The sequence below is a fragment of the Empidonax traillii genome, unplaced genomic scaffold (genome assembly GCF_003031625.1).
Source record: "Empidonax traillii isolate 1590-97213 ecotype Southwest subspecies unplaced genomic scaffold, ASM303162v1 scaffold157:size2224338, whole genome shotgun sequence".
In the NCBI taxonomy this organism is placed as follows: Eukaryota; Metazoa; Chordata; class Aves; order Passeriformes; family Tyrannidae; genus Empidonax; species Empidonax traillii.
The window spans coordinates 257928-325793 of NW_020955350.1; the positions used below are offsets into that span (position 1 = coordinate 257928).

The following is a 67866-nucleotide window of genomic DNA, read 5'->3' on the forward strand; positions in this document are numbered from 1 at the left end:
TTATACCTTTCTGACAGTAGGGCTCAGATGACATCTGTATACATCAAACTTTAACAGTTGCGGGGCCAAATTCCATTTTCATCATCTTGGAGTTAGAATTAATCCATCAGAATACAGACAGATTCGCACTTCTTACCATGGGGCAGACAAAGAGTGGCTCCTGTAAGCAGTGCAGCTGTACATACCCAAAGACGATATTCCACCCCACCCTTTCAGAGTGAAGGAAAGGAAAAAATTGCTTGGCTTATCCACTAAGCATTAGAAACCTATTAAATGTTTTGGTCATGATTTTGAAACACATAAATGTAACTTGAGGATTTTCATAACAGACACTGTAAGACTGTACTGAAGTCTAACTCACTGTAAACTGGGTCCATGCTGGGGAATAGCTTTTTCCTACAATTTCAGTAGCAAAAAAAAAAAAATCACATTCCCAGAACTGAAAAAACATTTGAAAGAGATGGACTAATTAAGCGTTGCTAATATTTGAGCAGGTTAGGTGAAATACTTCGAGCTTGAATAATGTTTAGGAAGGGGATAATGGATATTATGATTGAACTTGGGAACAGTTTATCTTGAAGGAGAATGGTATAGATTGGAGGATTTTTATACCTGTATTGGAACCAACATTTAATCACTGTTCCTATAATAAATATTTCCATGAGTTAATCACATCAAAGTGATGCGTTGCATTTCTTCGGAGTAAAAAAGTGTTATATGAAAATGCTAACAATAGAGAACAGCCCACCTGCTGAGAAAAAAATTGTTTTACACACTACAGACTACAAGTCAATTTGTCTTGATGTTTGCATTTAGACAAATTGACACAACAGAACATGATAATTATTTATCAACAAACTGCATAGAATAAAGGGCTTTCTGTAGGAATGAATATAACTCACATAGGTAACTCACTGGCAAAAATGGACTGCTTGGTTACTCTTATATTTGATGAAATTATCCACTAATCAAACAGATTTACATATGACTTTCTTGTGTGGCCTTATCTTCTGGGAATCAGAGTGTTTTTAAGAGCAATAACAGCCAACAATGAAAGCATGGGAATTTATCATCTAAAGAGTATAGAAGTCTCATAGCAAATTGGTTAAAGACATCCATCAACCCTTGAAAGAGTTGACAAACAAGACCATAGTGAGTTTTATGGCTCAAAAAAGAAAACAAGTTTGAAGGAAAGGTTTAACCATTCATAACTCCTTTAAGCAGGTCGTAAAATTTAACCCATCATTAAGCCTTGACACTGCAGTTAATAAAACTGCTGGTAGCCATATCTCGGCTTTCACTAAGACACTGTATGAATGTTGCTACTGTGAAATTCTTTCTAGGTCCCAAAATTATGATTATCAGGCACTTAGTTTTTCACTATCAGTAGTTTACAATTGTTTTTGTAGAGATGGCAGTAAGTGATGCCTACTTCTCTTCAACTTCATTTAATAAGTCTGTAATTACAGATTTATGTATTCATTACAAAATGTGATTGTATTAAATATGAATAAGTATTAATAAATGCAATAAGTATCAATAAATGCAACTTTATACATTTTTAGTTATCAATATAGCATGACACTGAGGAAGCAAAGCTCTCTATAAAGGTAGATTTACTTGGTAATTCAATACTTTCATTCCTTTTTAATGACTTGGGAGGAGGCTTCAAGAGAAAAAATATTGGCATGAGGGGAATATGGCCCAAAAGAAAAACTGAACGTTGAGAGATGGCAACTCAGCAGCATCACTGATAGTGCTGTTCTCATGGGTGGTGAGTGCCAAGCCACCATCAGTTGTTTTCTGAGGTGTAATGGACACATTTATGGATGTTTGCTGCTTTTACTTATCTGTCTTACGTATTACTCAATACTATGTAGATGCTGCTTGCAGAGGCTCTTTATGCAGAGTGAAAACTGTCTGGACAGACATGGTCTAACAAGGCAGAAAGATGAGCCTGCTCCATGTTCATAGGGAGCCAAGCCTTCTCAGTTAACAGAATATTTTGGGCATGATGTGGTTTCTCTTTATTCATATGTGGATAACCTGCTTCCTTGCATCTTGGCAAAACATTTACTATTCACTACCAACTCTGGGCAATTTTTCTTTTTTTAAGAAACAAGTATGGGTAGTTTTGACAGCCTCCTCACATTTTATTTCTGATGCCTTAAACAGTAGAGCAATATATTCCTCTTTTACTTGCAGAGGTTGTCCTAAAGTGCAGCCAGTCAGTCTTCTCATGAGTGGTTTGCTGCCCTACATGTTTCTGTTCTGCTGCATTCACCTTGGCACAGTTTCTTTCTTCAGTCTTTGCTGTCAGCATAAAAACCTGTTTGCAGGCTTCGGCCTGTGGTCATTACTTTGCATAGTGATAACTTTTGCCTTAAGTTCCTGCATGAAGTCTGAGATCAGTTTTCACTTGCTATACCGCTTGGGCAGAAGAGTCTATTTATTGCTGTAACTGCAGTTTGCACACAGAACTCACTCCTAAAAGATTTACTGAACTCTCTAGATATTCTTTCTTCACTTGTTTTAAACATAAATTGAGTTCACATAAGCAAACAGTGTCTCCAATCCACTTTGTGAAACTGCCCAATTTCATTTAGCACCTTCAGTCAGTCAGACTCATTTGATTTAGATTTTTCTTCATGGAAAGCTGTAGAACCATCATTTATTTCAGCCATTTTTTTTTATGATTATAATCATTATATTAATTGGGTGAGAGCTTAGAAGCTGTAGTCTCACTTCAAATCCAATTAGTTCATCTCTGTGAAAGAATAAAAAAGAAGATTTATAATACCTTTATAGAGGAAGCTAAATTACCTGAAAGAGGATCTACGATCCAGTCATGACAGCTTAAGATGTTGCTGTGCATCATCAGAGCAATGGTAACTGCCCATGTGTGTGGATTAGGTTACAGCAAAAGAAATGTGAATTAGGAACTAATTGTCCTTTGTTCATGAGAATGACTAACATTAGCACATTGCTGTCAGCTCACTATGTTTTAATTACAAGTATGTGCATAAAAATTTACTGTCAATAACAGGAACCCATCAAACTGAGATGACAAGATGTCTCAGGCTCATCTGCTTATTCTGCTGAGACACATCAATCCTTAAATAAGTGCCTCAATAGTATATACCACCATTTGTAAACATTCAAATGTAGAAATCATCACCATAGAAACAGAAATCAGAAGAAGAGTTTCTTACTAGCTCTAAAGTCAAATAAAATTTTAAATACATAGAACTTGCAATTTGAGCCCACAGCAAATATCCAGGTATCATTTGTTATATCTACATTAAAACATTGAAAGGAAACTCTGCGATGTGAACATGCACGCAAAACCCAAAGGGCATATTTTGATGGTAGTGTCCTTACAGTGCTGCCTGAAGCATTTAGAAAAGCCTGCCAGACTGATCCAACTTTTAAAGGAGGCCTGACACCAGCAAGAGGCTTGCCCTAACTTGGGAAAGGATAAACAGGACTGTGTATTCGCTAATCAAAGATGACAACCATAGGTGGATACTAGAGATAACTGTGACCTAAATGATGGTCACTAGAGCCAGGTCACCCAACCTCCTTGTGTAGGACTGAAAAGCAAAATTCTGAGCCAAACTGGGAAAAGTGAGTCAGAGTAGGGCTGCATTGCCCACACGAGCAGTCTGAACTTGATATGGAAGCCAAGGGTAGGGTAAGAGCATTCTTGTGTTCTGTTATGGCCAAAAGGAAAAAAAAAAAAAGCAGAGCTTCTGCAGGAAGTGGCAAGGTTTGGGGAGCAAGGAGATAACCTTTCTGCCAGAGCTGTGTTTAGATTTGGAGATGGTCTTAATGCTGCTTTTGAAGCCATTTCAGTCAAGCAGTTTGTTTTTCCCAGGCCTTACTCTTTCACTGGACTGCTTTTTAGAAGATAACTAAAAGCAAAAACAAATAGCAATTAAGTTCAGGTAAGACTAAATGTCTGACCTGAATCCACAAACATAAGGAATCTTTCAGGCTCAAGCTGGAAACTTCATACCTATGTCAATGGTCTCAGTATTGCTGCAAATGCCTGCTGAGATCATCTAACAGACTGAGACCACAGGTAATTGTGTAAAGAAAACAAGGTACCCTAAGGATGGAGTTAGGGCTTTAACTCTGTGTTTTCTCGCTTCTCATGGCTTAAAAAATTACGGTATTTCCTATGCCTATTGCATGGTCCTGAAAGGATCGATTATAACACAAACTTTTCCTAGTTCAATAAACAAACTGTTATACCCAGCTTTAACAACCTGAAAACCTCCATCTTTCAGGTGTTAACAGTTCAAACAAAAGGTCAGGTCTTAAAAGCTGAGCTTATACCGTTCTATTTGCTGTAATTTGCATAGATACAATGCAGGGGGGATTTTTCTGTATGCTACAGGAAACAAGGAGTTTACATCAAAGAGTACTGAAAGGTGTTCTGTAAGTTCACAGAGCAAGAAACCCCTTTGGTCTAGATATCTGGATGGAAATCTCATGAAAACAGGCTCTTCCGTAACATTTCCAGTCTTTTTTAATCCTAGCTGGCCCAGGAACATCAGAGTGATAACATTTCTCAAGTTATTTCAGTAGCCCTGGTTTTGGTCAAACCCAGGAAGCATGTAAACTTCACAAACAAACAGAAGTCTGATAGATAGAGGAAGCTTCAGAGAAAAGGCTTACTTCAGATTTACTTAATCTATGGGTAATTTTTTTTATAATATTAGTAAAGATGCTTTGTATTTTCATCCCAGAATCATGGGATACCCAAAGGTCTAATCTGTGCTTCAATTTTAAATGCAATTCTGTAAGGCCAGAGCTCCCCACTGCCGTGTTTAATTCTACTTTTTCAGCTGCCCTACCTTTGTAGGACATTTTGTACTAGCATAGATTATCTTTTTTTACTGATCCAAAATAAAACTCTATTTTGGGTAGGCTGCTGTGATTGGATGAAAGAAATATTCCAACATACACATAACTCCCCACTAGAAAGAAAAGTATGCGAATTGCATTTGCTTTTCTCCATCTAGTGTGTCTGGGTTGGTTTTCTTTGGTGTGTGGTTTGTTTGTTTGTTTGTTTGTTTGTTTGTTTGTTTTGTTTTGTTTGTTTGTTTGTTTTACCACGGTCCTTTCTCAAACAGCAGGGGTGCAGGAGGTGTGCCCTTTGTGTGCCCTTCTCTCCTCTTTGCATATGTGCTATGAGTAACAGACTCTCAAGACCTTTTTTTCTGCTTATTCTTGTTTAATTTTATTCTTTTTCATTCCTAAATTGGGAGTTTTGAATTCAGTTATTTCATAATCTACTTTTACTCATTTCAGACTTTTCTGAAGCTTTGAAATTAATCAGCTTGCTTCTCAGTGGAGCCCTTGAAGCCCTAAGACCTGAAGACACTGGCAAGTATTAAACAGTAAACTCTCTTCATCTTGCTTTATCAGAGAGCAGAGGTCAGTATGGCAGATGCTGTGACATCCAGTAGCAACCACATTGAAACATTATTGACATCTTTTCTGTACTTTTGCCCACCGGTTTGCAATTTAATCCTTCTGCAATTACAGGACTACAAAGGAAAGCAGTGTGTCCAACCCACGTAAGTCCAGTCAAGATAGAAGAAAATTCTTTACACAACATAATCTTGACAGCTTGTTCTTCACAGCAGTTTTCCTTATACTTTTGAAGAGAACAAATTGCAGTATTCAACGCAGCAGCAAATTTGCAAATAATTTTACCAGTCCAAATAAAGCTGAAATGTTTGTCATTACTCAGCAGTATTGTTTTCTTGGCTCCTTGAATTGTCCAGTCTTAAGTACAAGTAACAAAACATTGCCAGGAGGAAGAATGCCACGCAGGCCTCTGAAACACAAATATTCCAAAACCACAGAGGTTTGTATGAAGTCCCTTCATGGAAGTATGGAGATAAGAAAGTATTATAAAGCAAAAACACTGCTGGTCTATGAGCAGAGCAGGAGACAGGGTGCATGGCTGTTTTGGAGTTTGGAAACTCCAAAACCCTTCAATTCCTCTTGGTTTCAGCAGAAACGGGTGGATCTAAACTGTCAGAAGGGCACCACTTTTTAGCCCATCACGTCACTTCTCCATCTTTCATCCTTCAAGATCATGAAATCTCAAAGAGATTGTTTTGAAATAGAACTACTTAATGATTTTCAGTTTGTGATATTTGGATGAAAAGCCCAAAACAATATTCCTCATGACATGAACCTCTAGATCTTTAAAAATTCTCCAGCAAATCTTATGAACTGCTAGTGACAGAACCTCTCCTTTCTTCAAGTAGTGCCATATCCTATTCTTAAAGAAGTCCACAACACACTCTGTAGATCTGAGTAGCAGACTGAGTAAAACTGGCAAAAAGTCATAATACAAAATCTAATTAAGGGGATGTAGGGGGAACTTTATTTCAAAGTAGTTCTAAATGCAGCTTAATAGAATAGACATATACCTGCATATATATATATATATATATATATATAAATTCTGTTTACAAGTAATGTATTTGGTACAAAGATATTAGCCACTCTCATGAGCAAAAGCATTTTTGTGAGTTTTGGGCTTATTGCCCATTTCAGATGGCATAGGAGTCATCTGACTCTTGAATGGCTAAGGATTCCTCAGAACAAAGAAACAGAAGCCAGAGTTTGGGAACTACCAGCTATAGGCAAACCATGTGCAAATAGAGAAATCTGAACCTAACCCAAGTAAGCAAATTTTCCACTGCTTTTTTTTTTCCATTTGCTTTTTAAGTATAAACCATGAGGCCAGTAGTGCTTCTACAGCACATGCTTGAGATCTTGTCACACTTTTCCAACCTAGAAAATTCCAGCAAGAGAAGGAAACATGATCCCATTCCCCTTTGATGTACCTGTACACTCCACAGAGGCTAAGGGGGACCTCTGAAAGATCAGTGCTTTGGTGCCAGCCATAGATATCCTCTTCTTGTTGCATCTCACAGGTTTTGATCCATACTCAAGCAAATTTCAATAGTAGGATGGTTATTCTCAAGCAGAATCACGGCTGAGTCCTACCCATCCTCTGAGGCAGCTGGCTGGCCTCTGTGGCAGCCCTGGTCATTGCTGCCAATCAGTGCTCCTGCTCAAAATGCTCACAGCCAGCCACAGCCCCATTTGCAAACAGTCCTTCCTTTTCAGTCGCTCTTGGTGGTGCGTTCTGCTGGCAATGTTTGTGGCTGGCTCTTCTCGCTGGCCAGGGCTGGTGCTAGCTGCCCTGATAATTACTCTTAGCTAGTTGTTCCAACAAGGTTTGCTCCTGAGTAATCTTCCCCACCACCTATTTGCTGCTTTGCTTGTTAATTTGCTGGCTGCTGCTCTAGTTTGCAGGAAAGGCTCTCACAACAACCCCTGCAGTGATCCAACATGCAAAATCCACAGACTCCTCACTTCAAAACCAGAGGATACCCTTCATGCTTTCATCCTCTGAAACTTAAAAACTGTCCAGCACCTTCTTTCTCCTGTGTGAAGAATGATACCATGTTTTCTATCTCTTTAAAAGAAATGGTTTCTAATACTGAAAAAAAAAATCAAATAATTTCACTTCATCTTATTCCATTAGCCTCTTCCAGACTCATTCCTTTAACTTTTGAATAGATACTAACTGAGGGTCTCTCCCTCTAACAGTAATCAGGATGCCTCCTCAGCCATTTAAGTCAGCAGACTTACACTATAAGTGTCATTGCTAGCATTGGTCTTCATGACTTAGCTTTGATCAGTATTTGTATATTGTTATGCTGTTTTCCTAATGATGTAATATTTTTCAGCAGAGTAACATCCTTAAATAAAGAACATTATATGGTGCAAAACATTACTAGAATTATACATCTCTTGTTCAGATAACAGTTGAAGAGATTCTTCTAAGTGGGAGCTAAACTTCTTTTCCAGATTCAAAAATAGAGGCTTCCAGTGTATAACTAAACCATTTATGGATTAAAGATACAAAGCTTTCTTCTTCTCTAAGGTACAAGTCACTAGAGAGTAGACTCTCCAGTTGCTTCAGCTCAGTACTAGAACTTGTAATGGGAGTGTCTTATCTGTGAAAGAAATAGTAGAATAGAGAGAATTCTAAATGGAATTTCACAATCCACCTTAAAAAATTAAATTTTATGTCCAGACCACAGAAGGCAACAGAATGAACTACAGCAGAACTCGGTCTGATAAGAGGCTAACAGTAAGCAGAAAACATGTACATCACTATTACTAACTAATCTGTCAGGAGTATCAAGAAAAATTAAAGCTTATTACAACATGTTCAAATAAGGAGTTGACAAAAATGTTGAACAGTGTTAGACATGGGACAGCCCACTGGGGAACTTACATGAGAAACACATCCATTTGGTAACATTTCCCCATCAACAAATACTTCTTGAAATCTGCCAGCTGGCCACCTTTTAATCCAATTAATGTGTGCTATACTGACATTTTAGCTGCTGTGGTGCTAAACCAAATGACTTTGTAGGAACATACCTATGCTAAATCTGAACTATTATGTCTATTAACCTTTATGTGATCACCTCAAAAACCAAAATAGCAGAAAACCTTTTTTCACCCAAATCGTGTTGTGGTGGGCTGTGCCTGGGTGGGTGCCAGGTAACCACCAAAGCCACTCTATCACTCCCCTTCACAAGTGAATAGGAGAGAGTAAATATAACAAAGGTTCATGAGTTGAGATAAGGACCAGGAAAGATCACTCACCGAATACAGTCGTGAGCAAATTGTTGTTTCTGTTACTGTTTGGGAAGAGGAGTCCTTCCCCTGCTCTAGCCAGGGGTCTCTCCCACAAGAGGCAGTTCTCCATGAACTTCTCCTGTGTGAGACCTTCCCATGGGCTACAGTTCTTCAGAAACTGCTCCAGCATGGGTCCCTTTCCACAGGATGCAGTCCTTCAGGATCAGCCTGCTCCAGTGTGATTCCCCTATGTGGACACAAGTCCTACCAGGAAACTTAACTAGTATGGGCTCCTCTCTCCACAGATCCACAAGTGCCTTCCAGGACTCTGTTCCACCACAGGTTTCCCACAGGTTCACAGCCCTCTTTTGGGCATCCACCTGCTCTGGTGTGGGATTCCTCCATGGGCTGCAGGTGGATCCCTGCACTCCTGTTGACCTCTGTGGCTGCTTCATCATGGTCTCCAAGGGAGTCTCAGGTCCAGCGCCTGGAGCACCTCCTGCCTCTCATTCTGCACTGACCTTGGGGTCTGCAGAGTTGTTTCTCTCACATACTCTCACTCTGCTCATCTCTGGCTGCAATTACTTCTGCATAGTAACTTTTATTTCCTTCTTGAATCTGTTCTCCCAGAGGTGTTACCACCATTTCTGACGGGCTCGGCCTTGGCCAGCGGTGAGTCCGTCCTGGAGCCAGATGACATTGGCTTTATTGGGCACGGAGGAACCTTCTGGAAGCTTGTCACAGAATTCACCGCAGTGGCTCCCCTGCTAACCGAAACCTGGCCACGCAAACCCAATGCACAAGCTTATTGGCATTAATGAATTCTATAATTTTTATTGATTGATCTTGTCTCCTCTTTATCTTTATTTTGCCTGGCAGTGGAAGTTTCCTAGGTTAAATTTAAAAATGAAATACCGAAAAAATATAAAAACTCTTTTAGAAGTGACAGAGGAGAAAAACACATTGCCAGAATCTGTATATTAATCTATGCAGAGGATGCTAAAAACCAAAATCACTTTTTGTCCAAGATGGTTTAATAGTAAGGAAACTAGTAAGACTGCAGTCAGGGGGCAAACTTTTTCACAGAAAGGGCAGGAGGATTATGTGTCACAGGAGAAGTACGTTGTATTACTCTTTTGCTGGAGAAAGTTCCCTCATTCATTAGCTGTTCTATTTTTGGTATAAATTGAAAAACTGTTTTTAATATGATTCAGACTTTTAGATCTATTTTCAGATGATTTTTAAGCTGTCCACAAAAGATTGTTTTTTTTTTTTCCAAAGACCAATTAGGTCCTTCCAAAGGCCAGCCACTAGATCAGAGCCCCATTCAGCCTCCACTTGAACACTTCCAGGTATGGGACATCCACATTGCTTCTCTGGGCAAACAACTGTTCCAGTGCTTCAGCAACCTCTAAGTAAAGAATTTCTTCCTAATACTTAATATAAATCTACCCTCTTTTAGTTTAAAACCATTGCCTGTTGTCCTGTCACTATCTGCCACATAAAAATTTCCTCTTCCTCCTCTTTATAAGCCCCTTGAAGTACTGGAAGCCTGCAATGAGATCTCCCTGAAGCCCTTTCCTCTACAGGCTGAACAATCCCAGCTCCCTCAGCCTGTCTTTGTAGGAGAGGTGCTCCATCCCTCACATATTCAGCTCCTGGGTAGTGGTGGTGTCCCCCCAGGGAAAGTTTGTGAGAAGTTTGATGTAATATGAACCCAGAAAGGTGCGAATATTGACATAGACTTTTCCTGTGCAGCACTCAATATTTATTTCGATTAATTTATTTTAATATCTTGTTTGAATTTGAAATATTTAAATTAATTTTAAAATTAAGTAATGTTGCTGGATTTCAGGTATTATGGCCTTGACTTAGAGAATTCTATGTGAAAAATCACCATTAGAATTATTTACAGCTTTTTACAAAGTTACAGAAAAAAGAATGGTAGAGACAATGTTAGAAACTTTGCTATAAACAGTCCTAAGAGATTTGGACTGAAAATCTGTGCAGTTCCAGACTGCAATTCCTGCCAATGACATTATTTGCCTTTTCTCCCCAGGAGATACTACTATCCTTAACACCATATAAGAAACTGCATAATGAGGCAGGAGTTAATTCTGCTCTTATATAAATTTAGAACACAAATATTTTGTCTACTTATATAATTTATTTTTTTTTCTATATTCTTCTCAGGGCTTCGCAGTTATCAGACGTCTTCTGTAAGTTCCCATTTCTGTTTTGGGATTCTTCCAAGAGGGAGAATCTGAAGCATTTTTGAAGTGCAAAAAGAGATGCTGATATACTCAAAAAGACTGCAACGATTCCAGGTGGAGCAATAAGTGCAGAAAGCTGATGTGTCTTTTCCAAGGACTAAACAGAATTCAATCTCATCTGTTGTATGATTGTGATCCACTGAAGATACTTCATGCAAAAATGAGATGTACTTGACAGATGTGATCTCTGATAAAATTAATAAAAATATATGGATAACCTAACATAAATCAAATAAATTTCTTATGACATGTAACAACACAAATAAGGGCTTTTTCTTTCCTTAAAAACCACTATTTTCTCCTTCCCAGATACAATACTAATGCTACTATTATGGACAATTAACATTTTATTTAAACAATAAAAATTTATAAAAATAAATTAGTAAATGGGAAACCAACAAACCTTTACAGTACATGTGATTTGATGTCTGAGAAGTGAATATATATTTATAGTGTTAACGGATTATCAAGGGAAAATAGCCTGGCTTGTTAACACCTGATCAGAGGGATTCACATCAGACTGATAAAATAAAAGGGGGATCTTGTTAAAGCACTGGAAGTTGATGGAATGTTTTGTTACTGATAGTCTCATTCTCAGCAAGACTAACAGTGTTTGTACAATCTAATTATAGGGGAAATTGGATACAAAATGTTATCATATCTTTAAATGGGGGACTCAGGATGAGTTAGTGGAAGTTTTAACAGGCTAGGCTGGAAAACATTGATTAGTAGCACTCGTGTGATTTGGAAGGTTTGAACTCTTACATTTAGGAAATAAAAACTTTAAAAATAGTTTAGCAAAAGATGTAGAGCTCTCTGAAGCTGATAGTTCTTCCTTTTCTTTAGAAAATACTTAGAGGAGCATTGAGCAAAGATGGGCAGAGGAATCAGTGTGAGCAGTCCCAGGGAGCAGCCCAAAGCATTTCCAGCTCTGTCTCCCATCTTGTACGTGGAGGAGCCACCTTGGAGCTGTTTGTCTCACCTCTGGAGCCTTGCTGGGACCCCAGGCACATCCTGGATATCAGAGTCAGAAAGCTCAGTGGTGACAACGGTCACTCTCACAGTGAACACCCAGCTAAAGCACAACAACCCACAGAAACCCAGACATCTGGTGATACCTCAGCCATGCAGGCAGTTCAAGGAGACATGATTTAGGTGATACTTCACTCAAAGGGAGGGGAAAACCAGACAAATGGCTACCAGCTCTGACTCCAAGTAGTACAGCCCCGTTTCCAGCATTTGGGCCTCCCTGCCTCCCTGGGACCTTCTGTGTCCCATCCAGCTGGTTACATCCACTTAGGACACACTGAGCAGTTGCACAGTGCATGTTGGTCAGGATGTGGGAGCTGGGAGTAGGATGCAGTGCCATACTGATGAATCCAGAGCAAGCCCCCAATGGAGGGAGTGCTGCCTGCATGCCACCCAGCTCTAACCTCATCACAGGATATATAGATGTCCCATAGTCAAGCAGAGGAGACCTTGTCATCTGAGAGAGCAGAAATTTGAGAGGTGTGAGGAAGAACAAAAGATCCAGTACTGGGTTTAGCAGGTAACTCTGGGGGCTCTACATCCTCCTGAAAAATGTTGCCTCTCTACTAGAGAGGGCCAGGGCTGTCTCCTCTGGTCTCTGGTAACATGGTGGGGTTCATGTACAGCGGAGAGCTGGACCCATCCCATGAGCACTCACACAGCATCATCAAGCCAGAGTGAAACCTTTCAGTGCTTCACTGCAGGCAGACCTCTAGGTCTGTCAAGTTTGCTGGACACCTGGATCCATAGCAATGGGACTCTGCCTCTTTCACTGGGCAAACCCTTCTCTGGTTGTGTTTGATCAGGCCCTCAGTCATCATGCAGCAGTGGTGATAACGTTATTGTCTGACCAGAGGAACTGCAACTGCTGTGTCAATCTAACACTTTGTAGATGAGATCAAGATATTATGGTGATAAAATCATTTGAGGTTGTGGGAGAACATAGATACACACACACACACACACACACACACACACACACACACACACACACGGAGCCCCTGGTGGTCTAGAGGGTAAAGGCGCTGCACTGTCACCGCAGAGACCTGGGTTCGATTCCCGGTCGGGGCCCCTCCCCGGGCAGATGGAGCTCGTTAGCCCGTAATGCAATCCATCTACGTCCTGAGGACCTCGCTGCCACCGTCCAAGCTCGCTTGGCCCCGGCAGATGAACCTCAGGATTAAAGGGTGGGCTCAGTTCCGCGCACACTGTGTCTCACCTAAAAAATCCAATGCGCAGGCGGGAAGGTGTAAAGACCTTCCCCGGTTCTCCGTTTGCGAAGACTGGCCATTATACACACACACATATATAAGTGTATGTGCGTGTATATATATATATATGTGTGTGTGTGTACGTATATACAGGCATATAAGTTGATTTCAAAGACCATCTAAGTCAGTGGAGACTTTCCTATTTATTACCATTAGCTTTAGCTTAAACCCTGTGGGACTGACATTTAAGGGAGCTAGCAACTGGGCAGGGACTCCAGAGACCAGTTTACACAGTTCTTTCCATTTGCCTCTTGATGACCTCAGTCACCTCTCCCTATGACTCAATTTCCCCATCTGCAGTGGGGGTAGGAAGCCTGACCTTCCTTGGAGAAGAATGAAAATCTACAAACAAAAAAGGTGAGATGAGCTGGGTATTTTTACTTTGCACCTAGTAATAAGGCAAGAAGTTAAAAACAAAAGGAGAAACTTAATCCATTTGAGTAAGAAGATGAGAAACTTAGTCCATTTAAGTAAATGTGTTTACTTCTGGTGGGGAAGTTGAGCTCTCAAAAGAATTTTTTGCTATTACAAGAAAATCTCTCATCAGCAGCTGCAGAGATTAGTAATCTGCAGCTACTCAGAACTAAAACCTATACTGTCTGCATTTAGAGTATGTCATTATCAAACTCCTGTTAATCACTCTGTTAGTGCAATGGTGGTGGCAAAGGCTGATTCCCAGCCTCAGACCCTGCCTTGGGTGAACATAAAAGGCTACTCTCCCTGCTGCCCCTTCAGGAAGCAGCTTGAGACAGGGTTCAGCTAGAAATCAAGCTGGAAAAAGAAGTCTGGGCTCTAATCTAATCAATGGAAACTCTCCTCACCTCTACAAAGCCAGGGTTTAGCCCTGTATCCAAAAATAAATATCAAGGATTTTCCAGTGCGTATCTGTAACTTTTAAGAACAAGCCTGGATGGGCTTCCTCCCAGCAGCAGCAGCCAGCAGCACTCTCAGCAGCAGCATTTATGAGTGTCTCCTCCATCAGAACATTGTATGGAATGTGCTTACCAAGGCTTGGAGCTATCAAACTCTTTCAATTGTAGCACAGAGCTGCTGACCTCACAAGCATATTCAAGAACATTGTTTAGCTATGGCCAAGAGCTGCTTTTCTGGAGGGTGTTTTGGAAGTTAGTGCAGCCATATGCTTTGAATAACTGAATCAAGTGAATCTCACGTGTTCAATTATATTTTCATTGGTTTCTACAGCTGCTGGGACAGTGCAGGGCAGGACATGAGCTCCAGTCACATAGCTAGAAATACAGAGAAAGACACAGATTCAGTAATATCCCAGTTCCCCACAATCCAGTAACAGAAGTCCTTTGGCACATGAATCTTCTATTAACCACATTTTTGGAACCAGGCTGATGGTCATGAAGGGCTTTGTGTTCGCTTGATAGATTTACAATAGGATTTCATTGGCCTTCTGCTCTGTGTTTATCTGGCTCTCACTTCCAGTGAAGTATTCAAAGCAATACCCTTGGGCTCTGACTACACGAGAACCAAAACTGCTGAACTGAAATGGCTAAAATTTGCACATCTTGCTTAGGAGTCCATGAATCCTTGGAGATAAGTAAGGAAGTTTTATCACTGAGATGGTATGGACACTCACACTGGCCAAAGCACCAAAGTGAATTTCCGTGTGTTGCCAATAAACGCTGAAATTTGAGGTGACTTTTTCTGTCATTAACAGAAATGCAAAATACGGTTGTTTGTGTTAATCAGGATGCACCCTAAAATACCCAGCAGTCCTCTGTTACCAGCACAGGCGAGGCCCTGAGAAGGACACATATCACTAAAGGTCAGTGAGCAGAGAAATGTCAATGCAAATTAAAAGTATCAGGAGGAAGGTGACAACAGGGTTTGGGGAATGTGAGAGGAAGGGTGGGCATCAGAGATGCAAGTCACCAAGGCTGACCTCAGATCATGAAAGGAAAAATCATCACAAATGCCAGTAATGAAAGCAGCTGGGAATGTGGCATAACACTGGCTTCCCAATACATCATTGACTAATAAAATGACCAATAACATAATGATGCTTTTCACCACAAAAATCTACAAGTGTCTAAAGACTTCAAAGATAGTAAACTCACTTTGTAGATGAAAAATATTGATGAATAACCCAATTAAGAGCCCCATAACCCACTACTCAAACTTCTCGCCCCAAGCTACGTAATTAATTGCTTTAGTGTATTGTGAAACTTCCTCCTTATTTCAATCAGGAGATATTTTCTTCCCCAGTTACAGTAGTAGTAACCATGGCTTTGTCTTCTTTATGGTGGTGTCAATCACAAATGGTGGAGTAGAAAAGGAACATACCCAATGTATGCCAGCAAAAATAATAGTAAAATTTAACAATTTTGTAAGTATTCCTTTTTGAAATAAATGAACAAAATTGAAAAGGTAAGTGGCTTGTGTTGCAGCCTTTTTTGTAAAAGGCTTTACACTGCTTTTTCCTCTTAAAAAAGAAAAGCACTGATTACATTAAAAAAAAAATAGTTTTTCCTGCCTTCTAGCCACAGATGTAAGCCACATTAAATGCTACAAAATTGTCAAATGTTGATGCAATTGCTGATCATAGTTGTGTTGGTCATTTTAAGGAAACAGACCCACAGCTTTGATTTGAAGTCACTGAATCACCCCAATTTAAACACAAATTCAGCCTTTGTCACTTTATGGTGGAAGTGTAGCTCAGGAAGCCATCTCAATAACCTTGCCTATTCATTCGTTTGGCATTTATGAATGAAAAACAGAGATCTGGGGTATTGGTTACAGTGGGGTGGTTTGGTGTTTTTATTCTGAACAGAATACAACTTTTTCTACTGTGAGTATTTATGTGATTTTATTTAGTCTGAGGTCATTCAGATTGGGTCAGGGTATCCTGAATTTTTCTGTAAGCTGACCAACATAAAATTAGAGATATTCAAGACCACATTCTGGTATCTTTCCATGCTATTTTATGCAGATAAATATTTCCTAAGGGAAGGACAGACACCTTCTACAGAACTGCAATATCTTTTACTAAATACAAAAGCTGTGATTCTAACAGTCTGGCTTAATTTACTGAAAATTATGAATTATATGTTATTGTTCAGTTATTTATTTCCCTGATGTCAGGCATTTTATTTTTTTATTGTTCATATCTGAAATTAAACCCACATCTGTTTAAAAATAGACAACTACTTTCTTTCAAGTTGTCTGTTCATTAAAGTTTCACCATATTGTACAAGTTATGGTGTAATTCACATGAAAAGACAAACTCTCTGTTTGTAAGAGAAGGGAGCTATTCAGGTACATGAAAGGGCTTATCTAAAAAATACAAACATTAACCCCTAACTAGATTGCTGCAAAATGTGTGCTCCTTCGTATCATCTCCTTACGTATTTGAATATGTATTTACAGAGGGATACATCTTTCAGCTGATCTTCTCTTCCCTTCCCATTGCCCTGACTCGAAAACAGCCAATGTTCAGCCTGGCCATTTTCACCTGGGAAGCAGGAAACAAGTCAGAGACTTCTCAAGTGTGCGCCGCTGGCATTTATGAACATCAGAGATTTTATATAATAATTATGCAGCATTTCAGCTGTAGTGGTCAGTCTTAATGAAGCAGATTTGGACTGCTGTGAAAGCCAAGGCTGAGGGCATGAAGGGTAAGCTTTTTCTCACTTAGGTGCTGAAGAATTAGGCACTTTCTTTAAATGATCACCCAGTTTTCCTCATGAAACACTTATCCAAACAACCTCAGGAAGGGGTAAAAAATCATCACCAGTGTCTACAGTTCTCTGTTGAAAAGCGAGAGAGAACTTAAGTGACCATCTTGGGCTCAATATTTAATACTTAGATATACAAAGTTAGGAGAGATGAACTCAAGAATGAGAAGTATATGCCTAAATTACTTAGCAGCTTTTGAAATTATAATTGTACGAGTAGTACAAAAGAGCTTTGCCCAGATATAGACTAAAAAAGCTATCACTCTGATGTAAATCTGTATCTAAAAAGGGTTAGAGCCAAAAATCTAAGACAAGATGTTAAAAATAGGTGTGAGGGTGTATATTTAGATATCTATAGAACTGGTAAGGAATTTTTTTAAGTGTGTCTACTGAGCAGAGCCACATGGGCTCAAGGGGAGCTACTAGGTTTTGGTGTTTTTGAAATGAAGCTGTGTGTTGAAAGCTTTAAACTGATAGAAAAATCTGTTTTATGCCATTATTATTATTATCATTAATTTTTGCCTAAAAGTTTTTTTATTGTCACATAGGTCAACAATAAGAAGATCCAATTTGTTGCCTTTTTTTATGTTAGAATCAAAGGGCAGGATTAAGATGTCCTGAAACTTTTCCCTAGGTGGGACATACAGAATCAAGCACTCCAGCCCAGGTGTTCATGTTTACAGTCGGACAGGCAATTTCCCAGCATCATTACACTGCCAAGGAAAAAAAATTCACCAAGTAACACATTTGCATCTGTTCTGAAACACGCCAGCTAGCAATGACCATATCTTAATTTTGCTTGTATTCATCTGCAGACTCTAAACTCTGCAAGAATCTCCAGGAGCACCTTGAACAAGTAAGTGTGCCCTGAACAGGCCAAATAAATGCTGACAGCAAGGGTGGACATTACCTGGAGGGCAGTTAGTGGAAGTGGGAATAGGCTCTATCTCACCCAACCTCTTGAGTAACACCAGAGATTTTACTTGAAAATTTCAGGAGTTAGAATGGATGATTTTTGTTCACTTGCTTCCAGCCAGTGATGCAGAACAACCCCTACAAGAAAAACACAAAACAGTTTAAATGTGTATATCAGAGAATCAGACAACAACATTACTAATAAGCTTGGAAAAGACCTCTAAGATCGTTGGGTCCAACTGTACCTGTGTGGGCATATATCTGTGTGTGATTGGTAGCATTTATGTTCTGAGTGGCACTGGACTGATGTTTAGAGGTGTTTTTCTGGGCTTCCTCCTAGGGAAAGGGCAAGAAGATGATGGAGAAACACATTCAGTGCTGTTTAGTTACCAAGTTATTAAAATTGGTAGATCTACCCCAGTAGATGGTAAATGCCTGACTCAGGAAGCATCACTTATATCAAAACTGATTCTTAAAGCATTAATCTGGAAATGCCTTGAAAGATGGAGACTCCTAGAGAGCCTTTGGGTCTTGCCATGTATACAGAGAATACATAATTACAGAGAGCAGTATTTTTCTATTATTGATACTACTAAAGGCTTAGACCTCTTGAACCATAGCCAGTGACAGGAACTAGCCTAACCTGGATGATAAAACCCTGCACTACAAGGAAAACACCAAGACAACAAGCACCACATTCTTCAGACTAAAAATTAAAAATAAAATATAAAGGGTTAGACAGAAGAGATATTTGCCACCTCCTAAGAAGATTTTTAAATCAAAGGGGGACGCTGTGATTAGATTATGGCCCCAGAATGACAACAACTCAAGTTTCTCTTTGAACTCTCAGAGGCTCCCAGGACGAAGTGGTATTCAAAGACAATTCCTTTGCATGAATAATATGGGGGAGGGTTTAATTACCACCTCCTCCTCTCATTCTTCATCTTCTCTAGCCAGAAAGCTCAGGTTTCAGCAGTTTTGTTCCTCACTGACACTGTGGCAGACTGGGGGAAGGGAGAGAAGGGTGGAAATACTACAAGGCTGGGAAAAAAGAGAAGCAGCCAGTGAGCTGTAGCAAAAAGGACAAAAAAAGGAAAAAAGAAAAGAAAAGGGCATTGCCTCATTCGTATAAAAACCAGTTTAAAAAAAAAAAAAAAGAAAAGGAAAGAAAAAGAAAAAGAAAAGAAAGAAAGCACTATCCCCCTGATATTGTAAATCTCTGGACAAGGGAGTGTCAGAAATCACAAGTCTTGTGCAAAATAATCCTCTGGCTCAAAACTCATCTCACACAGAGGTGTTATATTATAGCTGTATGTGAACTCTGGTATATACTGAGCAGAGCTGTTTCAAACCTGTTTTCACTCTGGCTAGATCAGCTTAAATAGAGTTACAGCAGACCCAGACCAAGAATGAGTAAATCCTAACGTTCCCCTGTGTACATAAAGACTGAATTTATGTCGCCTTTACATTTATGTTGTCACTTATCTCCTTTTTAATGGTTGCAATATTAAGTACTGCTAATATTATTGGCCAATAGTACAGAACAAAGAGAGAAGTGTGAGTCTGTTTTTAACAGATTTCAAATCTTTTCAAAATACGGTTGATTTAAGCTCATATAATACTCCCAGCTTAGAGGTGAGGTAGGAAATGCTCTTAGTTAGTATTATTTATAGTTTACAGTCAGTCATGCTATCACTTGTCTCTGCAGACCTCTTAAAATACCTGCAATAAGAGTGCCCTCTCTGGCCAGAGAAGTAAGATCTCCGCACGTACTGCAGAGAAAGGGGTCTGGCTGTGTTTCCTTACTGCAAATGGCTCAAACCTTTCTCTGTGACACTCGGTGGAGAATCACCTCTTGCTCTTCTCTGCCCAGCTGCTTTGCCAGCTGAGGACCTCCGCCATGAGGTGTCCCCCGACGTAGGAGCCACACTCCCTTCCTGACGTGAACTTTCCCTCTCCAGGGCTCTGTTATGAGTCAGTTGGAACCAATTACTGTGTTGTGCAAAGCTCACGTTAGGCAATAGCAGCTGTGTGAGGAAGCAGATTCCTCCCAGGTTGCTCCATTTCCAGTGGTTTCTGACTAACTATTCCTGTTCGTGCCAGGTGCCGATGGGACACCCCCCTGTGACGGAAAGGCTTCATTTGCTATCCTCCAGCCTCTATCTTGGATGGAGGTGAAAGGCAGCAGAGCAGGCAGTTAGAGTGCACTTCATTGGGTCCACTCAACCCAAGGGCTCCTAAGGACACCTGGGACCAGCAGGAAAGGATCACAGCATGCCTGATGTCTGCAGTAGCAAGTAGAAGCAGCCTAGAGCGTGAAGAACACTCCTAGAACCTTGATCTGAGCTCAGGTTTCCACATCCCCCCTTCTCTTGGGTTAAACAGCAATAGCCTGTCCTAGAAAAGTACTCTGGAAGCTCTGCCTGCTGAGCAGAGGTCAAATGAAAGACTCAGCACAGGGTCATGAAAGCTTTTGGCCTGTGCTCCCTGAAGTGCTGCAGCCCATCTACAGTGTGGGCAAGTGCCTCCCCAGGCCTCCCAGAGAACTACATAGGTCAAGTCAGAGGCAGCTCCAAAGGTGCTCATACAGTCAAGAAACATGGACAGAATGAGAACTGACACTTAAGTGTGGTCTCAGAGCTATTTATACTCTGTAGAGGTGGCCTGTGAGCCCCTTTTGTGCCATGTACAAGACAAGCCTAACCCTGCCCCACACAAGGTGCTGTTTGGGTGATTATCCCAAGGGAGAGGGAAGTGGGAAATATTCAGTGAGGCTGCTGGTTTTCACTGGAAGAGAGAAATACACAAAGTTTAAAAAAAAAAAAATTAAAATACCCTTTTAGATATTTCTTCAATGAAAGATTCCTCTCTGTTTCTGAGGAAAAAAAAGCGGAGATGAGCCAGTATAACACATCACTATGAACAAACTCTACCCACTTCCACACCTCGGGGGAATTGATTGCTGACTTGCATTTACCGAAACAGTGCCCAGCTGAGGGGTTTGATCAGACACACAGAAGATGACAAAACAAATGACACCAGAGGAGATAGAAGTTCCCAGTAGCAGACACATGATAAGGATTCAGAGCACTTTGCAGCCCTGCCCTCTCTGCTGTGGCCAGCTCAAGCAGCCCACACAACTGCTGAACTGCTTTGGGGAAGACCAGCTCCTGGAAAAGATAAAGAAAGAGACGACAGATCATCCAAGATTAATGACGGAAAAAAAGTGAAAATACTTGTAAGAAGAAGTTTTCACTATGCCAGAATCATTATTAATCCCCTGCAACTCCCTGTGACTAAGAGCTGTTAAACTTCATTGGCATTTAAAAATGCAGATATTCTATTACGCAGGCAAAAAACAGCTAAGACATTGGGTTATGAGGAGATTAACTGCAATGGGCATTTTTCATTAATTTTGAAGAGTATTTTTTCAAAAGTGTTTTTTACTGTGTCTTTCTAATTAGCAAATATCAAGTTGTTGTCATGCCCTCTATTTTAATTTTTTTCTTTTTTTTTTTAATTTGTTAGTGTTTTTCAACTCCCCTGTCAGTTTCTATGAAATGAATCAAAGCAATAGAGAAATTTCAAAAATATTAATGTATTTCAAGAACTGGGTGAAAAAGTGTCCAAAAGAAGACCAAAATCTATTTCCTCATGGAGACTAACATGGACACAACCCTTAGTAGATACCACAGAGGCAAAACTTGACAGGAAGCAAATCCTGATGGTCACAGTGTCACTTGCTTTGATATTATATTTGAAATTATATTTACAGAACTTTTTTTTCACTTCTTCATAGCCTTTTCTCTTCAGGGTCTTTTTCACAGGTAAATAAAATGTAGCATCTTTGTCTTTCATTGCTTTGTACAGCACACCATTTTTTGAGCAACATGAGACCTTGAAAAATCTGTACAAAGCAAGACTGGCATTCAGGTTTCCAAGCTGTTCAGCTATAAATGGAGACCATGGAGACAAGAATCTAACAGGGACAATATAATGGTAGGCACTCCCAGTGCTTGTACACCCTGTATTCCAAATTCAGCTTTCAGCTGAAAGACCACCCTGTTTTTGAGCTGTACAGCACATGGAAAACCCTTTGCAATGCTGGGGTTGGTGATGGACAAAAAGCTAAGAGGGGCAAAGGGCTGAAAAGTCTCTTTAAGGTCACAGACACCCATACATGAGTTAACATCACTCAGCCTCCTCAGTTCTTGTGTGCACCAGTAAAATCCCTTTGAACATGCAGGTGGAGGGTTCTGATGTCTTTGTTACCTCCCATGCAGAAATTGGGTAAAGGGGTGTAAATTCACCTCTTGCAAAGCAAATGCTGCCAGTTCACTGAAACACATGGCCCTTCACTTCCTCTGTAAGAGAGGGTCTAGAGTAGCTAAGCAAACTCAAAGGTAGGATACAAGATAAAGGCAGCTTTGAGAAGAAAGATTTGAAGTTTTATTTTTCCATTGCTCCATTCTAAAAATAGCAATCAAACCTCAGGAAGGGTGAGGTGGCACCCTGTTGTTATGGACTGGGAGTGTTGGTACACAGATGCTATGGAAGTATCACTAGCTGGGGCCTGGACTTGAGCTCAAGCATGGTAAGTCCCTCAGGAATGGCTCTGTACTTCCCAAGGAAGCAGTAAAAATGTTATAGGTCTCTGTAATGACTGGTGTTTGCCTGCCTTCACAAATAACCTCAATACTTTCACCCACATTTCTTGAGTATAAGAAACAAATAACATCCCTATTTTTTCCATTGTTATGAGAAATTGTAACTAAATTATGGATAACAATTCCTGATGTCCTGAGTGTCAGGAGAGAGAAAGCCTTGGTACTCCATCAGCTAGGGACACCAGAGGGTGAATCTATGGAAAAAACAGCAGCTGCTGTTCCAGAGTACCAGGAGGAAGCAGGCTGCAGGTTCAAAGGACCCTGCAGATGTGTCTGGAAAGGAAATGGGGAAAGAAGTGTCTGTTAGCTGTCACTTCCCTTGCAGCAGAATGCAAAGGGTATCGGCAAAATTTTCTCTTGTTCTTTCAAGAACAGAGATTTATGAGAAGCTGTCCACTAATTTAGTTCTGCTTTTCCCATGATTTCTCTGTCTCCACTCAGGATGCATCTCCTTCCAGCAAGGAGTACAACTACACAGATGAAGAAAACCCCCGATCTTCAAAGGGCTGCAGCACATTGCCATAATGCCATCATAGCAAGACTTAACCCCATCTATACAGGCAAGATCAAACAGTATCCTGCAGAGTCAGGATGCTATTGCATTACAACATGATTCTTCCCCATGACAGATTTGGCCAAAAGCCAGGCAATGAAATGGTTCTGCTCAGAGTGAATGGACTTGGAGTCTTAGACAGCAGCTAGAGATTTATGCTGCTGCTGTTGCTGTTGATCTCTGATATACTCACATCAGAAATCAAATCAAGACGCTGTTCCCCAGCATTACAGATTTACCCAGCCATCTGCAAACCAATGGTATGAACTTCGTGCCTTGTGTGTCATCAGTGGAGCTAAACATCTTATACTTTTCTTAAACAAAATATGTACATTGAGTTAATTAATCATTAATAATAATTAATATCAGATAATATTAATTTCCAGATAATGTGGGAAGGAAAATCCTTTGGGAATATCCCTATGTGAGCATATCAAGAAATAATGCTGTGTCTCCATTTTCTAATGTAACTGCCCATTGAATGATATCTTGGTAGTAGGAAGTGGCATAGATCTTTTAGATGGCACTTTGCTGTCAAGATGTTTTAATGAAAGGCAACCAACAGGAGATAGCAACCTGAAGTACCAAGGAATGCCACAAAATCCACAGATTTTTGTGAAGAGATTCTATCTGTCCTTCTTCATACATCTGTACCCTTGATTTTGGCCTTGAAGTCACAGATGTACTTAACATTCTTTGCAATATGCAGGATGAATCCCTCAGTACTGCGGAATAGAGAGCAGAAAGTGAGAGAAATGAGCCGGTTAGGGCCTGGTGAATCTTGCAGGACTAGCAGAGGTAATGAGGCCCTTAACACATCAGTATTAAAGGGGCTCCTGTCTGCTGTAATCTGGAAATTGCCAAGTGTTTTCCTCATGCATGTAGGATAGTACATTGTACCCAGCCACCACAACTGAGATGAGTCATGGTATATGACAAGCTCAAGTCCATCGTAAAAAAAAAAAAAAAATTGCTAAGGGATATGCCCAAAAATATGGATTAACATGGCCTGAATGAATGCATTTGATGGGGTCCAGTGATGGGTTGCAAAATCTGAAACACAATTCCCAGCAATCATATGCCTAATATGTTATCGTGTCTGTGTTATTCTAGTAAATTAAATTAATTAGAGTCTGTCCACTGGTCCTGAAGAGTCATGTTATGACTTGTGTTCTCATGACTGTACTGGAGCCTACAGCTCATCCTGCCTGGTTTGGGACAGCAGACACAGCCTGGCCTGCTGCCAAATGTGCATATTCAAAAGGAAAAAAAATCTTGCTTGACCTCAGAAAGCTGAGGCTCCTGCAGGTGACATTAAATGTCATGGGAGGACACAGCTCTCTCTAGAAAGTACTTGAAGACAAGGAACTTTTTAAGTGTCAAGTCCAGTAGGACCCTAAGTTCCGGACTTATGGCAGAGGGAGGGTGGTATTTTTTACCACTTGTCACAGAACATGAGTGTTTGCAAAACCACTGTTTAAATAATGGTTTAGTGGTGGACTTGGCAGTGCTGGGTTAACAGCTGGACTTAGAGGTCTTTTCCAACCTAAATGGTTCTATTCTATGGTTATGCTACACCGCGTGTTTGCTTGCACAGCCCCTCGTGTGAGATGTAGTGGATTACTACAAAAGGTTAATGAAATTGGCAGTGTAAGCTATGCTTAACATCTAGAAAAAGGCATGTAACAGAAGCAATGAAGATATTTTATTAGCCAGATCACTGTGCATCCTCCAGCCACAGTGGGGGATGAACCACTCACTGAAACACAGGAAGGTGTAATGGGAGGTTACAATTTTTTAGCCGTGGTGCTCCTTGAAGACTCAGTCCACATCATAACACAACAGCTCCGAATTACTGTAGGAAGACGCTGTCCCTCACTATCTGGGAAGATCTTGGAAAAACCATACAGCCTTCACACACACTCCTCTCCTGCCCAGGGAAGCTGTTTCCAGCTTGGGGGGTCAGAGACACAGTAGCTGCCTGTAGTCCACAGTGGGGACAGTGGGTAGCAAGGCTCACAGCTCTCCCTGAGAGAGGAACATGGATGTTCACACATCTTCTCATGGCATTATTTCCATCATGATATCTACCCAGAGAATTTCCCCTTCCTGGTAGTGGAAATACTTTTCCCCATGATAGGGCGGACAATCAGTGTCACCTTGGACTGCAGCAAGCAGCAGCAGGAAAGGCTGAACTCTACCTCGGGGCACATTATCACTGCCAAATCTCTGTTAATTCACTGGTAGTTCTGATATGTCATTCCTGTGGCTCTGGTCAGGAAAAAAAAATCCCTCATCGTCAAGGCTTCAGTCTGACAACAGAAATGAAAGAGCGGTGTGTTTGAAATCTGCCCTCATAACCAGAACCAAAACCAACACTTTTAGTTAAAGAATAGGAGAGCCATTTGAATCAGCAGGCTCTACAGCCTGTCACTGCTTGCATTTGCTTTGTTATCAGCACATACATTCAAATGCATGTTTGCAAAAGGGTTGTGGCAGCCCAGCCTCCCCTCCCCCTCTCCTCCCATCTCGTTTAAATTGTGGGGAAAAGCAAGAAAGTGTTTGCCTATGATGAGATCTCTGCCTACTTTAGTGCAAGCTGCTGAAGATCATTAGTACCATCTGATACTCCTTATTTGTAAGCAGCTCTGCTGGCTTCAGGTTCATTTCCTGCTCCACAATGAAATGCTGCCAGATATTTTCACACACTCTGGATGCATTGTGTAAGAGGGGGCAAAAAACTTTGGCAACTAAGCGACTGCCTGACCATCTAATAACCCAAACAGCTCAGCTGTTGTATGCAGCAACCCAGCCTTCAACCCAAACCACATGCCAAGAAAATCGATGAAGGCCAGAGAGCTTCACAAAGTGGGACCTGCACCCTTCCCACAGCCTGACAGTGTATAACAGGCAATAAAAAATATGGGACACCTGGGGCAGGAATTGATTGCTTGTATTGTCACATAAGGTGATGCAGTGGACACGTGCTGAGTCCTCATCTTGAGATGCACCCTTCCTTGGTAAGGTCAGCTACATTTCCACACAGCCACACCGCTTGGCAGCCAGCTGGGAGGTGCACACCACCACTCAGATGTTAGGTCCGCTCCTGATTTCTAGCTACTTTTGATGGAAAATGTGTTGGTAACTCAGAGCTTCTGCTTTGATGTGGGATTTCCAAACAAATGAACAGGAGATACATGTGCCCTCTGATTTCTGGCAAATTTTCATACAAAATGGGCAGAAAATGGGCCCCTAAGTTGTGTGAGTGCAGCTGCATCCCATGAGGTCTCCTGGGGCAGCTGTACTCAGAAGCCTTCAGGATGTGACCCATCTCTCACCAAGGGTGTGATGGTAGGGAGGGGCTGTCAGTTTAGTAGTATTCACCATCCTACCACTGATCTGCAACACGAATCGTGTTTTTGGGAAGTGAGCAAGAGACTACGTTATTAATTAGGTAAAGTGGTAGCTTTGGCTGAACTGTTTGGTAAATACCAACAACAGACAAAAGAGCACCCTAAATGAATGAACACCTAAAAATGAATATAAGGGGTGTACTGTCCTCCTGCCTGAATTTCATACGCTCTAGGAAAGTCTCACTCATTCTTTCTATTTCAGTTAATGAAAATTTCATTTCAAAGAAAATTGAAATGCAATGAAAAAATGTATATTTAATTTCAATGATTTTTTAAATTATTATTATAAATAAGCACTTTATAGGGTACCTGTGCCTTTGCTCCTATGTGGTGGCTGAGGATGACTGCACTGCCTCTGTTGGCATCACTAATGGGAGCAGAACTCCAACCACCAGGCTGTCAGAGGCCAGGGCAATGCTGCAAGCAGGCTGTGACTGGCTGCACCCCTTCATTGCTCTGCCCAAGCAGCAGAGAGATTATTAAAGGCAACTACCTCCAACCAATTGTGGAGGCTTCTAAAAGACACTATGATGGTGTGTGTAAAAACCATTATTCTGTCCAGTTTCTCCACCTGAAGGTGTCTGAGAATGTACAGGAGTATGTCCCCATTCCGTGAGCAGCCCATTGGAGTTGAGAGCCCAGGCATCCTTCCAGGTGGGGACCTAGTCCCCTTCAAGGATAGTCAGTCTCCAGATTGGTCAGGATCAGCCCCACCAGGAGCTTGGCAGCAGTGAAATAGCGTGGATTAACATGTGCCAACCTTGAGCTGCCTGGCTCTGGTCAGTCTAGTTCACCAGTAAAGTCATTGTTTATAGATCTATCTTTAATTGCACGTGCTTTTTGTTTCATATGGTGTTATCTATGAATCCTACACAAAATATAATGCTTCTGCTTAAAAGTAACATTAAGACATTCTAAACTGGACTCTCACTACTGTCACATTAGACTATAGGCATGTGATTAAGTAATTTCTCTTAAATTAGACTTCACATAAGAAACCTCTAACTGACCTGCTTTTCCTTCTGCTCCATGCTGGTTGCACATTAAAACTCATTACTTCAAACCATCCTGACAGGCATTTGTGCTGATAGTCACAGTCCATTCTAGCCAAGAGTTCTGGACACATCCAAATGTGCATGACTTGTTTCTAGTCTGAACTGGCCTCTATTTAACTTCTAACTGTTGCTTTGAGTTATGACTTTCTCTGCTATAACAAAGAGAAACTGTTGGAAAGTTTCAGTTTTGTAAGAGTGATTTAATTTTAAAGACCAATGGTTTTCTCTGGACCCTGTAAAGCTTTGCATATAAATAATCTTGGATTTAAATACCTGGAACACTGGAAGCCTCTAAAATGGTTCTATGTATGGTGAAAACTACTACAGTGTTATGTCTGTCTGCACCCAGTCTTCATAAGCCTTGAACTGCCCATGACATTTATATTAAAATCTGTAAGTGGTTTTTCAGTTGCCGTAAACCCATAATTTAGGGCATGATCCTGCTTTCACTTGCACCCATATTGGTTTCTGTAACTCTCCCACTTCCAACAGAATCTGCTACGTGTGGAAACAGGTGTGGAACACACCTGACATGTCAGCCTGGTTGTTGATAGTTTCATGGAGTCTAGGGGTAGAAGGAACTGCTAGATCACTTTGTCTGACATCCCTGTTATGGAAATCCATCCAGCTATTCTTGTACTGGTCGAATAAATTGCACTGAATTGAAATGTAGCTTCCAAAAAAGCCTCCAAAGGATTTCAAAACATAGGAATCTACCACTCCCCTTCATCATTCAGATAACTGTTTAAAGAAAGCTTGCTATTAAACTGTGCCTTATGACTAGCATGAATACGTTTGTCTTCCTCTTTTAGACACAAAGAATCTTATTTTCTCTCATTTTCTTACTGTGAAGGTAACTATGCATTGCAAAGCGTTTGTTCCATGCTTTTCTTTTTGATAAGCTCTACACAGTAGCTGATCTGCAGTAAAAGAGCCTGTATAAATCCTTACCTGAGGGATGATGTGAGATAAGAGCCCTCACCTTCACTGAGGGACCACCTCCGCTCCTGTTCTCCTGGCAACAAGGCAGCTGTTTGGGGTAATCCTGCTGTCAGCTACCGCTGGCTGCTTGTTTCCACCCAAGAGCAGCCTTGTCCCCTGCACAGCCAGTTCACACGTGCACACAGGAGATGGCTCGGCTCTGCCTTCAGAACAGGTCACTGAAGGGATCAGTGAAGCACTGCAAACTCTGCTGTTCTAAGGGAGGGAGTAGATTGACATGTGTGTGTGTGTGTGTGTGTGTGTGTGTGTGTGGTGTATGTTGGAGGCAAGAATTCACATACTTAAGGGTGACAGTGAAGAAGAGAGGAGGAAATGCGTACGGAGCCATTCCCTCAGGGTAAAAGTGAGTACTCATGGTTGCTAAAGAGTGGCTTACGTGCCATCAATTCATCCACTAATTTGATCTTCAGTAACCAATTTATTCAACCATAGCCTATGCCAAACTCTCCCAAAAATATATTTTGTCTGACCTCTGTCAAACACACCTATCATCTCATTAAAAAATTGTTAGGCTAGTAAATTAAGATTATTCTCTACAGCTGGTGATAATGTATGCCTGTGGACAGTGACAGCCAAGAACTCCCATTTCCTCATTACTTATGATTATAAATCACAATTAGAAAGCAGGGTTGTTTGATAATGGTAACCATGTAGATGTAACATAACATATAAACGTAGATGTGATATAGTTCTAATGAAACACATCTGCATCTGGTTTCTATAGGATTGCGTGGATTGGCATTAATCATATCCTCCTACTTTTAATTCCTTCCTGGTAGGCAAACCTAACTTACCAACCTACATTATCCCGCTTGCCCTGACAGGGTGATCACACAACATGAGGTATGGCTGAGAAGGAAATAGCTGTGGACATGAGAGACTCACCATTCCCATTATGTCATTTTCTAAAGAAAAATTTTGGTGTGATTTAAGTGCTGCTATTGATGCACGAAGATTTGTGCCTCACCAGGCTCTGTTTCCTGATCCCTGTTCAAACCTAAAGAGCATGGGATTAAGCCAACGGGACAGTGTATTTCCAGAGTAATATACAGTCATCAGTAAAGGAGGTGTGCAGTCTAAAAATTTAAACTGGAATTAAAAAATTTAAACTGGTGGAATTAAAAACGAAAAAAAAAAAAGTTAGTTCCTTTGTAACAAATGTTCATTTGAAAAAATTAATTTGTAACATTTGGTTATTAACCAAACTAAACCAAACAAGCCCAGTCTCCTCCTGAAACCTCATTTCAGAAATTGCCCTAGAAACGAAGTCCTCTGTGCAGGGCATACATGTCCCTGAATCAAGACAAGGCAACCAAGCGCCCGAGGAACCCAGAGACACTGGCAGCAACAGCTCCCCAAGGCACAGTGTTGAGGTAGCAGTGTTGAAGGATGGACTAGGGACACCCATGTTACCACTTAATCCTCTCTTGCCTCTCTGATGTCAGGAGATCACACTTTAGGACTCACATAGACATCAAGGACATGGTTACGCGTATGACAGTAGTGGAGCTTGACGAGGTAGCTCCTTGCCTGGATAAAAACTAAACATTTATCGTTATTCATGAGCTGCAGTGATAGGACAAGGAGCAATGGCTACAAATTGAAAGAGGGGAAATTTAAGTTAGGTATTAGAAGGAAAATTTTTGACTGTGAGGGTGGTTTCCCAGAGAGGCTGTGGGTGTCCCAACCCCGGCAGTGTTCAAAGCCAGGTTGGATAAGGCCTTGAGCAACCTGGTGTAGTGGAAAGTGTCCATGGCAATGGGAGGGGTGGGACCAGATGATCTTTAAGATCCATTTCAACTCCTTAACATTCTATGATTCTATGATCATGTTGTAAGCCTGGCTTACACTACATATTGGCTAGTAGGAAGGCTGCTGTGGAGAGGGCGTCAAGTAGCCTTCTTGACACCCTTCTGGCCTTCTGGAGCAGACACTGCAGTGTGTCCCTTGCCTAATGAGAGAGACTCTGTAACAAAAGATAGTGTGACACAGATCATTTGGAGGTGGTTGGAGTATGGGAATGGGGCTGTCTAGGGAAGAAGGTCTGAAAAGGAGGAATGCCTGAAAGCCCTGATAGACTCCATGCTTGCTAAGTCATGCTGTACTTTCAAGGACACTCTAAACCATCAAAAATCAGATGGTTGCTAAAAGCAGTTGTCTTGCTTTCACCCTGCCCAAGGTACTTCTTACATTTTTGCTGTTCCCTCTCCCCAAATAACTAATTTCTAACCTAGGTTCGTTCTCCTGATGTTGGAAAAGGAATAGTGAAGGCAAGGGTGAAACAGATGCTTTCCCTGCCACATTGAGGTTAAAACTGCTCACAATACTGACTTAAACTATCATCAGACTTGTTATTTTAGACAGATGGATCATTCAAGGATCTCAGCTTTGATGCAACATCCTAAAGCCACTCTCCCCTTGGAGCACACCTGTGCTCTAACCACTTCCACAAGGTAGGTTCCCAAAAAATCTCCAGTCTAGGTAACCACCGAATTTAAATCAATTATTTGCACATGAGAAGCCCCCAGAGGGCTCCGAAGTTTTCCCACACGGTAAGGTAACGACAGGCGATAACTCGGCAAAGAGTCACCTCCGGATTTCCCAACGGTGTCTGGACACGGCTCCCTTTGTGGGCGCGACGCCTCAGAGCAGCGACCTTTGTGGTCCTTGAGAAAACAGCACGGCGGAATTGGAAGCTGATCCCCGCCATCCTCCCCCGCGGGTCCCCGCCAGGGCAGGGCGAGACGCGGCAGCGCCAGCGCGGCCCCTCTCCAGCCCCGCACCCGGCGCTGGGGGATCCCGGACCCCGCGCTGCTCCACTCGCCTCAACAGTGCCACCCAGTGCCTTTTTTGTATCATCTCAAGTGGAAACGGGGACTTGAGAGCGGGGAAACCCGCCTTTAAGGCAGAAGGGAGTCACAAGGAGCGAGTGAAAGCTGCTGGTGAGCAGCAGTGGGGTGTGCTGTGAGTTGCGGGTGCCCCCGGCTACCGGGAACCATCGACAGAGAAGAGTGGACAATTCTGATTTAAAACAAAACAAGTCAAAACCACCCAAAACAAAACCCCCAAACAAAACCCACGCCACAGTTTTCCAGTTTTTTAATGGCCTAACGTGTTTCCTAACGGCTTGTTTTAACGCGAGAGGCATGGGTATGAAGGTCAGTGGGAGCTTCCTTGGGTCTTTGCTACAACAAATGTTCCCGTGAGTGAATGGGTAAAGCAGGACTGAAAACTGAAAAGTTCATCCATTCATAGAGGCAATTCCCCTATTAATAAAAACCAGCAGCAGCAACAACTGTCTCAACCGAATAGTGGCTGTGGGAGGGACGAGTCCCACACCCCAAGCCGAGGGATGCAGGGAGTAGGGAAAGTGGGGGCTTCCCCCAGTGCGGGGCATGAAGAGGAAACCAGTTGGTGGCAACATATGTGTATTGCATTTCTCTGCAAAATTTGCAAGTAGCTAATTAAATTTCTGACGCTGAACTGGTCCTTGGCTGAGATCATTTCAATGGGCAGGGTTGGTTGCTTTTTTTTTTTTTTTTCCTCCTTACAGGAGTTCCCTCCCCTCCTTCTTCCCATCCTCCGCCTATTAAAACAACTCAAGTCTCACTTGTTAAAAGACCCCATAACGTGGAAGAGGCAGAAAAGCAGCAGCAGCAGCAGGAAAGGAAAAGACGTCTGGAAAATATTACCCGTTTGCTGCTGCTGCTGCTGAGAAACCTCATTGAAACTGTTACTCGGGCAGCAAGGTATCACCAAAGAGACTTTATCTGATGCTGTACATCTCAAACTTTCAGACGCTGCCTTGCAACTTCTCCAGGCTCCTGGCTAGTCGGGTTTGAAATAAGATCTTCAGCTTCGACCACGAGAAACTAACTCCTAATTTATTACTTCTAACTTTATTATTATTATTATTTTATTATTATTATTATTACATTATTCGGGGAAAAAAATCCCACAACTTTGAGCTAGAAACTGAAGCAGAGAAAGACAAATACATGGTAATTGTGAAAACACGTGGGAGAAAATGAGTAGGACTGAATAGCCTTAAACGACTTTTTTATTATTTTCATTTTTAATTATTTTTTTTTATTTCTGAGCGTCTCAGTAAGTCCCTGAAAAGTGCGATTTGATTTTTTTTTACCTCAAACTTGGAAACTATTCAGCGGGAGCAACGGTACGTGAGACCACACAGTTGGCTGGAGCCCCTCTATGACCAAAGGACAGAAGGACAAACAAGGTAGGTGATTTATGATTACGCTTCTGTCAGCTCAAGAGCAGAAGACCCCCTCCTCCCATCCCCACTATTCAAGGCAGGAAAGCTGAAACAGATCCCCAGAATACGAGTGGGGCTGGGGGAGGATCTTACCGGCTTCTACGCTACACCTATTTCAGCAATGAATAGGACCGTCGTGAGGATGAATGAGGTTTTCAGCTTCAACCCCTCCTCCGTGTAATCCGTTTAAGACATTGCTGAGCTCCAAGATCGGAAGGGGGGGGGAGGGGGGGTGTAGAAGGACGAGGTAAGCCACCAAAAACAAAACCTCCCAAAAGACCCTAAAATTAAAATCTGGAGCAGGTTAGGCAGCTACTCCACTGAGCCCAGAAGGGAAGGCTAGACCAGCTGAGAACCCAGATGGGGTTCTCTCCGGCAGTTCCCCGGCTGCGCATCCAGGGCCGGGCGGGGGACGCGACAGGAGCGGCGGGAGGGATGGGACTGAGGGAGGGAGGCGAGGCGGCGGCGTGGGGCTGGAGCGGGGCGGGCGTCCCGCCCCAGAGCGGTGAAACCAGCGCTCCCGAGCCGCCGGGGCGCCGCGCCGAGCGCGGAGGGCGGATTCCCGAGCTCGGGAGGTTCGGGGAAGGCGGGATGCAGGGGGCGGGGGCTCCCAGCGCCTCACGCCCGCTCGGCCCCGCCCCGGCGGGGCGCCCGCCGGCCAGACCCGCGCTGGCGGCGGGGGTGGCCGAGGGAGGGTCGCACTTCGCGGGGGGCGAAGGCAGCGCCAGCGCAGCCTGGGACGGCCCCGCGGGGTCCCGCACGGCGCGGGTCCCGCCGCCCCCATCGCGGGCGGAGCGGGGCCGCCCCCCGTGACGTGGCGGCGCGGGGGATCCCCGGCCCCGCCCCCCCGTGACGCAGCAGCACCGCCCCCGCGGGCGGCGGGGCCGGGGATCCCCCTCGGAGCGGCCCCGCCGAGGTCTCGGCACCGCCCGCCGAACGGCGCGGCCCCCGGGCCCCTCCCCGGCAAACCCCATCCCCCTGTCCCCGACAGCCCTGCCCGGCACCTGTCCGAGAGTCCGGTCGTGTCTCTCGGGCACTGCAGTGACTCACCTCGCCACGCTCCATAGCAGTGCTGGCAGAAAGATTTACCCCGTTCCCCTTCCCCCGAGAGGACCCCGATGTAGTACAGCACTCCCGATGGGCGTTGTCTTAGTCTAGAGGAGGGAAAACTGAGGGGGGGATCTCATCGATGCACATAAATATTTCCAAGGTGGGTTCCAAAAGGATAGTGCCAGACTTTTCAGTGGTGCCCAGGGAAAGGATAAGAACCAGTGGCCATAAACTAAAACACAAGTTTCACCTCAACATGAGGAAGAACTTTCCATTGAGGGTGGAAGGGCACTGAAACAGGCTGCCCAGGGAGGTCATGGAATCTCCCTCTCTTCTGGAGTCATTCAAAACCCACTTGGATGTGTTCCTGTGTCACCTGCTCTGGGTGACTCTGCCTTGGTAGGGAGGTTGGAACTGGATGATCTCCAACCTTAGCAGTTCTGTGATTCTTCAGGGCTGTAGCTATACCACATCTCCCAGGGCTCAGCTGCTCCTCTGTGTTTCGCTCAGCTTCATTGTCTCCTTCCTTAAGGATCATTTTTCCATTGGCACCCATGCACTTTTTCAGAAGTGTAACATGGGTGCCTCGGGTTCTTTTAGGTACTGGTTAGGTTACTTCATCTGAGGGTGATGGCAGTGAAATATGTTCTCTTTCCCTGAAAAACTGCAAAATTCAGCACTCCCCCTAGGCTAGAGGAGTTTTGTCTCTGGTGTCAATAAAGCCAGGATTTTATCTCAGGGTAGTAAATCTTTCTTACCCTGCATGCAAACAGAGAAAAACCTGAGGAAAGGTTTTCCCAGTAGAAAGAGCAGCTCTGCTGGTTTCAGTGGAGTTTTCCATGCAAGTTCACTAGCAAAAAACTGTGGCATGAAAGGACATTTGCTTCAATGTGTTGCTATTAAAGATTAGTTTATAAAGCAGCAAAGTAGTCCTCCATTCAGTGTAGTGGGACTTGACTACATCAAACAAGGTATGACCAAATTACAAGATAATAAGCTGTGTACAGCAAATAAGTATTTATTTGCTGGATTCAGTAATGAAGTAGTCAAGTTTGTGCATCCATGGACTTCATAACTGGCAAGCAGAAAATATTTCTGAACTAGATTTTGTTTAACCATAGTCCAAAATACCTGAGTAGCAGTATGATTTACTCCCTTTTTTTCTTAAAGCATTTGTTTGGGGGGAGTTGTTGGTTTTCTTTTGCTTTCTTTCTTTTTTTTTTTTTTTCCCTAATTTAACAACTACTCTATCACTGTCTACATTACAGTCAAATCCAACCAGCAGCTGTAAAATTCATTCCATATTGGTTACTCAAATCTGTAGAAGACTAAATTTAGGCAGTTTAGTGGGAAACATACATTGATCAGGCAGGAGATTCTTGATTTGCTGATCAAAGCCTGTGCATACAGATATACTTTGCCATCATTAGTAATCCTGTTCTTTGCTTTAAACTTAACCCCAGAGTTAATTTTAGACTAATGTGAGCCTTTTCCAGAAGATCAATAGCATAACAAAATCTGGAAGTGATAAATAACCAAAAGTATCAGATATAGTAACTGTGCTGTAATAAATATGTACAGATGGAGCACAACTCTTCCGTTCCCTCTCTGCAGGCTGTAGAATAGAAGAGGGAGTCTGGACAGCTACTTTTATGCTAGTAATTAATGTTTACCTGGAATAATTTGTACTCCAAGGATAAATGATTTAATTTATCATCAAAATAAGGTTAATAATGAATATAAATATTGGCTGGAAAATTGTAAGCCTCCAACACCATGTACACACACAGAGTGTGTGTCTGTAGGGCAGATACAATATGTTCATGCACACAAACACACACACAAACACACACACACACACACACTTGTGTAATTGAAGCAGCTGCTCTGATGAAGCCAATGCTATTATTCTCATAAGTAAGGATGGAGGTTTTAAGGCTTGTAAAGATGACATTCTTCCCTTGGTTGTGCGCAAAATAGCCCTTGGTAGCTGTATGCACTTATAGCCACGTGTGTCGGCTTTTATGGTGTCAATCTCACTGATCTCAGGCGTCCTGTTGGTTGAGAGTTGCGTTTTTGTTGCAGACAAATCCGTACTGAGTATACCTTCAAGTGAATATAGGCAAGGAAAATAGGAAATGGTGTGTTGGGTAACTAGAGAAATGGTGGATCCCATATCACACCAGAAAGAGTAACACTGCAAACTATCAGTAACCTAAGCCTTATGAAGGGTTTTGTAGACCTCCCAAAGCTTCCTGCATGATCATGATTCCCATTTTACAGGTGAAGTGAATTCCCTCACCTAAGGTTACCCTGCAGGTGAATAACAAACTAGGAACCAAATCAAAACTATCTGGGTCCTGATCCACTCTTAGATTCCCTAACGTAAGAAATGCAGTGGTTAACACTGACCCATCTAACAACCTTCATAAGGGAGCTTAATCTCTGTAAGAAATTTCTCAAACATATACATACATTTTTATCTTGAGTGTCCCAGAAATAGTTATCTTCACAGAGAAAGATTTTTTTTTACGCCTTTACTACAAAATTGCAAGATATATTATCCACTGATTTCCCTCTTCTGCAAGATACCTAAATGCACACTTATCTTTAATGGCATGCTTACATGTTTTGCTGAATCTAAAGCCTCAGCATTAAGGTTCAGTAGATGTTCAGAAGTTCACCTTTGATACAGGCATGTAAAAATGAGACATTTTCAAAGGTTTTTGAAAAGTCCTGTGCTCAGGACTTCTGGTTTCAACAGGGATTGCAGACAATCTGATCTGCAGACCTGTGTGTGAAGTTGATTTGTATTATCAATTTATTTTGAATTGAGAGTGTGCTATTGAAGCCAATGCTACAAATGCGCCCCCTCCAACTAAATTGCTTGAGTTTCTTTTGCGAAGCAATCACTGGGCACCCAAACTAAATTCCTCTTGAATGAACTAATGGCAAGGTGCACTCCTAGGGGATACTTCTCAGGTTTTAAGTGCATGGAGTCTGACTATACTTCGTTCAGAGTAAAACATGAAATGTACGGAGGGTGCAGTTGGGCCCTCAGCAGATCTGTTTCTGTAGTGTTAGACTATTTGCTGATGTGACCATAGCCCTAGATGGCTAGAGAGAGGCACAGATCTTTTGAACCTTTATAGGTAAAGGGGACTGTGGTGTGTGGGCCTTGGCTGGCTGCATAGTGCCCTCCCAGCTGCTCTATCCCTCCAGTCCTCAGCAGGATGTGGGTAGAGAGAATACGATGGAAGATCACCTGGTAGGCTGAGATCAAGGCACCTTAATAAAGCAAAGGCCGTGTAGAAAGTAAAGGAAGACAAAAGATTTATTCTCTACTTCTCATCAACAGGTGATGTTCAGCCACATCCCTGAAGTAGGGCTTCAGTACAGGTAGCAGTTGCTCTGGAAAAAAAAAAAAAAAGCCATAATAAATTCCTCCCCCTCCTCCTCCTTTTAGCTTTTATATCTGAGCAGATGTCATGTGGTGTGGAATAACCCTTTGGTCAGTTGAGGTCAGCTGTCCTGGTTATGTCACCTCCCAGGATCTTGCCCACCCCGAGTAAACTTCTGCAGGGGAAACACTGGAGAGACAGCCTGGATGCTGTGAGAGTACTGCTTAGCAGTAGTCAAAACACTGGTGTTCTCAACGCCTTCTTAGCTACGAATGCAAAGCACAGCACTATGAGGACTGCTGTGGGAAAAATTAACTCCATCTCGGCCAAATCCAATACAGGGAAAACATTTGTGATTGAACTTTTACTGTTGTCTCCTAGATAGATATTGAATTTTGCAGCTTATGGCTGAGATTTTTTAAAATGTCTTCATACGTTTGGAATTAATAAGTGCTAATTCTTTCAAACAACCTTCTAAATCATTACATGTGATATACAAACTTTCTGTGACTCCCCCTCTTGCTTTTTAATCTTCAGGGGAAAAGCTATCCAAAAGTACTATGTGGTAATGTTTAAATGTTATGCATGGAAAGTGATTTCTGACAGAGATGATGTAGTGATCTGCGTCCTCATGTGTTACAAGCAAACATAACTTCAGTTTGACCTCCCATCAGTCACTTGCTCCATGTTATGTATCAGCAGATGCCAGGCACCACCTGGTTGCTTCCTTTAGAATAAGGGAAGAGACTTCAGATAATACTGATGTCTTCAGACACCAATGCACATATGGTTTCTGGATACTTATTTGACCCTATCTGTTTGTTACCTTCTTGATGTATTAGTAAAAAAATACACTTTTCTTTTTTTCTCTATGCCTCCTGATTTTGCAAAGGGATGAGTTGTCTTCAGGTCCTGTTACTCTCAGGAATCCATGAAAGCTGGTTAATAACCATATGGACAGACTGTGCTATATGATTTTGGAGTGGTACTTTACCGTGGAAGTCACCAGCATTCTTTGCTGAGGAAAGACCCAGTCCAAAGCAGGACATAAGAACCTGCTGAATTTCAATCAAGTGTCTAGATCTTATTAAAGTTAGATCTATGTAGCATAACTACAGTTAACTGCTAGCCTAAATATTTCTCAGAATAGAGAGAGCTGCAGCATATTTTGCTATGTTCTTCTAATCTGAGATCTAAGGCATTATTCAGTCTGAGAAAGGAGTGTGATCTCTAGTGCTGAAGTTAATACCCCCATCATTATATGTAGAGAGTAGGTATCACTCATTTGTTAACCTGATTTTGTTTTCTGAAAATGATGTTAGAAGACTACAACTTTTAGTCATGCCAGTTCTTGATCTTAATGTAGAATAAGTTCTCCTTCTTCACAGGTTTGACAAGAAAATACTCTTTTTGTGGCTTTATCAGGGTGCCAAAAGAGACACAATGCCAAAGAGTTCACTAGGTGGATTCTGATGCTGAGTACATGCAAGAGTTCATTTATTGGCCATGCTTTTCCAAAAGAGTATCCAAAGAAAGGCACATTGGCTCCTCCTGTATAGTCAGCACAAGGCACATATATACTTGGGACCTCTTGGTGAATCAAAAATGTGTGAGTGAATCAGCAACAGCCTACACAGCATTAGGATTTAGCATATGACTTTCATTTTCATTTCTACTAGTTATGCCAGTGAGCACTGCTCAGCTCCATCCACGAAAGTAAACAGCTGCAATATCATGACAACAAATTGCTCCACAGTAGACTTTGAAGCCTCTTTACATACACTCATCTTGTTTATACAAAACTGGAGAGTGGTTGCTGGAGGCTGCATAAAGCTCATACTGGGCTCAGCACCATGGAGTTAGGGGAAGGTGCATGCAAAAGATTTAGGTGCCCAAATTGCAAAATAGAATTATTACGTTTCACTGTAAGTTGTATGTTCCTATTAATAATTCGCATGGGCTGGATTGAACATTGGGTGCAACCCAGTTCTAGCAGGAAGGCCTGAGAGCAACCAGCCCTAGGAATACCAAAAGTCCTGTGAGTAAACCTTGTCTTGATACATCTGTACGATGGGGAAAGATCAGACTTTCGGTTCTCACAGGACTGGTTTCTATTTGTCATCTGGATCCTACCTGAGTATGTGGGCTGTTAAGTCAAAAGCGGTGATAGACTAGAAAAGGCTAACTTTCTGAATGCTGATGTCTCATAAGTAAGAAAGAAACATAGTTACAGCCATGACAAAACTAAAGGCTTCGATCATGGATAGAAGCAGTTAATAGTAAAAACTAACTAGTGTTCATTTGAAAATTAGGTGTTTTCAGGATGAGGTAGTAGGTGAGTAGAAGACATTTAAGTTCTGAAAGTTCTGAAATTTGTACTGAATTTGTTAGGCCAGGCTAGATGCTCATAACAGCACTGTCTGACTTAAAAATCTCTAATGCAGCTACTCCCTACTCTTGGTGCTAGTATTTGACTCAGCAGTTCATTTTTGGTCCCAGACTTGTACAAGCATCATTTCCTTTTAACTTCTTGGCTCAGTTATTGGAGAAGGGTGGAGAGTTTTTGGCTTCTTTGCCATTGTTTGGGCATGTTCAAGTTGATAAAGATCATTTCTACTGGGCAAGCTATCAATAGCTCACGTGTTAAAGCTTGAGAATATTGAGCAACTTTTTCCAGAGTTTCCCTGAGATTCAGTCAGTTAAAAGACTATACATAAAAACCTCAATTGCACATACAAAGAGGAATGTTTCTTTGATGAAAGCCAGGAATTTAGATCAAAACATCATTTATTTTCCTAAGGATGACAGTGAAAGGATAGAAAAAAATGCTGTTTTATTAGCACCAGAAATCCATTTCTTGATCTTAAAGGACTGGGGGTCTGCAACAGAGGGGAGCTGGGCTGTAATGACAAGATCAGATAATTATTCCTTTTTATTTTCCTTTTTGCAGAAGCACTTCATAGGTAGAGAAAAGGAATAACAAAGTAGTATAAAAGATGCCTGGTACAGTATATAGGCAGTCAAATGTAACCACTCCAGATCCTAATCTAAATCCTGTGACTTCTACCCATCAGTGGTCCATTTATTTCAGCCATATAATTGTTAATGTAAGAAGGCTTTGCCCCCTACTCACTAATACAAATGTTCTATTTCTGGCAAGAGAAAAGAAGTGGTGAACCCCAAAAGGGGAAACAGGGTACAACTGCACTATTAATGAGACATTAACCTTGATGTTTATGACATTTTGCATGCTTGAGGGATTAGTAAACACAAGCTATTTGACTTTAGAGTAATCTAGAAGGAGATCCATTACTTAATCTGTTTTCTAAAGCAAGTCTAATTTAGGCATTGGGTTTTAGTTCATATATACCAGTGATGGTAAGCATATCTTTTCTTAGGCTTCTCTATGACCCCCACTGTGAAAAATTTTCAGACAGGCCAGAGCAGGGATGGTCCCTTCTGCTGGTGGATGATTACAGCACCTGTCAGAGCCTAGCTATAAGTATTCAAGGAAGTCATAAAGATAGGGTCAGATTTCTTTAACAGTGCCTCCAAATATACATTTAAGAGGCTTCCCTCTGTCTTGAAATTCAAGACCCTAAATAACCAGTGGAAAAAAAGTAAAGTCTTTGTAACCTCAAACTTCATGTTCACCTGGTTTTATTTTTATTTTGTAAGTGATTCTCTGTTGGCTTTTTTTTTTTTCCAAGCCTGTAACTTGTCAGACATATATAATTGATGACAGCTATGTTGCTGCACCTTGGTAGTAATTTTTCAGTAAAGAGTTAAAAACATATATGATGTAAGGAAGTCCTGTTCCAACTTCAGCTTTGGCCAGCAGATGGTGAAACAAATATGATCAGCAGACGAGTAAGATGATAGCAGCAGGGAAAATATGAATAATAGCAAGAAAACACAAATATTAAGTCCATTACTCTGAGAGGATCTAATTCAGCAAAATACTCAAGCATGAGCTTTATTGAATTGCAACACACTTGCTGGTTTAGCCTTAAACAGACATTATCTGGTTTATGTCCTTCACATTAAATGCATCCATTGACAGAGAACGTTGTCATTAACTTCCTGTAATTCTGAGAAAGCATAAAATTGTTAATGTGATTGTCAACAGAAAGCAGTAAGGTAGCAATATAATCTGCCTGTCTGCCTGTCTACAGTGTTTGTCTCATGAATACCAGAGCACCCTCCATGCCAGCCACAGCCCAGAGCTTAGGTTAGAAGATTTTACAGCCCAGGTAACCTAAGTATGTAGAAGTGGTTAGAATCAAATGATGGCCTAATGAATTTCTGAGTCCAGGGTGGAGTCTTGGCTCTGTTAAATTTAAGAGTATTTTTGCCACAGACTTAATCTCAGTCAAGCTTTATCCCCTATACACACATGCTCACGTGTGCATATGTCTATGTACACATATGTATAAATAATACATTTTTGCAATGGTATTGAGAAGACCTTTTAAAGCATATGTCTGATTATATAAATATAAATTATAAATATAGTCAGACATCTGTTTAAAAAATTATAAATACATTCAGACATCTGTTTTAAGAATGTCTTTCCAATATTTTTGCAAACATAACTAAGCGACTGAAACAATTCAGGGTGGGATGCAGTCATGACATGGATGGGGGATGAGGAGGGGCTGCCCAGACATTCAGCTGTTCCACTCTCCTGTGACTGTATGAAGTGAGTGGTGGCCCAAGAGCCCCTTCTCCAACCTCCTGAGGGTAATACGACAGAGCGCCTCATCCAGCAAGCCCAGGCTGCCAAAATAAGATCCTGACACAGACAGCAACTTCTGTGAGGACATTACAAATAGCAAACATCTCTGCTACACTAAGTGCGTTTGGGTCATCCTTTACATGGAGAAATTACTGCAAAGAGATGTTAAGCTGAGCAAGGTGATGCTATAAGTCTGTGAGCCAGAAGCTCAGGGTGTATCTGTTGACACTGAGCTCTGTGTTGTGGCCATGTGAACCGCTTATGAGACCTCACATCAGCACGTGGTGGCTCTGCTAATGGTTTCCCTATCTTCTTTGCAGATGTATTGTGAGAGGTTTATATGTATCCTGAGAATACTTGGAACCACACTCTTCGGAGTGTCCCTCCTGCTGGGAATCACCGCTGCTTACATTGTAGGCTACCAGTTCATCCAAACAGACAACTACTACTTCTCCTTTGGACTCTATGGTGCTATTTTGGCATCACATCTCATCATCCAAAGCCTGTTTGCCTACCTAGAGCACAGGAAAATGAAACGGTCGCTAGAGACTCCAATCAAGCTGAACAAAACAGTTGCCCTTTGTATTGCTGCCTATCAAGAGGATCCTGACTACTTAAGAAAATGTTTACTTTCTGTGAAAAGATTGACCTACCCTGGAATTAAAGTTGTTATGGTCATTGATGGGAACTCAGAAGATGACGTTTACATGATGGACATTTTCACTGAAATCATGGGTAGGGACACATGTGCCACTTATGTCTGGAGTAATAACTTCCACGACAAAGGTCCGGGTGAGACGGAGGAGTCTCACAGAGAAAGCATGCAACACGTATCTCAGCTGGTCCTGTCCAACAAAAGTGTTTGCATCATGCAGAAATGGGGTGGAAAAAGAGAAGTAATGTACACAGCATTCAAAGCACTGGGGAGAAGCGTGGATTATGTACAGGTAGGTATTAGAGCATCAGGTCAGTGCCAATTCAAACACACTTTGAAAGAAAGCAGCTTTTGTATATTTTGTGCAGCATGTTAGAGGCCATCCTAGTCCCTGATGAACACAGTGCTCCTTTCAGTCTGTTTGGAAACAGCTTGACCGTTAAAAGGGTATTTTGCTAGCTTTTAAAATGGCCTGTCTATCTGTGACTATGTTAAATCTGTGCACCAGCTACTGGAGAAATCCAAAATCCTCCCCCAGCCTTCAGTACTGCCCCCAGATCCAAACCATTTTGCTTCACACAAAGCCAGTGGCCTCCTGAAAACCCCATCTGTGCTCCTGTAGGTCAGGATCTTGGGTAAGGCTATATTTTGTGAGGTTGTTAGTGGCCCCATGTGAGCAGACAGACAGGTATTTGATGGCACTAGGGAATATCTCAGAGCAGTGGTGGAGTCTGTAAAAAACATGAGGATATTTTAAAGGCAGCAAAGGCTATGTGGAGTATTCAATGAAAGGGTCAATGTGCAGATTTGAAAGAAAGATTTCTTCAGCTAAAGCCTGAAGGAGCTTTTGCTTCATCACTTACAGCTGCATTACCTCACTCACCGAGACTTGGCCTTTAAAGCCCTTATGACACTATTCACTTAAAAATGAATTAGGCTGGGTCCTCTCTCCCTGTTTCCAAAGCAGCAGAGACACATTTCTTTCCAGCTGCCTTGGATCCCCTGAAAGATTGTCTATGCTTTTGCCTTACTTACATGGGAGCACTTCTCACTCCTGCAAACAGCTCTGCTTATTGTGGGAAGGGGAAGAGGTCATGTATATGGAGGAAGATGGGTGGGATCAGGATCTCTAGGTGGACACTAAGGTCTCTTCCTTATCCTTCAAGGCCAACAAGGCTCATTTGACTAATCCCACTGAATATGAGATGATCTTCCTAATGAACCACCCTCAGTTCTTCCCACTTTCTCCCAAATTCAGAGCATCCAGCAGTCTCCTCCTATGGAGCTCCCCGTGAGATGCTCTCTGCTGGCTCAGGGCAGCTGCATGGCTGAGCCATATGTGTTTCTGGGGTCTGTGCCCAGCCTTGTGTGGGTGTGTGTATGCTCTGCACAGCACAGCATCCACGTGCACAGTGTCCAAGGGATGTGGAGAGCCTGCCAGTAGCTGGACTGAGAGCAGCGAGTCTTCCATGCACAGGAGGGGCAGGAACTGAAGAATGCCAGGAACCTCTGTTATTGGAGCTGGGAGAGTAAGGCGAAGATTTAAAACCCATCCCCTACCACTTCCCAGGCTGAAACTAGTTTATGCTTTGAAAACAGTGGCCTTGAGTTTTCCATTCTCTGCACTTCGATTCTGTCCTGTGAGGAACTAAGATTTTCTCTATTAGCATGGGTTTATAATCACTTCACATGGAAATACCAGATTGCAGAGAAAGAAGGCAGAGAGGAAGCTGATTCATTGCAAGTTTCCTCCCTCCGTCTAGCTCTTGCATTTTTCAGGGAACCTGGAAAAAATGTTTCTATTTCAACAGTCACAGCATAAACTGAGAACGTGGAAGAGATATTTCTGGTCAGTTGCCACTCCTGACCGGGCTCAGAAGTCCTAATTAATTAGTCAGGAACTGTAATACTGCTGTGAGCAAAGTCTGCAGTAATGACTAATGCCACAGTCATATTTACAGTTACGTCTGTAATAGAAATGCAGCACCTTGGTGGCCCTGGATACTACACAGTCATGAAGCAATGTAGCTAAAATGTGGCTTTGTTTTATGAATGAATGAAGGCTGAGATATTTTAAATGGTTCTTGGGGGGGCACCCAGGGTAAATTACTTTAAACAGGCCCAACATATTAAAGGCTAAGTAATCTGCATCAGTGATCAAGCACTTTAAAAAGTGGACCATTCAGCACCACTGTCCCCCCTGAAATTGTAGGCCCTGAAATTGTATGGTTCTTAAAAGACAGCTTGGGGTTTTGGAGAGGCAATCATAAGCTGTCAGACCAGTGCAGATAACAAGCTGTTGCCATTAGTAGTGTTTCACTCCTTCAGTACCTGAAACTGCTGTGAAGGCTTATTTCCATCCTGGAGGAGGTTAGCAGTGTGCAAGTAATCAGGTGGAGGAGTTAAACTGGCAGATGTCATTGGTGCAGAGCTGGTTGGGGCAGCCAGGGTGCAATTCATCTTGGCTTGATGGAGGTACCTATGAGGACAGTCCAGCACAGGCTGAACTCAAAGCAGCTTGGATAAGCTGTCACTGGCTACAAAAAGTATCTAACAGCTCACTTAAGGTCAACCATCCCTTTCATGCAACTCTGTGACCCAAGGCAGTAATTTTTAGGTCACTCAGCCCTTATGTGGAAAGATGGCAAACTGCCTCTTGGGCTGTCTTGGGCCACCCCTGGCTGGACAGACCTCAGTGGATTTTATTTGGGTTCCTGAGTGTCTGTCTTTGGGAGTGTCCTCTTTTCACATGCAAAAACCTCATTCAGATGGAAAATAATGGCTTGTTAGGTTTGTCCCAGAACCCCAGACATGTCCACTGTGCTGGCATGTCCAGGACATGTAATGGTAACTTGTAAATAAATCCAGTGTTTTCCTCATTTCATGTTAGTGATGGTTCTCATGGGCAGGCCTTTCTGCTGTAGGGAAATGCATCTGATGAGGTGGGGGCTGCTCAAGGGACAGCTGCTGGAGGCAAAGCAGCTGGGGAGGGAGCTGATCCCAGCCCACCACTCATGGTCACAAGAAATGAAGTGCCTAAATCTGCCTGAGCACCCTGGGAATTCAGCAAACTACAGATTACCTGTGCAAAACTCTCAGCAACAGGTCTTTCCAGGAAGCCCCTGGTGAAATACAAGCATCCTTTCTCTGTTTCAGTAGAATTGTTTTGCTCCCTTTCTATTACTGTCACTGCCACTGATGACAGCTTTCCACTACAGCTGGAGGCACATCTTGGCCAGGTTACAAAGGTGCTCCTTGGGAAGAGTCCTTTGAGGAGAGGAGATGGATTCATCAAGTTAGTGCAAGCTGGAGATGCTTGTGGCTTTGCTTTGGATGGAAATATGAGAGCTTTCATGACCTTTATCCTCTAGGCCCCCTCTGAGAGAGCATGGAGGGGAGCATGTTGGCAGACTCCCCCCTGCATCCAAGCTGTGCAGCCCAACTATCTCGGGTAACCTCTCCTCTTGAGCCTAGTCTTGAGCCTCAAAATGCTCTCCTCCCCCTTTACAGACCAGACATGAAGGTAATTGCTCCCCTGTAGTGAGAGAACTTGGGTTGAATTGAAAGTTTGCACAGAAGAACACCAAAATTAAGATATCTGATACAAAGCCTCAGCAGAATCTGTCTTAATATGCTGTTCACGCAGAGCTACTGACTTTAGAACCTATTGACCCCATCTGAAATCACAAGAGTCAGTGTGGGGGCAAACTGGAAGCAGTATGAGAATTTGTAGGTCTGGATTCAACCAGTCAGAGGATTGTTTCTGGGACAGTCTCCGCTCCAGTTCCTGGGTGTCTGTGAAGTGAGTTCACACATGATGTGGGCGATGCTTTCAACACCAGCAACTGCGACAAGGAGACACCCACTTGTTTTAAACAGGCTGCAGCCCATGCTGTTCTCCTCAGAGCAAATGAAAGCAATGCCAGCTGCCTCGCAGACCGGCCAGCCTGTCTGAGCCCTCCTCCTACTCTCCAGGGGAAAGCCAATTTCCTAATGTACACAGAGTTTAGTTGACTAGGAGTGTTTGTGTAGCTGAAATGCCTTGTGTATGTCATCTATTTCAGCCCTGGTCTTGTGGAGTACTGAACTTCGGGACTCACTCCTTCTGGCCTTACATATTTTTTATAAGAATGCCAGAGAAAAATAGCAAATAATTTCTATATATCAAATGTCAAGTCACAGCACTACTAATAACTCACCAAACATCTAAAATTAAAAATGAGTTTGCACTGGAATCCGAGATACATACCTTACATGAATTGCTAAAACCTTCTGTGAGTGAAAGAACTATTAGGTTTCTTCCCAGACTCCTACTTGACTTTCTTCTTTCTTTTTTTATAACAAGTGTCTGGAATTTACCTCCTCACTCCTTCCCTCATATGGCAGTGGGAAACATTTGACCAGAGTTTTCCAGCTGTGCAGTTGATGCAGGGAAACCGTATGCTAGGGCTCAACAGGAATCTGCTGCACACCCACAAATGTTATCTTACTCTGTGGTGCCCCATATCTCATTCAGTGAAGCCAGCCCAGTGTGTCAGGAAAACAAACAGATCTGATACAGAAGAGAGGATTGTTGGAGGGCACAGCCTTAACAAGGTCTCTGTTTCATTCAGCACCACTTCTTGCCACCTGGTACAAATGGCCTTTAACAGAAATATCAATGCAGTCTCCAAAGTCAGATTTAACTGCATTCAGGAGAATATGCACTTAGAGTCATTATAACCACTTGCATAATTTTTATTTTCTTCTCTAGTGTACTCCTTAACCCATTTTTGTTCTTGTTTTGTCTTACTTGTAGGTCTGTGATTCAGATACAATGCTTGATCCAGCCTCATCAGTGGAGATGGTAAAGGTTTTAGAAGAAGATCCAATGGTTGGAGGAGTTGGAGGTGATGTGCAGGTGAGTACAATTTTCAGATAGAACAGGGGGGGTTCCACAACTATTTGCATTGCAACAGATTTCCCTGCCTGGAATAGTGTTGAATAAACTAGATGTGTATATACTATATGTATATATATAAAATAGGTGATACCATTATAGAGGCTCTTATCATACCTTAATCTTTCTGTCCATTGAATGGAAACTCTTACTCTTGTATGTGAGCACTGTGTGGTTTTAACACCCACAGCAAGCAAACAAATATTATTCTGTCCTTTATATGTAAAAAGCAGGGCACTGGCATTATCAGGACTGTTGTGACATTTTTGAGTCTCTGGGTATAACTGCTTGCCCAAAGCACCAAAGCAAAGCTCCAGGGGAGCAGGGAATTGAGAACAGGTCTCCCAAAGCCACGTTCAGCATCTCAAGTACTTCTGTTATATTACCACTGTCAGTCAAGATTGTTAAAAATAAAAGCCATTTTGAAATGTTGTGCGCTCTGGGTTTCCCCTGCATCTCTGGCAGGCAGGGCAATGGAAAACTCCTGCGTCAGACCAGCTCCACATCTGTTAGGATTTCCAGCATTGCCAAGTTTGGCTGACAGCCGCAGCAGAAGACTGTTGGTTCCTTTTGACACAACTCCTTCTTCTGCACTTTATAAAGAAAAATGTGTATGAATATTTCAAATGGCCTTAGGATCAGTCCCCCATACTCCGTTGGGCTTTTTATGTGAGACAGAGAAGAAAGGGCCATCTATATGGGCAAGCAATTACTAATGAATGTCCCAGTAGTCAGAAGTATTTCAGGCATGTGGCTCTCAACTCCAGAAATGAGGATTCCCACAGAAACCTGAATAACTTGGGAGCTCCAGACTGACTACAAACCAGGTGTCACACTCACCCAACACATGTGAGATGCCAGACATGTGTGAGTACAAGTGCAGGCTAGCAGTACAGGTTCAGCTGTGACAGTGAACATTCATAAGCATCTGCAGAGAGAGGTAGGAAAGACATGTTTCCTCTGGGAGGAAAGGTGACAGAATGAAGGCTCTGGGCTTTTTTTTTTCCCCTGTTCATTTTCCAGCATACACCAAATACATTTGAGCCAGGCTCGAGCCTATCTCCAAGCCCCACTGCTTCTAAAATGGTGTGGAATTAAACTGAAACAGAGACAAGATTGGCCCATGGCCTTTGACAGAAATTAGGGCCATCAGAACAAGAGACTACTTAGTTACTGGGCAATGCTTTCTAGTTGTAGAAGGCCACAAGTCCCCCTGAAAATCCCCACACTGAGAAGATGTAGGTTCAAAGCTGGCACAGCCACCCTGCCACACACTTCCTTGCTGCATCCTTAGCTGTGTGCTGAGAACCTGGATGCGAAGCCTCGGACTTGTACATCTGCAGGCACTCGTACCTCCACCGAGTGTTCTACTCCTAGACTGTGCCCATGTTGTATTTTAAGTGTAGGTCTGAGCTTCAGGTGAGCTTTGGAGTGTGAAGAAGAGAAAGACTGAAAGCTTTATGCAGGCCAAAGGATTGCAGACTCTACTGGGATATCACCTTATGTCTTGGGACAAAGTAACAGGGCTGGTACTGCAGAGGCAGAATAGGTTGTTCTTCAGAGGGCCTACTGTTGGATATGGGAACAGTCCAGGGTCAAACCTCTGGGGTCTCACAATACCAAAAACGTAGGGCAAAGATCATGTGCTCAGCTTTTCTCATGCTCCTGCACAAGAACTTTAGGAAGGCTGGAAGAACTGTGAGTTCCAAAGATGGGTGTGGGGAGAAGAGCAGAAGGAGGCCATGTCTGGGACTCCACCAGCTCTTCTTAGACATGTCTGAGTCCAGCAGGTCTTTAAGTGGGGGCAAAGGAGAAGGAAGAACAAGACAGAAAAGAAGGAAGTTTCTTGGTGGAAAAAGGAAAGTGTGCGAGGAAAAAGAAAACATCTTGGTGGAACATACGTTTGAAGGCTTCATCTCCCCCTTCCTGTCAATGTTCTGGCTGAGCTGTTTGCATAGCTCTTGGGTTTGCTGTGATCTGGGCTCAGGAGTGAGGTTCGCACCACATTTGGTCCAATGGTTCTCCAGTCTCTGTAAATTTCTTGTCAATCCAATGTTCATGTGTTCTGTCTCAAGAGCTCATCTAAAATGAAAACTTTTTTTATTTTGCAGATTTTGAATAAATATGATTCCTGGATCTCCTTTCTGAGCAGCGTGCGATACTGGATGGCATTTAACATAGAAAGAGCCTGTCAGTCCTACTTCGGCTGTGTACAGTGCATCAGCGGACCTCTGGGAATGTACAGAAACTCTTTACTCCATGAATTTGTGGAAGATTGGTACAATCAAGAATTTATGGGCTCCCAGTGCAGCTTTGGAGATGACAGGCATCTAACTAACAGAGTGCTAAGTCTGGGCTATGCAACAAAATACACCGCTAGATCCAAGTGCCTTACCGAAACACCGATAGAGTATCTCAGGTGGCTGAATCAGCAGACACGCTGGAGTAAATCCTACTTTAGAGAGTGGCTTTATAATGCAATGTGGTTCCACAAGCACCATTTGTGGATGACCTATGAAGCTGTAATCACTGGATTCTTTCCTTTCTTCCTCATCGCCACAGTCATTCAGCTCTTCTACAGGGGAAAAATCTGGAACATCCTCCTCTTCCTGTTGACAGTTCAGTTAGTTGGCCTTATAAAGTCTTCCTTTGCCAGCTTCCTTAGGGGCAACATTGTCATGGTTTTCATGTCACTCTACTCAGTGTTGTACATGTCAAGTTTACTGCCAGCAAAGATGTTTGCAATTGCCACGATAAACAAAGCAGGGTGGGGCACATCAGGAAGGAAAACCATTGTAGTAAATTTTATAGGACTTATTCCAGTCTCCATTTGGTTTACAATCCTCCTAGGTGGTGTAATTTTCACTATTTACAAGGAATCAAAAAAGCCATTTACCGAGTCAAAACAGACAGTTCTCATCATTGGCACAATACTCTATGCATGTTACTGGGTTATGCTTTTGACTTTGTACATGGTTCTTATCAACAAATGTGGCAGGAGGAAGAAAGAGCAACAACACTACGACATGGTGCTAGACGTATGATGTTTCTGTGGGAAGTTACCCAGAGTTGTAAAGCAACCCAACGACCTTGTAGTATCTGTGGCATCAGACATATGTTGCCAAGGGAAATGGATCGCTGCTGCTGGGAACAGGACACTTATATTCCTCTGGGTTCATTTTCATCCTGCCAAAGTAAGAAAAGAAAAAAAAAAAAAGACACAAAATATTTTTTTTTTCCAAGGGGGGCAAGAGACGCAAACCACACAGTTTCGACCTGTTCGCAAGAAAATGGGAGAACTTCTATGTTTATGCACTTTTTTATTGTGCATACGCCTGACAGTGTTACGTTCTATATACCTCACTGGTCATGCTTATGTGTGTGGACAGAAAAGAAAGGAGTTTGGAGAATTTGGAAAAGGACCTTAAAACCCCTTGCAACCTAATTTATGAACTTCTCTTTTTTTATAGTTCTGTTTATAGGAAGGGTCTTTTGTTTTAGGCTGCCAAATGTAATGCCAAAGGTAAATTTTAAGAGGCCATTGGCTGAGCTGTATTTTTATATTATTGTATTATTTGTGTGTGTGTATTTTTAAGCCAACTTTTTTTTTAAATCACATATTTTATATTTTACTATCTGCCAAAAAAAGCTGCCTCCCCAACATTTTGTTCTTTATCCTTTTTAAATATATTTAGGGAAAAAAAAATCAAACTTTCTCCCCACAAATTTCTGCTGAAATGACATTGTTCACAACAGAAAAAATAAAAAGTCTTTCTGCATTTTTGCAACTAAAAAGTCTCTCTGCATTTTTGCAACTAATGAATGGTTATTTCTGTGAAAAAACATTTAAATGTGCTCTTTTAAAACATTTATTAGGAACGGCCCAACTTTGTCAGGTTTTGCATACAAGCATATTTGTGCATAAAAAAGGCCAAAGGGGTAGATATGTGCAATTTGGGGTTTTTGTTTAGATAACATTTTAAAAGGGAAATTTGCTTCTCTCCTGAGAGCTTAATATCCCTGGCATGCACAATAAACCATAAGGCAAGGCAGGCCTCTGTGCCACTGGAAAAGACATTGCTATAGAAAGACTCCCACTGATTTTATATGGGACTTGAGGAGTCAAAAATTTCTGATCTGGAAAAATATTGGGCACCCAAAAGTGCTGTTGACTTCACTGATTGTTGTAGTTGTTAATAATCTGCTAGTACCAAGCAGATAGTTCAGATTGTTTATTTAAAAAAAAAAAATACATGGAAGGAAAAACTTATCAACACTTTCAAAATGTGTGTGATGTACTATAAAATTTCTGCAGTGCCCTTCATATAGTTTACAGTAAATACAAACATCAACTTCTCTGACGTCCAGTGTAATACAGACCCCAGTACCGAGCCCAATAATTTGTGTTTGACTAGAACATATCTACTAGAAAGGAAGCCAGGTTTTTATTCAGAAAACATCAAGGCTTAGCAAGTTCATCAGTTCCTTGGTGCCTAATAATCAGTCTTGGACATTTATTTTGGACCATGGTTTTGAGAAACAATATTCAGGACTAAATTCTGCAGTCCTTCACCAGCCAAAGGAATGTGGCATTGAGCCTTAATATACTCTATAAAGAGCAACAGAAAGCCAGCTGCCCTTTTTAGATTCTGGTATTAAAAGCACTGTGGTAAAGCAGAAATCAGCATATGATGCTTAAAGAACTTAGAAGCGTTTTCAGCTTCTCTATTTTATGCAGACATGAATAGATTCTGCTGTAGAATGAACTGCACACACACTACCTTATTTGTCTGATTATCTTGAGGTACATGATTGCTTGAAAGTCATATTGATGTTATGTTAATGATTGGAGATTTGATTCATGGTAATTACAAAATAGAACAGTATTAAAAAAAAAGCAAAAGAAATGGTAAAAATAAAAAAAAAAACTTGACTATGCCTTTTAACTATTTATGATGTAAGTTAAAGCTTGGGTTAACATTCAGACGTCAAATAAATCTTCTCATTCTATAAAAAGATTGAATAAATTGCCTGTATTTATTCTAGCAATTATTCAATGTCCTTCCAGTATAGGTTGTATATTATAATTGCTACTTTCATAAATAAAATATTTTTGATAAGATCATGACTAATTCATGGTATTTCTCATCAGCACTCGCACTTTGAAGCCACAAATCTGCACAGTTTGAAGGCTGTTGTTGTCATGTCACCAGCCTGATTTCCATGTGGGAATTTACCATTGTACCAAGTCATCTAGCACTCATGGATTGTGTGCCTGAGGAAACCAGCGCTGGTCCCTGCTCTGAGAGGCAGTGCAGTACATGGGGAGCACTCAGACTATCTGCCCACCTCTGCCAGCAGCTGCTGGATCAATTCGGTCAAAACACTTCCTTCCCTTTCTCCTCAGCTTCCTGATTTGTAAACTCGGAATAGCAATCCAACTTCCTTTTGGGAAAGCACTTTGAAGTTTATGGCTAAAGTACTTAACATGAGAGCTGATGTTTTCCAGCCCTCCTGCCCGCTGAATGTTACCACCCTCCATAGCTGGGGAGGCAGAGGAGGACATGTATGTGGCCTTCTCCTGCTCCTCGTTACTGCTGTTTGTCAAGCCCCCTTTGCCCTGACACAGCTGAAGTGCATGTGTATATTTTCTGTCACTGAGGGTTATGGGGAGCAGCCACTGCCACAGGGACAGAAGGAGCAAAGTGATATCTCACAGGTCTCTCAGACCACAACAGGACAACAGGCTCATTACAGGTCAATTACTTAAAAGACAGCTTCTCAGCCCTCAATGCTTGTTACCCTGTGACTACATACTGTGCCCAGTATTTACTTCCCCAGTACAGGGACATCATTGATAAACTGCGGCAAGTTTGGTCCAGGGGCAGTGTGATGGTTTGTACTGGAGTGGAGGGTCTGAGAGAGCTGGGATAGTTAGTCTGGAGAAGGGACGGCTTTGGTAGGAGGGCCCTAAGGCCGTCTCCAATACCTATAGAGAGGTTTTCAAGAGTATGGTTCTAGATCTTCACTGTGCTGTCTGGTGTGAAGATGAAAGACCACAAGTTTGAGTTGCAAGGGCTGAGGTTTGAGGTTCAGCCTGATATGAATTAGGACTTCTTCCCCCTGAAGACAGTCAGGTGTCTAAACAGGTTGCCTGGACAGTGCGACCTCCACCCAGAGAGCGTTTCAAGACCAGACTAGACAAAGTCCTGAAGTGCCTGATCTGACCTCAGGGCTGCCCCTGCTTTAAGCAAGAGGTTGGGCTACACTGCTTCTCCTGTCATCCTTTCTGAAGCAGGTGCTGACAGCTCTCACCCACATGGAAGCTCATTCCTGTCTCTGTTCCCCACACTGACCCCAGACACAAACAGCTCAGCAGCAGCTGGTACTGAGTACCCAAAAAATCTGAGCCCTTTCTGTGACTATGTCACTCTCCTCACCGTGTTTGTGGCTGTTAAAAAAAAAGATTCAGCAGAAAACTATACTAGAAAACAGTTCTTAATGAAAGTGTTCTCAGATAAATTAAAATTTTCAATTACCTTTCTGTTTTTCATTATTTGCAAATATATTTGTGAGATCTTTGTCAAAAGAAGAAAGCATGTTAAAAGAAAAAATTGATCTTATCAATTTCATTTTGGACTTTTTAAAAAACACAGATTTTTTTCAACCACCTCTGATAGACAGGTGGTGCTGAAAAAATTCCCACAAACTATGAATGCTACACAAAAGTCTAAAAAGAATCTTTCAAAAAATGCAGTGAACTGGCAACATTTCAAGTTATAAACCATTTCCATAGTAGAGTAATTTGGGTTTGAGAGCATCTGTTTGCAGAGGCCACGTGTGATGCAAAATCTACGATAATCGGAGGTGCAGCAGGGAGAAGGACCCCTCCTGTTCTGTCTGCTAACAAGCTTCGTTTTGGCCAAGAATCAGGTTTCTTTCAATGGGAAATGCATGAATATGTAGAAGAAATTTTCTAGGGGGCAGAAAAATTCCTGTCAGACACATACTGCCAAATATGTCCTGATGCACAAGCTGTTATGAATCTGTTAAAAAGTTGGTCTGAATTTTATTCTTAGCAAGAGATATGATGGCTAAAAGGACAAAAAAGCACAGAAAGCTGTTGATGTCATTGGTATTACTGAGGTTTCTTGGAAATGTCACTCTTCTTTCAAGTTAATACAATTACCTTAAATATAGTACAATTTTTTCCCCAAAACTTATTTGGTCTAAGTTTGCTGCTCCAGTTTTGTATCGGATGGATGGATGGATGGATGGATGGATGGATGGATGGATGGCACAAATTGTTGCTGCTTCTTCCAACTATGGGCAAAGCATATTATGCTTTATATAATAAAGTATTCTATCTCTGTCAAATAAATCCAACTTATTCTCCTAGAATAACACCAAGATTTCTATAAGTTCCCACGACTGCATACAGGAAAATAACCTTGTAGTTACATTTAAAATAAATAAATGAGAGACCCAGGCCAAGTTTCTGAGCTTTGGTACATGATAATACTCTGTACCATTCAAGTGTAAATATAAGCTATGGCATGTTTTTGCTATAGTCCAGAAATTCCTGCCCCAGAAAATGCTGGACACAGGGTGGATTGATATATGGAACAGGAACCAGCCTGGTTTGGGAGATCACAGAGCTTAGATGTGATCCCTGTCATCAGCTGTTCTCAAGATTGACAATAAACTTTGGCTCTTTTTTCCACTGGATAAACTACCAATACCCCATTGAGGAGGACAATCCAGGCCAGCTCACCCCTCACTGGACATCATATGGGATCTTATTGTCTCAGGAGATCCATGGATGTGATTAGTTCTGCAGCTTTTAAAAACACCTCTCTTCTTTTCCTTTCCTTTCCTTTCCTTCCCACATTTTCTAATCCCTTTGGTCGTGGGCAGGAAGCAGGAAAAAAGATTACCCAGGGTGTAGGACCCATTGCATTAATACATCCATGGCTTCTTTTACAGAATTCCTATTGGGCTGACTTTCTCCTGGTACTTCAATTTGCTCCAGGTGGGCCACACCCTGTAGAAAGGAAATTATTATGACAGAACCTTTTCTTGGCTGCTTCTTACAAGTGTCAGTGACAACTGAAAACATTAAGAGCTTGCCCATGATCAGTGATGCTTTATATAACTCAAGAGAGTGACAGCTGGAATTTAACATTATCAGTCACATTATTAAAGAATACACAAAAAGAGCATGTGCAAGAGTGAGAGCTAGCAAGTGAATCACAGGAAATTAGATTTTGGTAGTTCCTCTGCCAATATAATTATGTATTTCATATTTTTTATGAGTGAAATCAGTACTTTTTACTAGGTCTTGACCCTACAGCACTTTGGGGACATGTAGAACACCAGAGCCATGAAGAACTGAGATGAATGTGGCTAAAAATACTTTAAATGGGCAGCTTGCTCCAAATTATTTACAAGATTGTGGCCTGTATCTGCTGCCCAAAATTGCTCATTAGCTTTCCATACTGATTCTTTTTAATGAATGTAGCTTATAGGCTGAACCCATCCAGTGAGCTGATGCTGCAGATCACCAGTGATTTCCATCTGCTCTCATTCTTCATTGCTTTCCACAAAACTTGTATAGCATCTTTACAGCATGAGTTGGTCCTGACGTGGATTCTGCCAGCATCTATGATACCTGGAAAACCATGACAGTGCTTAGAAATGTCTTAGAAGACATTTCAGTATCAAAAAAGAAAGCCTGTGACAATCATGGAGGAGAGGGCTTCTCCAAAAAAAAAAAAAGGAGTGGAGTTTTTTGGTTGGTTGTGGGTTTTTTTCAAATGACCTCCAAGAAGACTTGTCAACTTTTCCTGGAGATAGAAAGAGGAGGGAAAGACCTGCCATCTGTTATGTAAAGAGATTAAATGTTCAGGTGCAAGATCTGTGGTGCTTGACTCCAGCCAAGAGAAAATTCAAATAAAACCACCAAAAAGGGGTATCCATGTAACTCTGAACATGGATACACTCCAGAAGTTTAATATAAACCAGGTATGATACTTCCCCCCCCTTTTGGTTTTCTTTGGTTTGTTGTTTGGTGGTTTTTGTTTTTGTTTTTTTTTTTTGGGGGGGGGGGGTAGGACTTTGATACAGCTTATTTCTTGCACACTAGAAGTCTGACCAAGATGTGCTCACATGACCAAAGTTGTGCTATATGGAGGTGCTCTCCTACAGGCACTGGAAGAAGATACTGAGCACATACCATCTACTGCAGAGCAAATAAAGCTGAGATAGGTGCAGGTGTGCCTCTGGACTTGCACTGTCTCTGGACAGGGCTTTGCATAGGCCAGAACCAAAGTACCTGCCTCACGCTGTCAGCATCCACTGTCCTCAGGCTGTTCCTAGATAAACAAGAAACAAGCTGTTGGCTGAATGACTGCATATTCCCCTCTGAAGCAACTCCAGTGCATGACAGATTCATAGGTTACACTTATGATGCATCCAAGTGGTAAAACAGAACATGCTGTACATGCAGCAAACCCAAATTAGCCAGGAATCACAGAAGATGGGTGTGCAATGAGATGGGAGACATCTGGTCCTGGCAGCAGAGGAGAGAGAAGAGGGGTTTCATCACTGTAAAAAGCATAAATAAGGTGTAAATAAGCTATCTGACTGCACAGCACCTCCATTTGTGGCCAGATGAGCGTAGCTGTGGCTGCTCTGCCCAGAGGCATTGGCATATCACTGTGTTACCCCAGGGAAAAAGGAGTGCCAGTCTATGGTACCTTATGCTGGGTGCAGTTGGCACAGTGCATGGTCTTCCCTCTTGGCCCACTGAACACAGTTCACTCTTGCTGACAGACCAGATGCTTTACACATACTGCAACGTGACAGCACGCTTACAGGCAGCTGCCAGATCCATTAATTTCAATTTTTATAATTATTAGCCTTTAATTCTAGTAATTAATTACTTGATGGTCATTGGGCTTTTCATAGTCCCAATTCTAAAACACATGCTGTAATCTGCTGGATTCATTCCATGGAGAATGAGTCATGCCCCCAGCAGAGTGTGCTCCCCAGGTATTCTGACAGATCTCACTTGAGTATCTGTACCTGTTGAGGAGCCCTGTTGCCCACAGCTGCCAGCTTGGCCCCTCTCTTGCTTTGTCTCTGCTCTGATTGCTCCTTATGTTCTTAATTAAATTAAAGGAGTGTGAGGTTCTGGCCGAATTAATCATAGCTGGGAATCAAGGTTCATATTTCCCTTTCAGCTTTGAAGTCTGTCTAATCTCTCCTGTTATCACTATAATGTCTGAGATGTGATGAGGGTTTTGTAAGTACACAGATTAGACAGATTGCGAAGTTAATAGGGACATATGGGTGTTGTTTCTCAGCCATTATTCTCTCTGTAATTGTGGTGGAAAGAATCTGTCAGCAGAAATGCACTCCTCAATAATACATTGCTGCAGCATGTTGGTAAATGTTGTGGAGAGTGCTGGTCTGACAGAGTGTGTTCTGCACACACGATTGATCACTCCCTACCCTTTGATTTTTGTTTTTTTTTTAAACACCTAACCAGTGAAGGAGTCACTTGGAAATATATCTGGCATTGACTTCAGCTTGCCAAGAACTGTTTGAAGTTTTCTGATTGACCTGGTGTTGAAATAAAACAAAAAGCTTATTATCTTTGTTGTTTGATGCCTGCAACTTTTGGGTGATACACTCTGAGCTAAGAAGCAAAGCCTTGGGAAACTCAGCATCATTGCACAGGACACCTGCATCCTTTTGTTTTCCAGCCGCTTCCTCAAATCTCATTTGTTACTTCTCTGTTTAAATCAGCACAGCCAGGCAGGTATAAAACTAAAGTCTTAACCATCCATAGCAATTACACATTATGTTTCATAAGATTAGGCAGGAAGCACTCCATAAATTCCAGTAGTTAACACTTGTTTTCATTGAATTGCTCCTGGAGTTTGAATGGAACTGGTATTCCTCTGCTCTGACAGTTGTTTTTTCCTAAAACATGGCTGCATAACAACAAACAGATGTTTTGCAAGGGAGACATGCCCACGTTTGAGTGATGGTAAAGCATGCCTCTGTTTTGTACATTTAGAAAGTACTTCCACATCTATAATATTTGGAAAAATATTTTTGGTTGAGCTACATTTAATCAATTGGCATTAACAGAAGTTTAAAAAGGTCTTGCAATTATCTGGAGTTCAATGCAAATTAAATGATTTGGTGTTGATTTGTCTTCTTGTCCACAGGCATCAGGATGCAGAGATATGTGTTTTTCTAAGAAAATCAGAAAAGCAGATAATCCCTTAGATCCATTTAGGCTGCAAAGCCTCCATAGTACTGTATCTTAGCAAAGCAGCTTTCACCTGCTTGTATGAGGTAAAGTACTAAAATAACTTGCCCAGGACAATATTGTGCTTTAGAAGACTTTTATGTAGACTGATGATAAATACTTCATATTGATTTAGAAATAGCTGAAGCATGCAAAGTGCTCACACCTTTATACCTGGTGCCAGAGGATATTTTATGTTTTGCACCCTCACCTGCTTTAGCAGCAGGTCATTCAGGTTAATGCAAACCATACTTATCAATGCTAACTTCAGATAAAATATTTGAATAAGGATGTTCAGGCAAATATCATTCACAGTCCCTTCTATGACCCCAGCTGTGGAGGCAATGACAGCAGCCAACAGCCAGAGTTATTTACTTCTTCAAGAATTACAGCTACATCAGAAGGCACTGTCTGTCTTTGCCCTGATACATGTAGACTGTAATCCAGCTGGCATCATCCTATGCTGCTGCTGCCAAACTTCTGAGAGGGAGGGGCTGCATTTTTTTAAGCCTTGTCTGCACATGTCAGTTTATTTAGTATATGTTAAGTCATTTATTTTAATCAAATAGATCAATGAAACTTTTAAGAGTTTACTCAGGCACACCTGTTTTGTTTTTTTTTTCCTTTTAAGCCTGTGTTATTCGGAATCACAGCCAAAAAAGTCATTCTTGAACCACAGTAAGTCTGTTCAAGAGTAGAAAAGGCCTCCCGCATGGATTGTCCTATATTATTACTGTGTTCATACAAACAGTAAAATTCAGACAAGCCACAACTCATTGCAAACAGGAACATAAAAGCACTGAAATGCTAGAAGGAGCAGTCTTATATTACTTACATAGGAGCAGAATACTCTAGAAAAGTAGGTTCCAACTCACAACTCTGAGAACCCTCAAAAACTGGTTGTTTTCAGAGGAAATGAGTCAAAAAACAAGACCAGCAGGCAGAGCCAAGCTTGTAACTTCAGCAGTTTTGCTTGTAACTCCCACCCATGAGCTAACTGAAGATTGAAGAGAACTGAAGGGGTTTCTTTCCCATCTCTAATGGCTATGAAGTCACTGTTGAATTTCTTCTTGTTAAATTCAACCCTAATGATGCTTTAGTATTTAGCAGAAAGGTAAGAAATTATCCATTTAAGGAACCCTGAAGTGCTGTGAAATGCATTCCTATTTAACACATCTCTGATAAAAATAGGACTCCTCAGAAGCTGTTTTCCACTTAAAGATCTGAGTATGTTTGTTAATTCTATAAATACAGATTCTGTGCCATATAAATGCTCAGTGAAATCAGATTTCTTCCAAAGTATTTTTTCTCAGAAAAGACAGATTAGCTAATTTTATCAATTACTGTTTTCTGTCTTCCTTGCTTTTCTCCTTGCCTTCCTTTTCATAATGTCAGCCTCCAATCCACTGGAGGCTCCAATGTCCCAGAGAGTCCATACTGGTCCACAAAAAGTTCTGTATTAACTCTGAATGCTCAAAGCCATGCTAACTTGCATACATAGCTCTTCCAGCACAGTCTTTCCTTTTAGGTCTGACTGTAGACCTTGGGTAGGAGTCCACAGAAGGCACATGGGCTGGAGTACCTCCATTCCTATTAACTGTGCCCTCTGCTCCTTCTCCAGAGCTTTACCTAGTTCCCAAGCTGTAGTCCAGAGCTACCCTCCATATTCAGGCAAACACATCAAAAATATGGAGGTGAATGATGAGTTTGAAGCTTTCTCCATCTGTTCTCTTAAACCCCAACCAAACTTAACCTTTCCTTCTATGTTTATTGTGGCAATCGAATCTTTAATTTCACCTCTTCTCCCTGACAAGACTAATTGATTTCAGTTGTTTGAGCTACCAGAGCTGAAAGCAGGTAGTTGCTGTAACATTGTTTGGGGTGTTCAGAGCACTTTACATCTCCTGTCTGAATGGACTGTGCAGCAGGGAGAAATTGAGTCTATGCTGCTGTGAAACCTTGAATCAGTTCTATCGGTAAGATAGAAGATGATTCCCTTTATTTTCTTTCCTAGACCAACACAAGACTTAATGAATTCAAGATGTGTATGTTCTAAGTCAGCAGGGACACTAGGATAATGGGAATTACCTAATTGACACATACCACCACCCACACACTTCATAAAATCCAGTCTCAAACTGACTAGTACCACATTCAGAAGTAGGCTTTTCCCAATGTAACAACATGTAAAACTACTACAAGTTTCTGGTCCAGTGTTACATAGCTACGAGTCTAGTCTGGTGAGGTACTAAGCCCATAGATCTAGCAGAGAAGGCAGTGAACTCTGCTTGCATCTACAGGTCTAAATTCAATGTGTATTTTGCCTGAGGGACGACTATTATTTTTTATTTTACTTGTCTTAATAAAAATTCTTTGAAGTGCTAATTATTCTTCTGCTGCCACTTGTTGGTATATGCAGAATGTACTGCTTTGTGATATTTCTATCTTATCTGTTTACTATTTTCTAGTGAGTGGCTTACTATGAGCAATTCATTCCTTCGTTTGCTCTTTTACCTTCTTGTACTAACATTTGAGTTCAGGGTGGAAACTTCCACTTTTCTGCTGGAAGAGATCAGACAGTTGACAGAATTTTTGCCAAGGTATACAGAATTTCTACAGGGGCTTTTTCTACCTACTCTGCTATTTGTAGCTTACTTGGTCCTCTTATACTTTTAGTCCAGATATGATCAGTACTCTCAGAAAGGTTACTTTTTTTAGGTTTGGTGTTGAGACCAGGTTTCGTAAAACCCCACAAATTGTGTTAGCTGAGCTAAACACCAGAGTGCAGCATATTTTAGCAACTGTCTTTTATGCACTTCATTAAGTTTAAGAGTAACAAGCATCTCAGTGTTCTCCATAATGAAAGGATTCTTTGAGTGTTAAATACTCCTTTGGTTGTTTTTAATCAAGCCTAATATGTGTGAAATTTGTGGGAACGACAGTCCCATAGACTAACAGCAACAACAGGTACAGCCAGAAATGCCTACTTGCATAACATATCCATAACATACCACCAGTTTTCTTTGCCTTTGACCTACTCAGAAGACCTTGTTGATCAATTCTGCTCTCACAGACATTCGCTTGGGCTACTCCCTGTTGTCTTTCAGCAAGGATACTCACAGGTGGCTTTTTGACACAGGAGCTTCAGGAGAAGGTGTAACATATCACCTGGTTTCCTTACACAATTCAACTGACTGCAGAACCCTATCTATGCTTCTGTGCTTTCACAGCTGGCAAAAGGGGCAGAACCTTTTCACAGTTGGGCAGTGCCATGTTAGCCACCTGCAGGTATTCTGGGAGGGCTAAATTGTCAGTTAGATATTCAGATTTCAGTAAAATCTCCCAGCTATGGATATCTTGAAGTAAAGACACAGAGCAAGTGGGACAGGTTTATATATTTGTTTCAACTTCACTTAAAACAATAGGCTTGAGGTGTTATTTGCCCTGTTAATTTCAAAGGGTTCTTAACTAGATGCCCAGTGCTGATAAATGTCATCACACTATGTCCTTTTTACAGTATGTTCCAGATCAAAACCTTGAACTGTGCACATGTACCCTTCTTGTGTTGCCTGCTTACAGAGCAATTATGTCCTGGGCACATTTTAGCCACTGCAGAGCCAAACAAACCCATCTTAAGCTGCCTGTTCCAGGGGAATCTGTTTCGAACAGACTTGGTAGCACTCAAAAAGTGCAGCAAAGGTGAGGAAAAGAAGAGATGGGGAATCCTAGGAAGCTCCAGCAAAGAGGAATACAAGCAGGAGCATCCAGCAGCCTTTTCCAGTGACACGGCCCAGGCAGAGTGTTCACCTCTCAATGGGCTGCACTCAGCTGTGCAGCAGAAAGACTGTTATACTGTAAAGCACGTTATATTTACAGCCCATTCAGTGCTACAGCTGGTCTTGTAAAACTGCCTGCCGACATAATGGGCTGACAAATGTATTCCAAAGACCATACAACAACATAGCTTAAAATGAATCATGATTGCTATGTAAATCAAATGCAAAATCCATTTTAATGCTCTGAACTGTATTTCCCCCTTTTTTTTTTTTTTTCAATCCTTTTCCATTCTGTCTTCACTTTGGACTCTTTTCCTGCCTTGCCAGAGCAGTCTACCAGACACAGGGACATCTTCTGTTGTTTACTCAGCAACAGTGAAACATTTTCATATAACTCCTTCCTTGATGATAGACAGTTTAAAACGAGGGAACTTGAAGGCAGAAAATGTTGGTGAGGTTTAAAATACATAAGTACATATATATGTTAATACACATATTTTTGTCTTGTTTGTACATATATTTGAATGTAAGAGGAAGAACAAGTATCACTTTTCCAGGTGTAAGTCAATAATGAACTTTTAACAACAAACTCTACAGACTTTAAAACTTGAAATGAACTAAAAAAGGCAAGTTTCGGTTTTTCTGGTCATGTCCTATCTCTTCCATCCAAGTGATCTGTGCTCTTTCCCATCTCTGTGTTCTCTCCCCTAACAGCTCCAGACCTGTCCATTGCTTCTCTCACCACACAGATCCTTTAGTAAAACTCCTGGTTTTTTCACACACCTGGCTAATTTCTGCTTAGATTTTAAAAAGAGAAGGGAAAAAATGTTTAGTAAGCTGTTTTCACTCCCAAATTTCCTGAATGCAAGGAGTGGGAAAGACATATGTTCTTAGTAAAACCACACATCCTGAGGGACGAGGCCTGGACCCCTGGAATAGCTTTTAGCACTCAGCAAGATGGATCTACTCTTCCTTATCTACTCCACTGTGAAAGAGAAGTTGAAGCGAATTGCACTGTGTCAGTGCAAAAGCAAAGTGAAGCAGAAATGCCTCACATATTCTTTCCCTCTGAGTTCCAACCTGTTTGAGCAAAATCTAACCATCAAGCCTCACTGAGCTGGAGCCCTTCTCTTTTGTTCCTCATCTCCAGCTTGAATGATCCCAGATTTTCCCCCGATCTTCAAACACATCCCCAGACACTCCCTAGCCTTCACAGAAAAAGGAGAGCTGGCAACTTCAAGAGCAGCGGCCACTCCTCCCCGCTCAGAGGCCGCTGCACATCTCTGCTTTGATGTGGCTGACCTCCTCTGAACTGGAGAAGACTGTTGCTTCTCAACTCAGATTTCCCCCGAGGCAATGAATTATCCTGACAACTGACTACTGACAGCCGACACCTACCCAAAGGGCTCTGTCCTACTGTGGGAACCGACACTTCAATGGGAAGCTTGGATGTATATGCCAGGCTGGAAGTGGGGCACTTGGTGCTTAATGAATGTTTCTATTTTGCTGAGAAACAACCACAGGCCAGAGGGCCTGAGCTGGAATCTGAAAGTTTGAAAGTGCTTCGATGTAAGGACTCATCTGGCCTCCTGACAAAACAGAAGCCAATTGTGAAATCTGGAAACATTTCTAAATTTCCCCAATATCTAAACGGTCTTTAAGATCAGTTCAATGCATCACTTCAACATGAAGCCTCCATGGGTCATTGGTTTGTGACTCCCTTTACTTCCTCTTTTGTACCATCCTTCCCATGCACACCTCCTCCACTTTCCACTTCGAGGGAATAAGAATTTATGAAATTATTTTTCTTCTTTACCAGGCTCTGTCAGGAAAAATTTTGCAGAAATGAAAAGTGTCGAAGACAAACAGTGGTCATAGGTTTTTTATAAAATAACTTCTGTTTTCACATCTATATTTTTGTCCTGAGAAATAAAAAATCAAATTGCATAAGGAAAATCGGAAATGTTGCCTTACTTTTTAAAGTTTCACATACTAAATCCACTCTTATTCTGCCCCAGCTGCAACCTTGCACACAGGCAATGGAGTAACACATTCAAAAGACTATTCACAATGTGTGATTTAGGGCTGGTCCATTCTATGCATGAGGGTTTTAGGTAAAGAGCCATTTCTTTTTGTTCTGGTATATTATACTAGGAAACATGCAACTGAAGAAACCCACTTGGATTATTAAGCCTAGCCCATCATCATAAGTAAGTCTGTATAGTGCAGGCGGCTTGACAGATCAATCAATCCACCCCAGCCATAAAATACTCCCCCTGGAAAGAAAGGAAAATAAAAAGGCATCACTAGTGTCCTATATTAGTTTGGTTAAAAGCACAAGATGTTCTTTAGAAGTTGAGTACCAATACATAAAAATAAAATGCCTCCTATCTGCCATCGTGTCTTGAGACATATTCCTTCTAGTGCTGGATTTAGTGATGAGTCTAACCTTGGGCATGTGAAGTAGATCAAAGTATCTGAGAGCAGAAATATTTTGTAGTGCCATCAGGAACAGCCTATCTACCAGGTGTACTGGGACTAATTCACCAAACCCAGACATTTTTTTGTTAATGAATGCAATGAAGCATTAAATAGGACACATCAAAAGCTAGATCCTCAGTTTGTATAAATCAGTTTTATTTGGCAGATTTATGTTGACTTACACCAATTAAACACATATTGAGTTTTGGATTGCATTCTATACAATACTCACAAAATTCACATATTTTACTATATTTTTAATAACACTTCCCCCCCTTTCCCCCCCCCTCCCCCGCAAACCAAAATGGGCTTCAGCTCGCCTTTTAAAAGAATATAAATTCTTCTGCATATCTCAGCTTTGAGAATGTCCTGTTCCCTTCTTCGGTGTCATTGATGGGCAGCAAGTGATTGCAGCTGATAGTATCTGCTAGCCAGAGGATATGAATGTGCTAATCTTACTTCCAATATAAACAACAGTTGGGGCAACTTTTTGCAATGTAAATGGTTTGTTGGGTGCATTTTATGATACAGCTTGTGTCATCACAAGCACTGGTCATTGTTTGCTTTTCTTTAAAATTAAGTCAAAGTATTTCACAGCATTGTTTGGCACTAAAATAAATTGGGTCCATTTGTGTATGGTTTAGGTGCAAATGTGCACGTAGGCATTTGTGCTCAGTTTTTAAAGGAGATGCAATTTTCAAGACTTCAGAAGACGTGAACTGCATATAAGGACTTACAGAGTTTTCTCAACAATGAAGAGGATTAAATATACAGAAGAAATTATGTAGGGCTTATTTTTTTACTTCCCAGTTCCTGAGACATGCTCTAACACTGTATGTTTAGGCATTTGTTTCTGTCAAGAAAAGATGGACATTTACCCTGGTTGCTTATTGTTTGCTTGAAAATTAAGCTTCACTTTATTTGGATGAGTTTGAGAATATCAAGATACTCAAAACAGCCTAAAAAATTCTACAAGTCAGAAAAATTGGATTTGAGTCTTTCTGTTTGTTTGTTTATCCATAGTAATTTTGAAAGACACTTAAAAACTGCTATTAACTGAAGTGAACTTCACATTTACAGTCACTGAGCTCACTAGGAGATGAAAGGATCCTCCTGGCCATTACTCAGCACTTTCCCTTCACACTGACCTGTCCCACCATGGAGGTTATTAACTTTTTACAAGTGCTGCTCACATCCTCCCTTTGATGGATGGTGCTAAGCTTGTACTTAGATTACAGGATTTCCTAGCCAAGGCTGTTTTGTTATTGAGGGGGAGGAAATTTTAGCACAAGGTGGTTTTTCAGATTGACCACTCCATTCTCCTGACAAAAATTTACACGGAGAGTCTGCTTCAAGGAGTTTCACACCACACCAACCCGAGGTCTTAATCAAAGGTCAGGAGTGCCCCATGCACAGGGTGCAGTGGTAGGTTTTGGACTAGTCCTCCCCTGCTTTTCGTGTCCGACTGCAAGTTACAAGGGGACTTTGCTCTAGGGCTTTCAATGCTGCCCTCTTGCAGTTCCCGCAGGGATGCAGGAAACCTGGGGTGACCCTTGGGAAAACTTAAGTGAGAATAGAGGGGAAGGGGGCAGAGAGAGGGGAAAGAAAGCACCCTTTTGCCTTTCTGAAACTCTTGTCCTCTTTCAAACTGAAATTAAAAAACAAAAAAAAAAGAGAGAGAGAGAGAAAGTGGAGAGGGAGGCCAGAGGGAAAGAAATTTCCCTCGTTCCTCGTTAGTCTCTGTTCACTGTAAACTCCCAGTTGTGGCCAGCCAAGCTCCCACCCTTCTCTGCCCTCTGGCCTCTGCACCTACATTTCTCACAATCTTCTTCCCAGCTGGAAATGTAAGCTAAGACACATTCAGAATTAAACAAACAAACAAGGAAACCAGCTTTAGTAAGAATGCCCCATTCTCCTTTATGGACTATGTAGAAACAAAGCATGGCTGGTCTTCACCATCTCTAACTTTCTGTGATTTCAAGCTGAATTTTCATGACTCACAAACTTACTTTTCAGTTTAAAAAACTTTTTTGCTTTATTTTTTTTTCTTTAGTGGAAAAAAGCTGACACCAGATGTTTCTTTAGACCCTTCCCTGTCCTGAGTGAGTAAACACCAGAGACAAACAGGCAGTTCTGTCATCTTGCTCCTCTCCAGAACACCAACAGTTTTATCGCTTAGTTAAGAAAAAGAAATTTAAACTGCTACCAACTGCATTTCCAGCTAAAGATATGTAAGTCTTCACTCTTAAAATTAAATAAAAGTTTTTACTCATGAATAATACGTCTGTTTATGAGCAGTGTGGTATGATGCACTGATACAATAAAGCTCTTGTGCTGTCCGAGTCCTTGGCTCCAATGAGCGTGTCTCCTGGCCCAGGAAAGCAACAGCCCTCACTAACAGCCGCCTGTCAGTATTTTTAAACCTCCTCTCCTAAAATAACACGTCAGTGTTTGCCTACTGAACGTACAGGAAGGCTGAATGAAAATTTGTGGGCACACCACTGTAAATGGATTTTGTCATGGTTTTTATGATGTCATCAGAGTATTTATTGTGCTGTGCTGAGAAAGTGAGTGAGAATTGCACTTCCCCCTGTGGCCCCCTCACCTCTGAAGGCATTTCTGAACTCCCTTTTTTTTTTTTTTTTTTTTTTTTT

At 41.7% G+C, this 67866-nt stretch overlaps 1 protein-coding gene across 1 annotated transcript; it reads left to right on the plus strand.

Annotated features, from left to right (window-relative positions):
• Window positions 1-32233: 32233 nt before the first annotated feature.
• HAS2 (hyaluronan synthase 2) lies at window positions 32234-51270 on the plus strand. Its single transcript, XM_027884919.1, has 4 exons — window positions 32234-32813; window positions 42359-42985; window positions 47492-47593; window positions 49744-51270. Exons 2-4 carry the CDS (start codon window positions 42359-42361, stop codon window positions 50674-50676), a joined length of 1662 nt encoding a protein of 553 aa, XP_027740720.1. The 5' UTR covers window positions 32234-32813; the 3' UTR covers window positions 50677-51270.
• Window positions 51271-67866: the final 16596 nt, after the last annotated feature.

What these genes read in the sequence shown, in the direction of transcription:
- HAS2 (XM_027884919.1), top strand. Translation starts at nt 42,359, where the DNA reads ATGTATTGTGAGAGGTTTATATGTATCCTGAGAATACTTGGAACCACA. An exon ending in GAAGCGTGGATTATGTACAG is followed by an intron (nt 42,986 to 47,491) that starts GTAGGTATTAGA and finishes TCTTACTTGTAG; the next exon opens with GTCTGTGATTCAGATACAAT. An exon ending in GAGTTGGAGGTGATGTGCAG is followed by an intron (nt 47,594 to 49,743) that starts GTGAGTACAATT and finishes TTTATTTTGCAG; the next exon opens with ATTTTGAATAAATATGATTC.